Source organism: Lissotriton vulgaris, chromosome 3_1, assembly GCF_964263255.1.
Source record: "Lissotriton vulgaris chromosome 3_1, aLisVul1.2, whole genome shotgun sequence".
Lineage (NCBI taxonomy): Eukaryota > Metazoa > Chordata > Amphibia > Caudata > Salamandridae > Lissotriton > Lissotriton vulgaris.
Window position 1 is genome coordinate 1,251,446,533 of NC_141689.1, and position 72,089 is coordinate 1,251,518,621.

A 72,089-nucleotide genomic window follows, 5' to 3' on the forward strand; every position below is an offset into this window, starting at 1 on the left:
CCTGGTATTTTAGCTTAACAATTGCTAAAAAGGGTTTGAGTTGTCTTAAGTAAATTAAACAACCTCCTGTATTTTTGTTGTTAGATAATATAAAGGATACCAATGACACCAACCGCACATACTTAAAACAGGCAAAGTGTGTTATATAGTATACACCAGGGTCATGGTTTCAATGATGCAGCAGGTGCAGTGGCGCTGGGACTTATAAAAAATGCCTTGAAAAAATAGAGTATTTGTTACAACATCCAAACTTCAAAGTATATAGCACAATAATTGAAAATGTCACAGTGTACTATTTACATAAAGAAAAATTGTAAACCATAAGTAACACAATGCCACTGACAATGCAAGTGCAAATATTTACTAAATGCTCATTATTGTCTCAAAGTTTATGTTCATTCTTAAGTTTTTTTCGCTATTATGAAAAAATGCCCAGTGCAAAAGAAAAAAAAACTTTGTAAGAGAAATCTGTAATAAAAAAAACACTTGCCCATCTCAATAAAACAATAATCTCACTTTTAGTGGGTTTCTTTCACTTATATTGCACAACTGCTCAAATGCTCATTTGAAAAATGTAAAATAAATTTTCGTTTGTTTATCTTAACAATAGACAATAACCAAACAACACCTTCTCATCTAGTTTTCATAATCTTGTTTTTTAGATTTGCAAAACATTGCTCACAATATACTTGAATGGTTTTTCATCCATCGTTCATCTATTCTCTCCGTAGCTGCACCACTTTCAAGCCTGCTTATCAGGTACATGTTTTTTTATCTTGGTCCTCCACCATTTAACTAATCTTCACACTTTATAATACCACTAGTAACAGCACAATATATTGCCTTTTTGTACATAACCAAGTCATAACACTTTAACAAACTTTCTGTAATGTATATTGTACAACTACTCAGCAAGCTACAGCTTACAACAAAAAACAGTTGATTATTAATCACATAGGTGAAACCGAATGCATTTACTAATGCTTGTTTTAAGAATCCCCTTCTTCCCCTCTATACCCGCCCCTTCTTACCTACTTAGCACTCTGTCCCATCCTTTCTCTATATTTACCTTTGCCACAAAAACATATTATTTCCCTAAAAAGGTATTTTGTCGTTTTAACTACATGAATTTTTGTTAGCCTGGTTTCTTCTGACTGACATTTTTTATTTTAGCAATTTCTCAAAATGAAGGATTACCAATGACACAAATGTTTCCTTCTATAACTCCTTGACTGCTTGTCTTCAAGAAACCACAGAAGGTGTCTAGATGTAGGTTTAGCTTCGGGGTTCACTTTCTCAGTTTAGGAAGCTTTGCATTGTTTATAGTTATCTTCGGATGTGATTGTGGGGTTTGAAAAAGAGGCATTTTAGCGCAAGAACTCTTTTTCAATTGGCTAGTTTTCTTGTCCAATAGCAACCCATTTTTCCCCTTAAAATACCTACTACACTATTTGTACACTGCTCGGAATTTGACACAGAAAATGCACCAGAACACCTTTGCTCTTCTTCAGGAAATACTTGGAGGGTGATCAGACTCACAGTCAGACTGGCCTGTAGGGCAATAAGGCGGTGTCCGAACGGCTGGTCTGACAGGTCAGTGTGTGGGCCGTTTTTTATTTATGGTTGCTTGTAGGTCTGTTTTATGGTCTTCTGGGCCGGTGTTTACTGTTGTTTGCCCTGCTATTAAAACAAACAAGTTCTTAATTTGAGCTGGTAGGTAGTTGGGGGCACTAGCACTCATTTTTGGGATTAGTCACTTACTTTCCTGCATCAGATATTCCCTGAGATCAAAAGAGTGAATAACACATAAATAGTAAAGACAGAGTTAGAGAAAGACGGAGAAACCATCACAAAGGGAGAAAGCAGGAACTGCAAGACTCGGAAAAAGGCACATAGAGTGTCTGGTACTGAACAGGCCCATGTTTGATTATAGTGACCCCGACTTCTGAGGAGAAGCCTCGGGAACCAACACTCTTTCTTTTACAAATTGTGCACTGAAGCAAACATTGGCTGCTACAAGTTCAAATCCATGCAGTCTTCCATTCCTTGCAAAACACTTATACAACATGTCGTTTACAAGTTCAAAGCTGCCCCAATTTGCAACATGGGCCACTCGTTTAGCTTTCTAATTCGCTAATGGGGGGCACTTTTATGTTGGTGCTTAGGCCTTTTTTCTGTCCCACTCTGATCCTGCTCAGACCCTGCACTTTAGTATTTATTTAGAGACTCTTTGCTCACGGATTTTATTGTGTCTATCTACTGTACTGACCTGCAGGTACATGTGAACAAAGTCTGCTTGGAAAGTTTCATTGGCTGCAAGAGGACATTTGGCTCTTGATGCTACAGCTTGGAAACAATGTTGTAAGTTCAAAGGAAACAACTAACCTTTTCTGGGTGTCCAGCTAACTGGGAGCAGTGCTTAATTTGAGCAGGTAATTGCAGGAGGGACTCACTAGCACTCGTTTTTGTGGAGCAGTCCTTAATTTGTCTTTTGTTTTACTATAATTAGGGAGTTTGCTCTGGCTTGCAACTTGGCTCCCTTTAATTAGTATTGGTCCCAAATAAATCTGAAGGAACCATTTTCCCTTTGATAGCACCAATATTACCTGCGTTTCCTAGTTGTATGGGGATGCCATGGTATTTATAAACTTACTTTTTCCTCATCAGACTTTGACCCAGAGCAAGCAAAAGACAAACATAAAAGGAGGAACGAAAGTGGAAGAGAAAGACAGAAAAATAGCGACAAAGAAAGGAAACACAGATAAAAAAGAACCTGAAAGTTAGATAATGGACCAGGGAGTGTCTGGTGGTGGATGAAAGAGTAATGCAGTTAAATTAAGACTAAACATTTTCTGTATTTGGCATCCCACAACATTAGATGACATTTGCGGCATGCTTCTGGGCAAAACTTTGGGAGCAGGCAATGATTCTTTCACAAATTAATCACTGACTGGGAGTGTGAATGAGCTCACTAGAATTGAGTGGCTGACGGAAAAGGATAAACGTTAAATCAGTTAAGGACCCTACAACAATGCAATATGGCCGCTACTGTAATAAGCAACTCACGTGCAAGTCCTGTTGCATAACACAAAATGATGGTGGCCCCACAGAATATGATGAGAGGCCCCTGAGTCATGTATATCTCACAGATATTTATTGGCCTTGTGCTGAATGGGGACCACTTGAAGGGTTGGGGCCCCCCATGTGCAGCAGAGGCTACAGGGGCCTATGTTATGCCCCACGGCACAATGCTTACCACCTTCATTATTTCGCATTCAGATACACAGAGGGTGTAGAGGGTGAACTCTGTCTGTGCAACATCTAATGGAGTTTTTATGGTGCAGTGCACCTTACTGAACTATTTCCCCTAGTGGTGAACTTTTAAAATGGTGCTCGCTAACTGGTTGCTGTTTACTGATATTTACTGCTCTTTTGTCTAACTTACTTTGCACTGAGCACTTTGAGAATCGGGGCAGGTAGTACATGTGCAGGAAAAATATTAAAGCTGTTGATCAACCCTAAATGTCTGCCTAAGGAATTGGCCACATGGACATAGCTTCTATTGGTTCAGTAGGTGCAGTGGCACTGTTTTGCCATTGTGCAACATTCCGTCCATCATCTTGTGTGTTTTGCTGTTCACTCTATGTGGGAAGGGTATGCCCAGACGTGGGTCCCATGCTCACTACGCCACTGGAGTCAAGCTATCCTGGCTGATGAAGGCTGATAGCCAGAAACCGGTCCTAGGATTTTTGATTCCTGTCCAGGGAAGACATGGCTTGGCAGTTTGGTCTGGACTGTTTCCATGAGGCACAGGGTCAAGACTGATTTGCATATGGCCATGTCTGAACTGGGGTGGCTTGGTGAGCAAAATAACAATGGATTAAGCCCATATCTGTGACTGGGGGTGAATGTTTTGCGATTGTGCAACATTCCGTCCATCATCTTGTGAGTTTGCTGTTCACCCTATGTGGAAAGGGTATGCCCAGACGTGGGTCCCGTGCTCACTACGCCACTGGAGTCAAGCTATCCTGGCTGATGAAGGCTGGTAGCCAGAAACTGGTCCTAGGATGCTTGATTCCGGTCCAGGGAAGATATGGCTTGGCAGTTCAAGCTGGACGGTTCCCATGAGGCACAGGGTCAAGACTGATTTGCATATGGCCCTTTCTGAACTGGGGTGGCTTGGTGAGCAAAATAACAATGGATTAAACCCAGATCTGTGACTGGGGGTGAATGTTTTGCCATTGTGCAACATTCCTTCCATCAACTTGTGTGTTTTGCTGTTCAACCTCTGTGGGAAGGGTATGCCCAGACGTGGGTCCTGTGCTCACTACGCCACTGGAGTCAAGCTATCCTGGCTGATGAAGGCTGATAGCCAGAAACTGGTCCTAGGATGCTTGATTCCGGTCCAGGGAAGACATGGTTTGGCAGTTCGGTTTGGACTGTTCCCATGAGGCACAGGGTCAAGACTGATTTGTATATGGCTATGTCTGAACTGGGGTGGCTTGGTGAGTAAAATAACGATGGATTAAACCCAGATCTCTGACTGGGGGTGAATGTTTTGCCATTGTGCAACATTCCGTCTATCATCTTGTGTGTTTTGCAGTGGCACTGGGGCCTGGAAACCGGAGGCCTGTTTTTTATAATTCACACAGCAAGCAGGGAGCCCATTTACTTCCTTGCAGTTGTGACCATGACACATTGGCAGGCTACTGATTAGCCGCCCACCTGCAAGCCTCAGCCACATTTATGCCCATCTCCTTCATTACTTCAGTAACTGAGTTTTAATTGCTTATGTGCACTATATATAGTTGAGTCCTCGCAGGGTACACATTACAGACTAGATGCCTGTTTACTGCTTCCTGGTGTTGTTTGTCATCTTTTCTAATTTGCCTTGCACCATGTACTTAAAGTATGGGACCCTCTGTGGGCAAATTCTTGAAGCTTTTGACGAACCTAATGTGCCGACCGACAAGCCTGACTCATGCCCCAGCCATCTCTTTCAATTCGGTGGATTGTGATGTATAGCTTTAGTATGTGGAGTAGGCAAAGCATATCACCAATGGGCAGACAAGCAAAACGATGCAAGGCATGGACTAGAACCCTTGGTTGTATGAGGTCCTGCAGAAATAGTTTTTTTCCTTTCCGCGTATAAGTACTTCTTATTTGTTTCTACTGTTCCAGTTTATGGGTGGGTGGGGAGGAAAAATGGTTGGCCTTTGAGCAGGGGCGAAGTACCAGGGGGATGTTTGAGGTATGACACACCCCTAATAATTGGTTTCTGGTGTGTGTAGTTGGGTCCGACTGTCTCCAGTCGGCTAGCAGTGTCTGTGGTTGGGTTTCCGCCTGGATTAGCAGCCCTCATAGCATAGACATGCGTCTCTATAAAACTTTGCAGGGCTTGTATACACCCACAACTCTTTCCTCTCTCACAAAACAGGCCAAGAACAAAAAAATGAATGAATGGCTCTAATGTGGTGCAGGGAAGCCTTTTTATTATGATACACATTTTATTCATTTTGCCATTTCAATGGCTGTAATGGTTGGGAAATCTCTGTTCCACACCCCCTGAATCTAACTGACTAAGCTATGCCTTTGCCTTTGAGGTAGTGAACAAGGAGAGGTCAATCCCTTGCTAGCAGGCTCAGTGAGAAATGTTGTGAACGTTTAAAAATGAAATCTGATGCAAGGCACAGTGGTGGGTGGTACTGATGGTAGCGCCTTGTGGGATGCACAACCAGCAAGAGAGGACTCACCCACCCACAGCAATTCACAGACCTTCTGCCTAATCTCCAAGTTTGCCCGGGGAAACTTCAAATCATCTTGAGCCACAGATTAGTAGTATGCATTTTGATGAAAACTTACAAGCATTAGATGCTCTTTTGGTTTCACCCCCAATGTTTTCGTTAGTACTCTTATGGGATGTCTTTTCAATGTAGACTAAAGAACTGCTTTCATCTGTTTCCGCCATAAAAAATACTGGGACTACTAGTCCAGTCTCTCGTGAATTTGAGGTTGTTCATGCCGAATACAATTTCTACTCTGCATGAACAGCCTCATATCCACAAGGGATTGGATTAGCAAAGCAGGCTAGCTTGAAGGCTCTGATTGCAGTCAATAAGTGACAGGTTCTCCATGCAGTAACCTTTGTCGATATTCAGGGGAGTGTCCAAAGATATCTATTAGTTTCACCAATAATAGAGAGGTCAATAAGACAAGAGCAATATATTAGATTACTTGGATTTGTGAAAGATAAAAAAGGGATAGAAATGTCTTAATGGACGCTATGTACATCCTTAGTAGGAAATCGGATCCAAGATACTAAACATCAGCTGTGCAGCCTGGAGGTGAAGGGTAGGGGGGTCAATAGGCACCTTCCTAAGTTGAGTAAACCCAGTAGTTTTGCGGAGGAGGTCCGTGTAGCTATGGATGTGGCTTGTAACCCACTGGAGGACCTCCAGCACTCCCTTGGTCAGTTCAAGACTACGCCCACAAATGCACTCTTGCTTTCACTTTTGATATCAATGCATACCTACTTCACAAGTAGCTGTTCTCAATCCTTGGGGATAAATGAAGCAATTGTCAAGGGACATCATGATAAAGATACACCAGTTTGGCAAGATGGCATGAAATCTACAATCTCATAGCCATTTCCCGACAAGTCCATCATATCAGCGATTCAACAGGGGAAACAAATCAGCAAAAAATCCTGGAACAGCCTGAACCCCAAAATGACATTCATGGATCCATGTCTAGCAATAATGCAATATTGAAAAAATAGCCTACTTACCCTATGTTTTCCACGGTCGGTTCTAAGAAGACACTAAGAGAACGGTCAAACCTACTATTAGGGTATAATAATACAAGGATTTATAGCACCACTAGCAAAGATTCAGCTGAGACACTTCAAATTTCTACTGTATGCACCAATGTTACCATGTTTGAAGAGAAGCGCATTGCCTTTAGCACTGTTTAGCACTGGTAAAGTGTTCAGAGTTCTAAAGCCAACAAAAACAAGGTCAGAAAAGGAGGTGCAAGAAGGCAAAAACTTTGGTGTGACCCTTCAGAGAGGCTATTTTAAAAAAAGGGTGATTACAAGAAGGCTCTACACAAACACAAAGCAGGCATGCAAATGGAGGTCTGGAAGGATTTGGTGGCCTCATCTAAGCATAATATCATTATGCCGTTCAGCAAACAGTCAACTCCAATAAGCTAGTTATGGTGCCCGTTTAGGGTCTGGCACAGAACATTGGCCCAGAGAAGTGGGCTACCCATTTTGAGTCCCTAGATCTCCTTCCCCAAGGTAACAGTGACATGTCCATGGTGAGCTCCCACCTATATACGCCCTTAACATTGTTTGATATTTGATCTAGCAGAAGTAAGAGCTGCAATCATTAAGAGCCCTAGCAATAAGGCACCGGGCACTGATGGGGTCCCGTTAGACATCTATACAGTTAACAGAGTTTTGGGCACCTCTCTTGACCAATGTTATAAATGCAGCTTGTATTCTGGTATACCCTAGTTCTGGAGGTCTGCTATAAATATCTATTTTTTATATGGGTAACCGTAGGGACCCACGTTCCTATCGACCAATATCTCTCTTGGACTCAACTGTAAAAATAGTTGAAGGAATTGTACCCGAGAGGCTCCAGCGGTGAATGACTAAGCACACTATTATTTCAGTTGCTCAGTATGGCTCTCGAGAGGGGCTTGGGACAATTGAACTTTCAAACAGAATTTGGGTTATCCCTTTCCTATCAGTATTAGTATGACTAAAAAAGGGAGAGATTTTCTTTCTTGAAAAGTGTTGGCTATCCGTGTGGGATAGGAGTTACTCTTGATTGGCAAGAGGTACCCCAAGTTCTGTTTGTGTGTATCCCTTGGGCCAATTTACTCAAAGGTCTCCCGCTCCCTCCTAATAGGCGGGGCTCCAGTGCACCCATCACCTATTTTTGGTAGAAATAATTGAACAGTGCCTGTATCTTTATTTATGTATTTCCAAATACCAAGTGGTCTGGCATAATTCTCTCACGTGCATTTTATAGTGTTAATCAGCCCAAGTTGTGAGAGTTTCTGAGAAATCTGGGCATTGACTCAGTCCTGCTGGGTTTCTTGCCTGCCCTACATTATGATCTTTTGCATAGGTACACAAGCAAATGGGATGTAGCAGCTCCTTTGGGTTGACTCCAGGTATCTGGCAAGGGTGTGTCCTAGCTCCAGATCTTTTAGTTATACACTAATGGGCTGGAGGCCCCCTTGCTGGTAGATGAGCAGGATATGCCTTTGATTAATTCTAGGTCTGTACCCATCCTCTTGTATGCGGATGATGCAGTTATCATGGTTAGAACCTCTAATGGCTTAAAGAAACGTCTTGGATCATTTGTGCAGTTTATGGAAGATCTAAATTTGGAGCCAAAGTTCATGAAAACGTTCACTATGGTTTGTGGCTAAAACAATTTGAAATCTCGTTCTTCTACTATTAAGGGTAAAAGCAATGAGAAGATCCTTTAATTCCCTTACCTAGGGGTTACTTTCGATTTCAAATGTACCTGTGGCCATTGTTTGCTTGCCCGGAAACAACGGTTTATTGGTGGTCTGGGTTGCCTTTTTTCCCTGGCGACAAAGTTTGGTAAAAAACACAATTGTGCCCCTCTTGGAAATTTACAAACATTAAGTGCTTGTCAATATTAACATTTGGGGCTGGACTTTGGGGTTTTGGTGAGGATAGTTCCCAGCACCTTGAGACCCTCACAGGTGAGTAGCTTTGCTATACATCTAATTATGCTATCCAGGAAGAACTGGGCTTAAGGTTTGTAGAGGGCAGTTTTACATTTGTGCCACTACTGTTATGGCTATCTCTTTGGTGCAATAACTCTACACATTTGAATAAGGAGATTAAAAGGGACTGTCTTTCAGGTGATTTTGGGCATACTATTCTTTGGCTTCGTCATAAATCCCACGCGGTAAACCTTGATAGAACTGCTTTGTTTTCTGCCCCATGGAAGTTATCGGGCAGTGATAAGGCCTGGGTCACTACAAATGTTTTAAAGGTGAGACTCGCTGAACATTGAGTCAAAAATGACATATTGATGCGGATTACCTCAGAACCTTATCTGGAATATGTTACTCATGCGTGGGAGCGGACATTATTAACTACGTGCATACTGGGTGTCCTTAGGAGGCAGTTGTGTTTTCCGTTGGGTCAATTTAATTTGGGATCATTTTGCTTCTGCCCTTGTAATGAATACTTACCCCCAACTTCATTTTATGTTTTTGAAAATTGTACTTACATTTTCAAGGAGATACCTTTTCCTGATTTTAAAGAAGCAAGGGTTTGTCAAATGTAGGTCCGCACTGCTTTATTTACGTATGCTCCCTGCCGAAGATGTATGTGTGAATATTGATCTTTTCTTAAATCTGCTCTCTGCTTTCATAATAGTTTTCTGTATTGATTCCGCTCATTTGATTTGGGGTTGGGTTTTTCATTTTTGATTTCAATGTATTTATATCACTTCATGGTGTTTTTGTGTATTCATTCTGCGCTTTTAGGATTGTTTTTAATGATCGAATAAAGAATCTTGATGATGAGCAATACAACATAAACTCAAGATACAACCTAAAAAACAGTCCAAAGAGAATGAGAATACAACACAGCAACTACACAACTCAATGCAATAATGCCACACAAACATATAACACTACAAAAACAACAGAATACATCACTATCACAACAAAACGCAACACAACAAATATGTACAAATATTCTCATCACATATTACAACCTCCACACATCTGCTTTGGCGTTTGTACCAAGCAATACCATAGTTACTGGCAAGGATACCTAATAATGCCAGTCAAACTTATTTTTGATCCAGCCTATAGTATTCTTAGAGTGTTATGAGGAAATTGAGTGAGGTCCAAATGAGACCCAACTCAATACCTTAAGCCACTGGTTTTAGAGCCCTATTGAGATCACTTACTGCTGAATGAGATTGTGAACCAAGCTCCTAAACTCCAGGCACTATGGTATATGATAACAACTATTTTGATTTTACTAAAATGATGTGTATTACACAGCTACCTTTTTTTACACCCACTCCAGCTTGCACTAAGGGCAATGTGTGAGCATACTTCAGCCATTAGCTGGTTTCACTATGTACTACAGCATGCTGCCCTTTTTCAAGAAGCACATCAACACTCAAAGTTCTTCACTACAGTGTGAGGGAGTACTAAGTTATATGCTCTATTTGAGATCAAAACAACATTATTGCCTTAAGCCAATGTTTTTGTTTAGATTGATGCTGGTAGCTTCCTGATCAACGAAGTTTTAAAAGACCATGACAAAACATAAATTACCAAAGGGCTGTCAGCCAGCGCCACACCTATTGGCTTTTCCACTACTTGTTTTCTACTAGCAGCAACGCATTTTACGTAGAATCTAGTCTCTAACTAGCCTGTCCCCTTCCACTGTAGGAGTTACTTAGTGAGAGCTTAGTGAACTAGTGCCTCATAATAAAATAAGACGTATGGACCCAGTGCTTCAAATTGCAGCTTTATTCGCCAGATATTCACAGTGACAAATACAACTCCCTTCACTACTTCTGTTAATACTGCACCTGTGAAAATTAAAGTACTGCTCTGAGGATTTTCACCATCCCCTTGGGAGAAATCTGATATTTTTTCCCTATTTTTCCCCTCGCCTTGTCCCTTGTTTCTGCTTTCGAAGTGTACATTTCTCTGGCTAGACAGTTACCTCCTACTCTGCTAAGAGAAATGAGATGAGGCAGGAGACAGTAGCTATAGCAAGAGAGAAGGAGAAAGGAGTAGAGAATGAGATGATGAAGATAGCTAGGTGAGGTAGGGAGAGATGTAAGGCAAAGAGAGAAACACGAGCTAGCTCGATGAAAAGATACAGAGAGGTAGAAACAGGAAGGGGTGGATATAGAAGAGAGGTAGAGACTGGTTTTATAGAGAGGTAATGTGAGTTAGAGATACAGAGGATGTAATGCAGAGAAAGGGTGAGGTACACTGAATGGTGAGGTAAGTTAAAAAGAATAGATTTAGTGAGGGAAATATAGTGATGCAGAAAAATAGAGAGTTGAGAGGTGGCAAGAGAGGGAAATTAAAAAAATCTACAGAAGGAGAGGCACAGAGAGTAGTGAGGCAGACAACCTGATACAGCTGTAAAATATATAAAGAAGATAATGTGTTGAGTGGAAAGAGATTAAGTTGAGCTAGATAGGGGAAGTAGAAAAAGAGAGTTGAGGTTGATAGAGAACTAAAGGGAGGATTGTAAGGTTGAAAGGTAGAGGAAGAAAGGTGAGAGAGAGAGATGAATAAAGAGAGCGAGAGAGGTATAGAAAGAAAGGTGAGGCAGATGAGGTAAGAAAAATGGGGGAAGGTGCAGAGAGATTTTTTTAAATGAATCAGATGGAAAGAGAGACGAGGTAATGATAAAGAAAAAGAGATAGAGAAAACAGGTAGCAGGGCAAAAGTAAGATAGTGAAACAGATAAGGTAGAGAGGGTATACAGGAAGAGAAACAGGGAAAGTGGAGAGGTGATGTATCAAAGGAATGAGGTTAGCAGTAAGAGAAAGAACAATGGCATGATGAGATAAAGTAACGAGAGAGATGTGAGATAAGGAGAACAATGATATAGGTGAGGTGGAAAATATAAAAAAGAGGATTGAGAGAAAGGTAGAAAGGGGTCAAGTATAATGAGATGGAGAGAGTATAGGTAGATGAGAAACATGTATAAAAGATTGAAAGAGGGAATTAGATGGAGAAGAGATATAGAGTTGAGAAGGAATGAAACAATGAGTTCCGGAGAGTGGGATGGATTAGAGGGAAAGTTTAGGAAGAGACCAGAGCTCTCATCGGACAGAAGCGCGGCGCTTCCCTCCCCTGTCACAATCCGGAAGAAGCCTGATGAGGAACCTGACTGGCACTGCGCTGATACCTGGCCCTGAGATGGCCTCTGAAAGTCCCTCGCTGCAAATGGAAAGGGGCTTCTGATTGTCTAGAGGGATATCCACGCAATTTAGGACCGTGCCTAGTTCGATTTCTGGAGCGCTACCTGATCCAACACAGCACCTGACCCTCTTAAATCCCTGATGTGGATTTGGGACATCCTCCTGGAGCCCAGGACTACCTCTCGACTGCCCCAGAGATGCTGGTGACGCCTGGCCCACACAAAGGTACCTGCTTTGTCTGTGTCGTTTTCACCCCCTGGCGGCATTCACCTCAATCTCCCCACTGATTTCTGGATCAGTACTGGCTCTGGATCAGCACTTACAATGCTGTTCCATTACTCCGAGGCCCTCTCTACCTACCGAACCCCACGGTGACCATAGTAGCGATGGCCACCACGTACCTGCCAAGCACACGAAACCATAACAATGGCACCGGGCACCCCAATTTCCGTCAACTCACCTTTGATCCACATGAAATCGCCAGGCATGAACACCTTTGCAATTAGCTTCCCCCTCAATCTCTCCACAAAAGCGAGAAGATATCGCAAACACAATCTAATCAGACAACACTCTGAATCACTATTTGTGGATACCTACCACTGCACCTCAAAAGGACAGGTAAAGATGGATCTCATCTTCCACATGGACAGACCTGAGGGTTGGATCACTACACAAAGATCACAACTTCACATATATAAAACGACGACCACCACACATAGCTGTAAGTTGACGACCTCCCTCCTCAATCAGACTTCTGGAAACAGGAACACAACAATGACCATATACTCAAACGGTACAGTGTTGATACAGGCTAACAATGAGAACCTTGAGGCCTTCGACTCCCTCTTCCCTGCTCTCCGCTCTGCTCATCTACACTCCCTTCGATTTGCCCCCCCCTCAACCCCCTTCCCTGGTCACCCTTCCTCACCAGGAATTGCAAATACCCATTCCCTCCCCCCTGGTGAGACCATTCAACCCCCCCTGCTAGATGCTCCTCTCACTTCTTCGTTCATATTAACTACGACCATCAATCTTTCGAGGTGGATCGGTCCCCCTCACCTCCTCAGACTCACCCTCGTCTACACCCCATCACCATCCCACGAGTCAGGTCCACTGACCCCCTCTTCAATCCTGTTGAACCACAGAGGAAGAGCTCTGGACTCGACCCCTCACTGGGGGTCGCGGACAGTGGCAGTCTGGGAGACCCAATTAGCATTGGACCCCTCAATGCGACCCTGCCCCCCTCCTCAAGGGCGGCCCATACCCACAACTGCATGCCCCCTGCCCCCTAGCCCCTACCCTGGAAACCATAATGCACAGACTGACCCTATTAGAGAGTCATCTAGAAAAAATATTCAGAGGCCTTGACGAAATCTTATTCAACCTAGACAAGGCTCGAATGCCCCAGCAATCCCATACCAGGCCCTCCTCACCGACCAACTCCAACTTCCTAAATCCCCACTCCGAGCCCTCCTTCACCTTCAAAAACCGGCTCCAGAGGCCCACAAAAACCAAAGCTGAGATTCCTCCACAGACCCGCACTAGAATCAAATCCCCTGTGTCCAGGCTTCAGAGTCCCCCCAGTAAGGATGGGGTAACCCAAACTCAAAGATCGTCCAGGACCATAGCAGCAATGTCCGCGGAAGAAGCAGCAGACTTAGCCGCTACTTACGACTCACCCTCTACAGGCTCCCCTAAATCCAATATCCATGTGATCACAGGCTTCAGAAGATATTACCCCCCCCCCCCCTTAAAAGCCTCAAGACCCCCGCCCTCCGTCTCCTCGATACCCAGGGCCCCTTCTGGAAAATATCCCAGTAAAAAGAAACTATCCACTATCTGCTTGCTCATTAACTGTAGATCTGCTCCCAAACATGCAACGGAATAAGCTGAAGCAATCCTCTCGCATGATCTAGACATTGCTTTCATCACAGAGACATGGCTAAATTAGATTTCCCCTCCCTGTCTTGATATGCTTGTACCCCCAGGTTTCACCATCATCAACAAAGATAGAAAAGATTAATGAGGTGGAGGTGTAGCCATCTTCCACAAGGACGACATAGACCTCACTGTAACTGACTCCTGCCAGTACAGCTCCTTTGAATGTCTTTCTGTCACCTTTAAGACTAAGGACAACAGCCCTTTAGCCTGTCACCTTCTCTATCACCTTCCAGGCAACATCCCTACATTTGGTGAACACTTATCTGACCTGATTGCCCATTTCATACTAAATGACACGAACTCCCTAATCCTGGGCGATCTCAACCTGCGTTGGAATGAAACAAACAACTCTCTGATTCAATCTCTCAACAACCTTCTCTGTGACAATAACCTTTCCCAACACTGTTCAGAAGAAACTCACAACAAAGGAGCAACCTTAGACGCCATCATCGCCCACCGTGACGCAATCACGACCGACAACATTCTTCCAGTTGACTGGCCTGATCACCACATGATCTTATTCCACATCAACCAAAAAATCTCAACCCTTCCTCCTGTTCACGACCCCCCCAAATGGTCCAGAAATATCTCCCAGATTCCACTAGATGTCATGGAAGAGAGGCTAAATTTGCTCCTCCCTAGGGACAACGAGCTCTCCACAACTGATCTCACCTTGCTTTATAACTCGAATATGGTATCCTTGCTCGATCAACTTGCACCCCTGAAACAGAAAAACATTGTTCTATTCCGTCCAGATCTTGGTTCGACTAAGACATCAATGATGAGAGAAGGGGGAGGAGCTTCGCACACAACCAAGATGGCCGCGTGAGCACAGAGCTCCCGAGACCCTCGTAACCTCCCGAATATATCCTGTCATTTATCCTGTTTGCTGTCGACATCTTCGTGCAGATAAACCACGGGAGAAGCGAAAGCTGAAATTTGTATCCCGATCGGACCCCGGAGGCCGGAGTTGTGGTGCTGGAAAGTTTGCGGCTAAGTCACGTTGGTCGACTTCCCATCAGCTAGGTCTTGTCTACTGCTTGCTGGACTGGACACTTGTTTCCCCCAGCTCTTGATTTGGACAGCAACTGGGGATTTTCTTGAAATGGTGAGCAAGCCAGAGGGGGACAAGTAGAAGTCGGAAACCACCAGACGGGGTGGATATACTCAAACCAATGTCATGGATCGATATTCCCCGGTTAAGGGGTCGCCCAGTGGACCGGGTAAGTCACTGGAGGAGGCGAAAGACTCATCGGCTCCAGTAACTGAACCAACTTTACAAGACTTGATGGTCGCCATCGTTGGTATCAGGTCTTTCCTCGGGAAGCAAATGGAGACCCTTGCCCATAAATTAGATACAGTGGTGATCGATGTGAATTTGATTCGCACGGACCTTACAAAGACTAATGAAAAGGTCAAATCATTGGATATAAAGACATCGAGTTTAACGGATGACGTCGTCTACCTGCAGACCGTGGTCCGTAACCTGAAGGCCTCGAATGACATTGTTGTCCGTCGCCTGGAGGATTTTGAAGGGAGGACCCGGCGGAATAATGTCTGTATAATTGGAGTTCCGTAAAAGGCGGAAGATCAAGCGGCTGACCTCTCTGTTGAGGACCTTATCGTCAACACACTAGCGCCCAAGGGACTGAGCAAGTTACTGTGGAGCGAGCGCACAGGGTCCCAGGCGGCAGACCGAAAGTGGGTGCTCAGCCGAGGCCTATGATAGCGCTGATATTCAACTTTTGGGACAGGGCGCTATCCTCCAGGCCTCTCGAGCGGGTGGGCCCTTGAAGTTCGAGAACTCATCAATCAGTTCCTACCCGGATTTCACACAGACGATCCAAAAACAGAGGCTACGTTTTCTGGGGGTGAAGATGAGACTTCGTGATATGGGTCTCAAATATGCCATGCTTTACCCGGCCAAGTTGAGGATCGAGTATGACGAACGGGTCCACTTCTTTGATAAGCCTGCAGTGGTGGCCGACTGGTTGGACACTCTGCCGGCCCAACAAAAACCAGAGAGACAATCTGGCGGAGCGGAGGGAGGAACTATGGAGCATGAATGAGCACCGACTGTATGGTTTCTGGGGACACTAGGGGGTTTACTATTGTGGTGGTTCGAGTTTTGATGTACGGTTAATTGCAGATGGAATGGGGGGTTGCAATGTTATCGGAGGGTCTCTCTCCTCCTCAGCTTTACTTCTTGTAGCTTAGTTTAGATGTGGGGGCGACAGGCACACTGCGAGATGTGGGGGCGACAGGCACACTGCGAGTTGTGGTGGCTCTATAGTCGTAAGCAGGGGTGCAGGGTGGAGGTATTGCAACGGGTTGTTTGGGGGCATGGAGGGGTGTTGGTCTTCAGGTTACTGTTTTCGCAAGGTGTTATATTGCAAGACATTCTCTTTGACGTGCTGGACTCAGGTGGGGTTGGGTCTTCTTTCTCCTTTATGATGGGGGTAGGGGGTTGAGATTGATGAGCTGGAATGTTAACGGGTTGGGGGACAAGATTAAATGTGGGGTAGTATTGCAACTTTTAAAACGACATTCCAGTGATGTTGTTCTACTTCAGGAGACCCACTTGGTAGGAAATATATGTCATGCCATGAACAGGAAGGGATATCATCTTGTGGCACATGCTGGGTTCTCTTCCAGGTCCCGGGGGATTGGAATCCTTATTAAGAACTCTCTCCCGCTTGAGGTGGAGTCTACGGTCCTTGATGAAAGGGGGCGCTATGTGGCTGTGTCGGGACGGTGGGAGGGCCGCATGCTCTCCCTGGTGTCTATTTATGTTCCTCCTGGCCTGCAGTCTACAACCTTCGCTGACATGGGACGGGTTCTACTCGATCTCCCTGGGGGGTTTTTGATTCTGGGTGGTGATTTTAATGTGGTGGTTTATGGCACGCTGGATAGACATCCACTTAGGGATCTCAGGGGGGCTCATGGCTGGCTGCCTGACTTCATTGACACAATAGGCCTGGTGGACTGCTGGTGGCTGCTTCACTCTACTCAGCGCAGTATTCATTTCATTCGGGCGCCCATGGTAGTCTCTCCAGAATTGATTATGTTTTGGTGCCGGCTGCACAAGCGTCCTATGTTGCAGAGGTCAGGCATATGGCTTGGGGTATCTCTGATCACTCCCCGCTGTGGCTTCAGTTTGAATTGGCGCCGGGCTCCGGGGGAAGGATAGCCCCTATTAACCCTTGGTATCTTTGAAATCCTAAGACTCGCAGTGAGCTTGTAAGGCTTTTGATCATTATTTCCAGGAGAATGAGGGTTTGGCTTCTTCCTCAATATCGCTGTGGGAGGCTTTCAAGACTGTCCTTAGGGGCCGAGCTCTCTCGTTAATTACTGGAGTTAAGAAGCAGAAGGAGGAGGATGTGGTATGGGTAGAGACGGAGTTAGCTGATTTGGAACTGGAATTAGAACAAGAGGTAACCCGCACTAAACTGCATGTCCTGCAATTGAAGCAGCTGGAATATAGAACGTTGGTAACGGGTGAGGCGAAGTCCCTTAGTCGGGAACAGCAGGGGCGTCTCTATGATGTTAGGGACAAGGCGGTCAAATTAATTGCATGGTTGGATAGGAAAGATAGAGCTAGTCGTGTGGTGCCTGAAATCGAAATGGAGAGTGGGGTACTGATCACTGACCCGCAAGGGATAGTGACATGTTTCGCAGATCATTTCCACACTGTGCACTCTTCTGTGTCGGATAGGCCGGAGGAGGACTCTTGCTTGCTGTTGTGAGATATTGCAATCCCGAGCCTTTCTGAGGCGGACCGAGACCTCATGGACTGTAAAATCACTGCGGATGAGGTAGCGTTAGCTATGCGTTCCCTACACTCGGGTAAAGCGATGGGTCCTAACGGTCTCCCGATTGTGCTTTACAAGCTTCGTCCGGACAAGATTGCTCCGTATTTAAGAGACATGTTCCTGGAGTCCCGAGATCGTGGTCTCCTCCCCCGCGATCAGCGGTTGGCATCGATAGTGGTAATACATAAGGAAGGGAAACCGAGGAAAAAGTGTGCTTCGTATCGACCGATTTCACTGTTAAATGCCGAACCTAAATTTCTGGCCAAGCTGCTGGCTAATAGACTGATCAAGGTCATTAGTGAGCAGGTCCATCCGGATCAGTCTGGTTTCATCCCGCACAGGAATACGGCGTTGAACCGTAGGTGTCTAAACGGGGCTCTCACGAGGGCCGCGACACTGCATGAGCTGGCCATTTTGGGGTCGTTAGATGCCACTATGGCGTTCGATACGGTGGAATGGCCATATTTGTGGGCGGTGTTGGCTAAATTTGGCTTCGGGTCGGATTTCATTAGCTGGGTGCGGCTTCTTTATGCGGACCCTCTCGCCCAGATAGTGGTTAATGGACGTGTCTCGGCGCCATTTTGTCTAGGGCGGGGTGCTCCCCAGGGTTGTCCGCTGTCTCCTCTTTTGTTTGATTGGCCCTAGAGCCTCTCGCAGCTTGGATTTGTTGGGAGCCCTCAATGAGGGGTATTCATTGGTCTCCGCAGTTCGAAGATCGCATCTCATTATATGCGGATGACATCTTGTTTTACTTAACCTCGCTCAGGAAATCTTTGATAGTACTATGTGATGTTTTGGCTTCCTTCGGTAGAAACTCTGGCTTGGTTATCAACTGGGCGAAATCCTATCTTTATGTTCTTTGTGGTGATGCTCCGATCCTACAGCGTAACTGCCCCATCCAGATAGCGCAAGAGGAGTTCAAATATCTCGGGATCTATGTATCGATGGACCCCGTGGTTCTATATGAAAAGAACCTTCTCCCTCCTTTGAGTCGGTTGAAGCAAGATGTTGCGAGCTGGCGGAAGCTCCCGCTGTCACTGCTCGGGCAAGCGGCTCTTTTCAAGATGAAGTCTCTCCCTCGTTTTCTATATGCCCTTCAGAACACACTTGATATTGTTCCAGCTAGTTACTTTCGTGTAGTTGAGGGTCTGCAAAGGGAATTGTTGTGGGATGGCAGACCTCGCATTGCGCTTGCCAAGTTAACGCTCCCGTGGTATGACGGGGGCATCGCTCTCCCCGACATTAAAAATATTATTGGGCGTCGCAGTTAGGTGCCATCAACCACGGTATGTATGGCTCTGAGTTAAATCCTGGCTTCGCCATGGATAGGTGGCTACTTCCCGGCGGCAATTATTACAGAGCGTTATATTCTAAATCTGTGGTAAAGACTCTTACAGGGCCAACGAGAACAGCCGTACGGATCTAGCAAGATGCTACTAGTTCGTTAGGGTGGAAGGATCGTTTGACCTTGGCGACCCCTCTTTTCAGCTCTGATAGGTTTGGTAAATTGTGGAACACTAAGGGGATCTTGATTTTCCTTTCAGTTTTGCCTACAGACAACAAGCCATAGGGGCATACATCAACTTAATTTTTTCTCCTGTCATTTACACTTTGCCGCAAGATCATACGTCTAGGTCTGAACCTCCCGGGAGACCCATAGTTTCTAGTATTGGTAAGTGTAACTGAACATTTCTCAGAATTTGTCGATATATTTTTAAAACCTTTAGTGACTAATTTGTCATCCTACATAAGGGACAACATGGATGTTTTGAACAAATTGCAAGATGTTAAATGGGAGCATGGGATGAGTCTTGTCACACTAGATGTGGTTGGATGGTATACATGTATCAATAATGAGAAAAGAGAACAGGCTTTGAAGCATTTTTGGGGGGCTCGCAGTGCCAGCCTACAGGGCCATTAGAAAATGATTGTGGAAATGAGTGCACTGATTTTGAAAAATAATTTCTTCCTCTTTGAGGATGAATGGTTCCATCAAATTAGGGGGGAAAGCAATGGGCTCTAGGTTTGTTCCCTCTTACGCCAACTTCTTTATGGGGTTGTTTGAGAGGGAACATGCCTGGAGTGAGGGGCCTCGAGGTGGACGAACCTATTTTATTTTGGGGTCGTCTCATCGATGGCATTTTAATGATATGGAGAAGCTCTGAGACAGAATTGATTGAATAATTTAGTTACTTAAATCGGAATGATTTTAATGTGACTTACCAAGAATGATAACACTGAAAGGATTGATTTTCTAGATGTGGAATTGTTTATAGACGGTGATTCCATCAAGAGTAGGCTATTTAGAAAAAGCACTGCAACCAACTCCATATTAAGGGCTGACTGCGCTCACCCAGTGTCGGTGATTAGAGAAATCCCATTTGGGGAAATGATAAGAATTCGTAGGAACTGTGGCACAGAAAAGGACTTTAGAACGGAACTAGATAATCTTTAACACAGATTACAGTGTAGGGGATATAGGAAGCGAGATTTTGAAGAGGCTAGAGGTAGAGTGATGAAGGTAAAGAGAGAAACCATTTTAGTGCAGAAGGACAAAATTCATTCCAAAGAACGATTGGCATTTGTGACTACACTTTGTTTACAGAAGGACAACATTTTCAAAGCTTTAGGCAAAAATTGGAGCTTATTGAAGGGAGTAGCAGGTTTGGTGGACCTGATTGGTGACAAACCAGGGGTGATTTTTGGAAGAAGTCCCACAATAAGAGAGATGGTAACAAGGAATTACAAAGAACTCATGAGAACAGGGGATTCTAATTGGTTACCACAACAGCCAAAAGGATTTTATGTGTGTGGTTCATGCAATGTTTGTAATTTGGTATGAACAGAACAAAAGATTTCACATACAACACGAATAAGCGTTACTCCATTAATGAATTTATTAATTGTAACAGCATTGGAGTAATTTATGTTATTTTGTGTGCTTGTTAAAAATTCTATATTGGAAGCACAAAACAAAATCTAAAACTTAGAACTCAAGATCATAAAGGTTATTTCACGAATCAGGACATCGGATCACCTTTAGTTCAACATATCAAGGAAAAGCATATCAAGCAGAAAGATATCAGGCTCCATGGTATTCAAAGGATTATTCCCAGAACCAGAGGAGAGGATTGGGAACTGATGATCAGACAACAAGAAGCTAGATAGATATGTAGGTGTAGAGCGGTTGCTCTAGGGTTAAACAGTGGCATGGAACTCCATCACCTCTTATAACAATTTTGCTTTGAAGTTGAGTTATAGATGCACTTTCATTATTTCATTTGAGGAAACAGCATGTTTTCCGAAACTTTTAATATATTCTAGTTTGGGTCAATGTTGGATTAATGTCTGAAGAACTTAGCATCGTAAAACTATGGATATGGGTTCAACAGGGATAGTCACTCTGGAGCACTATATTGATTTTAGGCTAAAGTAGTAAGACGTTAATATTGGTAAATTTGGATGTAGGAAATAAAGACATCCGACTTGGGGCTACTTTATGCTGTTGTTCTTGGTACACCGATTAGTATGTGAGGGACCTGGTGGAACAAATATGCATAAAGGATAGACATAAGATGTTAGGTGTTTTGACAGGTAGCAAAATATTATCAAGCAATGGATAGTGGACAGTAATGTATCCAGTCATTTTCGTATGTTTGCACTAATAGCTTGAAAGGTTTAATTTGAGAGGTTGGCAACTACATCTAAGTATATTCGGTTCTCGCTAAGTATATTTGGTTCTCATAAACTAAGAACAGGAAAAAGGAAACTGTTATCTTTATATATACGTTTTTTCATTGGAAGAATTACAGACAGCGAGAAAACTCTCAGTCAGTCGGTCAGTCAAATTCGCTTTATTGGAGATAAAAACTCATAAAAGCTAGACAAGTACAATTTATCCATGATTCAGACAGGATTACATAATACTAAATTTAAAAACAAAATTATTTGGACACCAAATAGAAAAATAAATACATGGACTATTCACTAGAGGAGGAGATAAGCAACACATTTCATAGAGTAAAATAGATAAAACCATTTGATTTGAGCTTAAAAAAAAAGAATAATAAAATCGGCTAAGATAATCAATACATGGTCAAAGAAATTCAAACATTATTCCACAACAGTCAATTGACCTCGAATAAAATTCTGCCGTAAGACCCATGCCCATCCTAAGTATTTGGCTACAGCTATTGCAATAAATGGCGTGTTGCAAGTACTCTCAGAATAATTAGGTGGTATACCATCATAATATTTCCAGTTTTTGCAGGGCATGGACCAGGCAGCTAGGTGTTCTAATTAGACAAATAGACAGTGGACGGAAAAGGGAGAACGGGCATTCTTACATGCAGGTTCGGTGATTGTTCTCGATGGGAAGAGTCTAAGAAGGAATTAAATATGGTTAGAATACTACTGATACCGGCCAGCTATTGATACAATTATTTTTTGCGCTAGCGCTGTTAGTTGGATGGAATTGCATATGATGAGTTGACAATACTATTGTAAAACATCCGGTTTTCGAAAGGTAAAACCAGGATGTTAAGTTGTTTCAGATACGGAACCGGATAGCGGGCTGTAAAGTAAACTGTTATCCTAACACACGAGTTTGTTTATTGGAAGATACAGTAACCGCTGGAGCAATTTGAAATATGCTTGGATGGTATGCCATCATAGCATTTCCGGTTTGGCTGGGTACGAATGGGTCATTAGGTGCAGTAACAGGAATAAAGAGAGCGTACTGCAAAGGAAACCGGTATCCTTACTTGTCTGTCTTGTGATTGGATTTCTCACACATGACTTCCGGTTGTTCGCGATACGGTCATGTAGTCAGGTTGCTGACAGGAAAACAGATAGCGGACTGAATAGGTGGCAGGGAATTACATATGCAAATAGTGCGGTTTGAAATACACTGAATGGATTGGTGGGTGTGGGATTTAAAAGTGGCAGTGGCGGGAGTTTCGCCTCACAGTGGATTTTTGCAGATCGAAAAAAACTTTGGAGATTATGTAATATTGTCAGAGATAAGGGAAGTTAAGATGAAGAATGAACCACGGTTGATCGTTTGAGGTGAGAGGCTCAATTATTAGATAATTTGGGAAGTAAGACAGGCAGGATGGTTTGACATATAAATATATTTCTAACACAGGTCCCTGATGTAAATTTGTATTTTCTCGCAGATTTTACACAATAACCTTGGAAAGAAGGCAATTGCCCCACCTAGAAAGGATTGTTTTAAAAATTAGAGTACTCACTATAAATTTAGATTTCCACACTATAAGAGGTACGTTTAATAGTGCTTAAATTTATGTTGATGGGTGTTTCAAGGACAGGGCATTCACGTAGTTGTAGGACCTAGCAAAATGAATATTGTTTACTTTAGTATAAAGTACAAATGTTGTGAGAGTTGTTGCTCTCATATATGATTTATAATTGAGGGGGTTCCCTTTGTAATGTTTGGTGTATTATATATGCATTGTCTGCTAAAGATGTTATATAGGCATGTCTTTTCGAGATTGCAGACTGTTAAATAGGCATGTTTATACACATGATTGGTTTATCAGTCAAAATTGGCCTAATCATATTTCATGATGTATAATATTTTTTGTTCTATTTGAGAATGCTTTGGATTTTGATATTGTGTTTTTTTTACTTTTACAGCCCTGATGATGTCCAAAGTCGAACAAAACGCATAGGCTGTACAATTTATTGACTGTCTTGTTTAATTTTGGACTAAGAAACATTTGAGCATTTTTGAAAAAGGAAACATTGGAACAATTCGGAGAAAAAAATGTTGTTGCCAATAAAGAACTGAAACAGCATGCTTATGTTTCAGAATGTTCTTAAAAATGGAGAATAATGGAGCAAAGGGTACACAAATAAAAGATTGTTTTACTGGAGAACCATCTACTGAGCTCGGAAGTGTGGGATAGTTAAAGATAGTTAAAAGGTAATGAAAAAGGAAGTAAGACAGCCTTTTTCATATCGGATAATGTGCTTCTGCACACTCAGAAACCACTATATAGTATTTGCATACCCAGAATCCTTTGCACAACCCCAAGCAGTTCTTTTTCACTTTCATGGGAAAATACCATTTCCTAATAATATTAAATATTAGGAAAGTTTTTTAGCTTTTGATGCCTAAATTAAATGGTGGGAAGACGGAGGTTTTGGTCTTGGGCAATAAACCTGATCTTTGGAGTCCGAGTCACTGGCCTTCAGCTATGGGTGCACTGCCAGTTCGGTCTGCGTATGTACGTAATCTTGGAGTGATTATTGATAGGGGGCTATCTATGAGGGACCAAGCCAACAGAGTGTCTGCCACCTGCTTTACCCTCTTACGGTGGCTTGGAAAAAAATTTTGGGTGCTCCCCTCGGACACTCAGAGATCCGTGGTTAACGCCTTGGTGACCTCCAGATTGGACTATGGCAACGTACTCTATCTGGGGTCCACCAAGGCGGTCACCCGCCGACTCCAATTGGTTCAAAATGCGGCCGCGGGACTCCTTTGTGGATGTCGTAAATCAGACCACATTACAGAACGCCTGAGGGAACTTCACTGGCTCCGTTTGTTACAGAACGCCTGAGGGAACTTCATTGGCTCCGTGTGGAAAGCCGTATAAAGTTCAAGGCGCTATGCTACATGCACAGATTAAGATGGGTGTGGCTCCCCTCTATCTTCAGTCACTTGTTAAGCCCTATTCTCCTTCCCGCTTGCTCCGTTCTTCCTCTCAACACTTATTCCGTGCTCCTAAGTATAGGTTGTCCAGAATGGGGGGCGGTGCATTTGCCAACTTGGGACCCAGACTGTGGAATTCTCTCCCGCTGGCTGTCCGTGCGGAGGTCAACTATGTTTGCTTTCGAAGAGCTGTTAAGACCTGGCTCTTCAAACAGTAGATTCTTTCTTTTCATGGGTGTCAGGTGACTTGTGACAATTAGCGCCGGGAAACCCGTTTGGGTAGCTGTAGCGCTTTACAAATGTAATAAATAAATAAATAAATAAATAAATAATACTTTTTTTTAAGAGCGAGGTGTACGGAGACTCCCCGAATACTGGAGCAGTCTTACTTGTTTTATTAGTAGCTATTTAATGTAATGTATTAAAAGAAAGGCTGAAGATGGTTAATAGCTTGAGTTATGTGGAAAATGGCAGCCTTCTTTGAATGGATTTTTAATTACAACTAGAGGGAATATCGATGGTAATCCACATTCTACTAGAGCAACCTTTTACTCTTTTAACCAATAATTTGTATTGCAGGCATCCAGCAACATAGGGAATGCACTGTAGTGATACATACTGCCAGTGGCATTGAAGAAGGACACAAAAACAGTTACTACCTGTAACATAAAAGAATGACTCTGCAACACATACAAATTCAAAATAAACTATCACATTTACCTTTCAGTGTGCCTAACTAAAATAGTGACACAGCTACTCAAGAAAGGTATGTCAATGCTGCATAATATTTGTCAAATTATATATTTTAAAGAAAATGTTTTTTTCTGTTTTTTATGTAGCATTGTTTTTTTCCATACCAAGGCCATACACCAACGCACAGCAGCACCTAGTAAAAGATATCTCTTCCACTTGGCTGAACCACAAAGTTCTTGAAAAGATCTAAAGGCAATGGCTGAAGGAGCCTAACCAAAGAAAAGAAATGCCTAACGGGGCCTGCCATAGGCCACACTCTGTATAATGGGAGCAATAGGTTGTGCAGATCGCTGTCCTGCCTTCCAGACCAAAATATAGAAGCAAATTCAGCAACCTTTTGCAGCATTGGTCTGGTAACCAGGTCTCTTTAGCTGACCTAGAAAACCGTTCACGGTTGGCTAAAAAAATCTACTGACGTATGTCTTCCTCTCTCTACGAAGAAACTGAATAATCACCCTCCTGCCCCTTGGTATTCAGAGAAACTAAAGCAGGAAAAAAGTAAATGTAAAGCGCTCGAAAGACGCTGGAGGAAGGATTATTCAATCAAATCTAAACTTGCTTATAAAATGGCAATAAGAGCCTATCACTCCTCTTGTAATACTGCAAAAACTGAATACGTGAATACTACCATACATAATGCACAGAATAGTCCGAAGACCTTGTTCAAAGTAGTTAAAAATGTGTCTGGTGCAGACAACCTGCCCAGCCCCCCCTACATTTACCGAAATAGAATGTGAGGATTTGGCAGAATTCTTCCTTGGAAAAGTGGAAAAAATTTACTCTGCTCTGAATTTTAAAGAGGCCAATACTCCACAGTCAACAATCCAAACGTCCCCCGCATCCGAAGAGCCACCACAGGGGGACGGTCCTTCTCCTACCTTGCCGCCAAGACATGGAACTCCCTCCCGACCCACCTCCGCCTGACCAAGGACCACCTCGCCTTCAGGAAGCAACTCAAGACCTGGCTGTTCGAGCAGTAGCGGACCCCCCTCCGCTAGCGCCTTGAGACCCTCTGGGTGAGTAGTGCGCTATATAAATGCTTTGATTGATTGATTGATTATAACATCTAACACAGCTGAACAGCTTGATGGTAAGCCTGTGGAATCTGGTTCCTTACTTGAAAATTGGGCACTTTTAGATGCTACCTCTTTTAAGAAAATTTTAGGCAGCCTTAATTCGGGTTTGCCAGGAGATCAACTTCCTGTTACGGTAATGCAGATACTGGATTTAATCTGTCTTGAAAGTTATTATGGAGCTACGTAATGCTTCCATTCGAGAATCCACTATTACTGCGGAGTGGAAGCACGCATGGTTCCCCCACTCTTAAAAAAAGCAAATGCTGATCCGGCGCAATTGTCCAACTTCCGTCCAATTTCTTTGCTTTCAGTATATTCTAAAATCCTGGAAAAATACATTAATATTCAATGAGCTAAATTTGTTGCTGCTCAAAAGTTTCTGCATTCATCGCAGCCAGGCTTCCGGGAAGGCTTTTCGACTGAAACTGTGCTCCTAGGGGTCACCGAGAAGTTACGCGGCCATCTGGATGCTGGGGCTACAGCAGCGCTTATATTGCTTGATTTAAGCGCCGCCTTTGACACTATGTCTCATTTAGTGTTACTGAAAGCCCTGCTTTCGCTGGGTGTTGTTGGCCCAGCCCATAATTGGCTTGCCGACTTTTTGACTAACTGCACATTCCAGGTGTTTTCTTTTGAGGCAGCATCTAAAACTCATTTGTCACCTTATGGAGTTCCTCAAGGCTTCATTTTGAGGCCTCTATTGTTTAATATTTATGTTAAGCCTTTGGCAACTATAGCTGAAGAAGCAGGGTTGTCTATTTTTTCCTATGCAGACTATACACAAATAATTTTTTCTCTATCGGCAGATAGGACTTCTAAGACATCTTCTCTTCAGACAGGGCTAAGGAAAATTGCTGGATGGATGGAAGCCAATTCACTAAAACTTAATGGTGACAAAACTGAGGTACTAATTTTGGGAAAGAATAAGGACCTCTGGGACCCTCAGCACTGGCCGCCTACAATGGGAATTCTCCCTCAACCCACTGCTCAAGTTCGCAATCTGGGGATTATCATTGACGACCAACTGTCAGTGAAGAAGCAAGCAGAAAAGGTGGCATCTACCTGCTTCACTATCCTGAAGTGGCTTAGAAAGATCCTCTGGATGTTGCCTGGTTCCACTCAAAAAAAGGTAGTCCAAGCTCCTATTACATCTAGGCAGCACTACGGCAACATCCTGTACTTAGGAGCCAATAAGGATGTGATACGCAGATTGCAAGTGGTGCAGAATGAGGCAGCCAGGTTGCTCTGCCAGATCCAGAGAATGGCCTCTGTTTTAAGCTCTCTTCATGAGCTTCATTGGCTCAGGGTTGAGAATCGTGTGAAGTTCAAAACCCTGAGCTATATGTTTAAAGTGAAGTCTGGTAGTGCCCCTCAATATCTAAGGACCATTATCCATCCTTATACACCTGCACTCTCTCTCCGCTCCTTTACCCAGGCTAAGTTTTCAGTTCCTAAGATTAGACTGTCTCGAATGGGAGGTCGGTCTAATGTTTACCTGGGTCCTCATTTGTGGGACTCCCTTCCCCCATTTCTCAGGAAGGAAATGATTTTCAGCAGTTTTCGCAAACATTTAAAAATCTGGTTGTTTAACCAATAAATTGCAGATAATCTAGGTTGTTTTCTTTTTTTTCCTGTCTAGTGGTGCCGGAAAACCTTTTTGGTAGCTCCGCGCCTTATAAAAAAAAAAATGAATAATAAAAAAAAAATGACTGCCTTTCTTTATCTGTGTTTCTTTAGCATGAACCTAAGTGCAGCCGCGGCCGGTAGTGGGAGTACCTGGCGGGCGGTGACGTGGGGAGGGGGAGGGGCAGGGTGGGGGGTAGTAATGTATGGATTACGGAGTTCAACAGGTAAGTAAACATATCAATAAATAAAACAAATTTTGTTGCGTGCACTGCATCACCAAATGCGATGCAGTGCGCGTAACGAAATTCGTTTTATTTATTTATATGTTTACTTACCTGTTAAACTCCGTTATCCATACATTACTACCCTTACCCCAGCCCCTCCCACTCCCCACGTCACCGCCCGCCAGGTATTCCCACTACCGGCCGCGGCTGCCTAAGTGCAGAGCTAAAAAGCAATGGACATACCAATTTGAGGACATAAGAGAGGAGAGAAAGAATGTGGGACCACGTAGAATACTGAGGAATGGTCTGGAGATTCCTGCTGTCGTCCAATGGCGAGAGGAGCAAGAATGGGGTGATCCTTAAAGAGAAAACAAAACGTGGCTTCTATCTTTCTCTTTTACTTCTTCATTGCTAAAAGTTTGCAGCAACAAATGTGTCGTATTTTTGTTTTTATAAAAACATTTTTGGCAAGAGTAGCATGTTTTCCTCTTACCTTTACAGTTTATCGATATTGATACCCAGCACATGGAAGGCCAGCCTCAATCATTCTGAAAACAAGAAAACTACTCTGACTAGATGAAAGAAATAAGGAGGATTTTCCGGTAATCAGGGCGTGTCCGTTCTTTTGTAACAAATAAATTAGATACCCCAGTGAAGAGAAATTCTTTTTGTAAAATAAACCTTGATTGATTGATTGATTTTATTGTTTAGTTAGTTAAAACCATAACAAATAGCTTCACAAGCCATGCTAAAACAAAGATTTCAAAAACAGAATACCTCCAGTTCTATTTTTTTCGTAATGTCAAAGAAATTCATATAGTTAACGGAGGTAACACTACAAACATTTATTTTATGCAATATCTAAAATTATCTTATGTATAAATATCAAAGTACAGTTCTTTAAATAACCTAAAACGAATCCAGCTGCAAAATTACATTGTGATGTACAATTATGCGAGAGCAGATTAATTACTGGCGTCGAGGGCTTTAAACTGCAGGATCCTGGTTTTTATTTTAAACTTAGCAGATGTACCCAATGCACTTACCTTCTAACTTAAATCCCCCTGGAGCATACAAACTGGCTTAGCATTGGGTGCAGCCTTACAGAATATCCCATCCCATTGGGGTACAAGACAAACTCTGACATGCAAGGAATGGTTACACCGATTGTGGTATACTCTTGGGCTGGAACCTCATTCCCTGACTTATGCTGTCCTTTTCTGCAGCCGCGGCCCATGCCATGCCGGTAAGAGTGGTGAGCTGTTGGGGCCGGGTGCAGGGTGATTTCGACAGACGACAACGAGGGAAAATTACATAAAAATGTATTTTCCCTCGTCGTCGTCTGTCGGAATTAACCCTCCCCCCCACCCCCTCCCTCCCCAGCCCCACCGCTCTTACCTGCTCAGACCCCGGCTGCGGAGTTTAGGGAACTCACCTGCCCCAAACATCTCCAACTTCTTCAATTATCTGAAATTCTTTGCAGAGCTCCATGAGGGAGCCCTGGTCGCTTTTCTACATTAATCTATGAGATCACACTTTCATTCAATTCAGATCCACTTTGGTCCCTGGGGGCAAGGGGGAGTTTTAGGAGTTGTTATGGAATTCATAAAGATACTATTGATGATGGGCATATGGTCTTGCATTGACTTTCCTTTCGGTTTTTGAAACTAATAGATTTGAATCATAAACGTTGCAGATGTTAAAAACAGAAGAAGTCTGCTGCTGACCACGGTATCCTCTGGCTTAAAGCAAGCAAACACGGTTTGCCTGCAGACAGGGCCGGACTGGCCGTAACAGGCACCGGGCATTTCCCGGGGGCCGGTTATGTGCGTAGACCCCGTTCCAAGCAGGGAATTCTCAAGATCTTTCTTCTTGATCTTTCTTCCCTCCTCCACTAGTGCAGGGCAGAAACAAATAACGTGCATATGTCTTCTTTAGCCGCCCCACATAATCAACATTCGGCTGGAACCTTTGACCTCTCCCACGTGGTAGTGACGTTAATAATGAGGCAGGGACTCTATCTCACGTATGGTCATTTTACATAGAGCACAAGTTTCACCAAAATAATTTTGCGGTTTCAGGTTGTAAAATAAAGCATCATTTTTTTGTTTGATTAATAACTTCTTGTGGAATTTGAGATGAATATCCAAGGAAGTTACCTTCACAACCTGACAAGCCAGAAACAATGTGAAGAAAAAACGGATTTTAAAGACAAAAATAGCACTTTTGTTATGCTTTAGCTAGATTTACAGAATGTATTGCCTCACCTGTCTTAGTTGCGACTTCTGTAATGTGTTTGTCATTCTCAATGCCTGGTAATCCGTGAAGCCGTTTTACCTGAGAGGCAACGTTTGTTTTCAAGATTTGTTTCCAAGCAATGAGTTTTAGTAAAGGTTATGAATCATTGGGTAATGAGTAAAAATGATCAGGTAAATCGGGTAAAACGTAAAACGCACTCCAGTCTTTCCACCAGCTAAAACAAGTTAACTTGCCCCAGCCAACCCACACAGATCTGATTCAAAAACCGCACTGGAGGCAATCCAGCTATTCCTAGAAATGTAGGTAAAAAAACGTTCAAATATTCTCAAATTTCTGAAAGAAAATCAAACAAAATTGGTAAAGGTAAGCCAATAAATCTGTGGAAATGATGGTGCAAATAAATGTAAATCAGTGCGATGCCACAAATAGTGGCACAAAGAACACCAAATGTTATTCACTGTTCTAATGTTCAGCATTTTCATATGGTTTGACAAAATCTATTTAAGACAAATATGACCTCTCCCCCCACAAACATTACTCTTAAGCCTATTTGTGTGCACTTTGATATCAACATCCCTGGTCTCCACACACAGAGCCAGTGTAGGCAGCTTCCTTGCGGCCCCACAACAGCAGGTCCCAAGAGGGCTTAGGATGGTGATAAATAACCACTAATAGGGCTTTGCTGTTATGACAGAGTAGCACCAAAATGACAAACTGTCAGATTTCCTGGGGCTTCAAAATCCCTTGCATCAAACTGCTCACAGAGAACTCCTGTCAGTCTCCCTGTGCCAGTATGGCAGGATCTCTGCTCTCTCATTTTCTTGCAATTCAACAAGGACATACCCTATGAAGTTACAATTTCACGATCAACCTAGAATACATTGTTGCTTTAATAGTACTACAGACAATGATTACTGTGTATCTGTAGTTGTGACGTGCCCCAGGCTGGTGAGGTGGTATCCGTACGGCCATCACGTACTGCTGTGCGCATAATGTCTGAGTATGATTGCTTGTAGTAGTGGTGTTAATAGTCGTGTACTGCCCATGTGGGGTGGGTGGGACTGTGTTGGGGGGGAGAAAGGGAAAATGGAGGGGTCAGGGAGAACAATGGAAGGTTAATGAGGTTCTAACTGTGTGAACGTGCCCAACGAAAGACCCTGCTTATTCGATCTCTGTCATCTGCCCATTGCCTCGACTGACTCAGTTGGTGTCCCACCCATGTGGAAAGTACACTTGGTTTCATGTTGGGGGGAGCCGGGATTTGAGGGCACAAGTTTGCGCATTGGTCACTGTCCCTGACAAGAACGTTTATTATGCATCGTCTCCACTCACATCTAGCACCCAACCGCGAGGACTGGGGCCCTCGCCAAGCTTTACTGAAGGTCCAAAATTATAGCATCCCATGCGCCCGCCAGCGGGGTTTTGCTGAGCCCGAGGGCATCCTCTCAACCTCAGCACCACACTCAACTTTTGCGACCAGTTTGTGAGTGAGTGATACCACGCTTCCCATGGTGGGAGTTCAAGACATTTCCACCGCATGGTGATCAGGCGCTTAGCAGTTATTAAGCCATGGTCTATGAACCGAGACGTCACCTTAAATTTTTAAGAACTGCATAATAGGCCCAGGATGCATACCTCCTATGTGTTTTCCACTGGGCGTTCAGTGCAGTCCGACAGGTTGGTGATGACCGCTAGCTAGTAAGAGGTTAGGGCGGCACAGCCATCTAAACGTGGATTAGGTCTACATTTCTAGATTTGCGGCAGGGGCAGTGTGTGTCGGTGCGCTGAACCTATCTATTTTTTCTTCTGGCTTGAAGTACACCCTATGGACTATGTAGAGTTGTATGAGGTGGAACCAGGCGTTCTTGGGTATGAATACAGGTCCTACCAGGATGCCCTCCCATTCTATATCAGTGCTAGGGCGATGGAGGTTAGCGTCTCAGTGGTGCCTGAGTAGGGTCAGTGGATGTGCTGCATGCGTTCGCAGTGATTCAGCGAACCATTTGACAAGATGTCTCCCAGTGGCCATGGCATGGATGTACTGGATAGTGTAGTATGTTGCAGGTTCCTGCAACAGGTCTCCCCACAGTGACCTCAGTGCTACGAACAAGGAGGCATGCAGCAGGAACCGTCCCCACGGCATTTGGTCCTCTGTCATTAGTGTGTTAAAGGGTGCAAGCTGGCTGTCGTGGTAAAAGTCTCCCAGTGTCTGCAGTCTTGCTGCTTCCCATGTTGGAAGGTCAGTCTTGGTGATGCTACTGCGGCCTCGCGGCATGGCTAGTATGGGTAAAGCAGGTGTGTGATAAGGTATGGCTCTTGGTAAGGGAAAGGGCCTGTTTGAAACAGTTATAGGCCACCGCCAACATCAGTTGTTCTGGTGCCTTGCCCTATCTGCCAAGGTGAACGAACCGCAGGGTGGATGGGTGCGTCCATGCCTGCTGGTATGTGACTGTGTCTCCCAGGTGTTGCCCGCTGACCCAAATGGCCACCCATTGCAGTCATGCTGCCAAGTAGTAGTGCTCCATGTGGGGCACCGCAAGTATTCCTTGGTCATCCGGCAGGTATAGTTTAGATAGTGCGCCCCGGGAACGTGTTCCGTTCAAGATAAAGTGCTGCATTGTTTGCTCAAAGGAGCAGAATACTGGGGGCGGATTTAAAGCGGTAGGTTTGGGAAGGAGTGTAAGAGTCAAGGCAGCATCGCCATCTTTAGCAAAGGTATGTGGCCCATACCTGTTAATGGTAGGCTGCGCCCGAGGGGAACATCCTTTTCGACGCGGATGTTACCTACAGTACTTTTACAACGTGTCCGTTACAACGCAAGTCGTAACCACGACTTGCGCTGGAGGGCGCTAGAGGATAAAGAATAGTATATTTACTATTACAACACCTTCCCTAGTATCCACGGGGACTGGTGTTAGAATAGTAAATTATACTATTCACTATCAGCGCCCCCCAACGCAAGTCGTTGTAACGACTTGCATTGTTAAAGACGCGTTGTAAAAGCACGCGTTGTGACGGTACGCGTCGTACCGTCATACATCCTCCGCCAGAAGGTAATTTTGTGATCGTATGGTGGTCATCGCTCTAATAACATTTCCTTCCACTAGGTCGTCGGTTTGATGGTAGATCCTGACTCATAAGTAGCGGGAAAACGCTGGTTACCATTGTATGCTTTCACCATTGATGGTCAGTTCTGGACCTGAGGCGGATTTATTGAATGGGTACAGGCACAATTTTGCCCAATTAATCTGCAGGCCAGAAAGGGATGCAAAATCAGTGAGTATTTTTGCAACATCATCGTGGGGTGCCCTAATGTCCCTGACATAGAGAAGGAGGTCATCTGCACAAAGCAAGACAGAGTGTGTTCCATCTCCTAGTGGTATCCCCCAGGTTGCTCCTCCCCGTCGGAGGGTCTCTGCCAGCGACTCCATGGCTAGAGAGAACAGAAGCAGGGACAGGGGGCATCCCTGTCTGGTACCGCAGTCAATGGCTACCGTCCTCAGCAAATATGGGCCTGTTTTCAGTCTTGCCTGGGGGAAGGCGTATAAAAGTTTAATCAGGTGTAGGAAGTGATTGCGTAGGTCGCATCTAGGCAGGATGGCAAATAGGTAATCTCATTCCAGTGTATCAAACACATTTTCTAGATTGAGAAGCATGCATCCTGACTGTGGCCATTGGCTTGGTGAGTATCTGGCTACACGAAAGAAGCGTTGTAGGTTTAGGGACGTGCTACAAGATGGTACAAAGCCATTTTGGGCAGTGTGTACCAATGTCTGGACTGGCGGGCCAGGCATTCCGCCAGTACTTTTCATTAAATGTCATAGTCAGTGTTGAAAAGTGCCAGTGGGCGGTACGAGCCTAGTAGCTCAGGATCTATATCTGGCTTGGGTAAGGGGACTAGCAGGGATGCCCTCAGTTTTTGCGGGGGCAATGACGCCTCATGTCACGCTTCATAGAGGGCCAACAGATGGGGAGGCAACTCTGAGACATATGCCTTGTAGTCCTCTGCCACAAGTCCATCTGGACCGGGGGCTTTCACGGAGGCCAGCGCTGTAATGGCATCTTGGATTTCAAAGAGTGTGATTGGTTCATCCATTTCAGCCTGTTGTTGTGGACTGCTCATGGGTAGGGGGGAGAGGGGATAGGAACCCTTACAGCCTGGCTGGAAGCCGGAGACAAGCAAGCTGTATAATGTGGTGTAGTGTTTGATGAATTTGCCATGGATCTCTTTTTGAGTGTGCAGCAGGTAGCCACGCTGCGAGCTCAATGAATGAATGAGGGGAGACTTATACCGCACAACTTAGCCCAAGGGCATCAAGGCGCCAATAAGGTCAAACAATCTAAAATTCTCCTAGTGCGCGATTACAGGTAAGCCTCTACAAAAAAACATGTTTTTAAAGCTTTACGGAAAAGCGCAAGGGAGGGTTGTCCTGCCAATTCAGGAGGAAGAGAATTCCAGATCAGTGGTAAAACTGGTTGTTGTAGCTGTTCTTGTCCAATCAGCCATGCCAGCAAGCGACCTGCACAATCCGCAGTGGCGTGAATGCAAGCAAAATTGGCGGTGTAGTTGAGGCTGTGTAATCGTTCCAGTAAGTCCATGTGTTGCCGCTTTGCCTCGGCCAGGCTTTCTGCATTAATGGGGTCTACTAACGTTGCCGATTTTAGACGGAAGAGTGCATGCTAAGGCATGCCGCTTCCCCTACTGTTTGTTTACGGATGCCACAGCTGAGGCCCAAGCATTGGCCACGGATCACTGCTTTGTGTGCCTCCCATTCCGCCCCAGCGTCTGTACCCGAACCTGTGTTGGTGTCAAAGTAAGTGTGGATAGCACTGGTAGGGATGCGCGGAAGGGCAGATCATCCAGTGCTGCCGTTTGAAGATGCCATGCTCGCGTAACCTGACCAGCACCTGGCCACTGGATCTGGAGGAGTTGAGGATTATGGTCCGAGTGAGTCTGCCCCAGGAATTTTGTGTGACAGCACCCAGAGAGCAAATCTGGAAAATCCATAAACTTGTCAATGTGAACATGGAGACCATATGGTGGGGAGTAGAAGGGGTATATTCTAATTGCGGGTGTTGCACTCGCTAGATGTCTATTAAGTGCCACTGGTGTAGGCAGTCGCCCAGTGTCTTAGCATTAGGTGATGCTGCGGTGCGTGAGAGAGGGGGAAGGACCTGCCCAGTGTATTGTCTAGTACCACGTTGAAATTCCCCCCTAAAGCCAGGGAAGGGTGCTCCAGTGCGACAGCACTCCGGACTGGGAGTGCCAGAAGGATCCCTGATCAGTGTTAGGGGCATACACTGTCCCTAGTAGTACGCGGCTCCCATCTGGACGGTCACTCACAAAGACATAACGCCCATGTGTGCCTGCTATTGACACTTCGATAGTGAACAGGGTTCCTGGTCTCACCCATATTGGCGTGTGCAGAGTAGCCTGTGGCATGGACCTGACCGGGCCACTTATGGGGGAGACGATCAATCTCTGGTAGAGTGAGGTGTATTCCGGCAGTAGCTCTATGTGTGCTGTCATGTGTTTAAGGTAGGCATAGGTATCGTAGCGTTGTGCTGGTGTATGCATTTCCCTCACATTCCAAGTGATTATGTTAATGGTCGACATGATTCATGAGGGTGCGTATGTGCATGTGCACAGCGTGTGTCAGCGAGGGGCAGAGATGCTGTCCAAGGGTTGCAGGTTGGTGCTACACATGCTTGTGCTTACATTTCTTAAACAACAACATTGTCATTCCATAGTTCTTTCAGCGGAAGTTATAGAAGAAAGAAGGAACCAAAGAATGCTGAAAGAATTATGAACTATGGTAGGTGTCCGCCAAAACTGTGGGAAGAATGTCCCACAACAACAGCCACAGTACGAGGCGATGTGGTCCTTTCAGAGTTCCGGGGAGGGCTTTTGGGCGTTGCTTGTGATGTGGGTCTCAGTGAAGCCTCATAATGAGCTCACAGTGCTTTATATCCGGTATGTGGGTGGAGCAGAGAAGGAGCATCCAAATACGCGAATTTCACTGCAACAGGCATTTGATTAGTCTAGCTGCTTCAAGCTTTGTCCTTTCTCAAGGTGTGCATGAGTGTGCTAAGTAGAGCATTGTGATGTGTTTTTTGCAGCAGAGTCATTGACTTAGAATAGTTCGTCCACCATTCAAGGCATTATCTTCACTAGGGGAGCGCTCAGGTGAGGTGTCTATCTCTCTCTTAGTGTTGTGGGTGCACAGCATTGCCACGGCCTGTAGAGCCTCTTTGCGCTCTTGTATCATTTGTTCCAGATTCGGGGGCGGGGTGGAGGGGGTTGTAAGTGCTTGTCATGTTGGCATTTCCTTTAGCGGTTATTCTTGCGGTTAGCGTGGCTTGTGTGCTCCCCTCTAACCTGGCAGGCACCACCTGGTTGCCTGCGGACTCCAACCATGCCCAGGCTTCCTCTGCATAGTCAAAGAAGTGAGTAGTGCAATCAGCCATGATGCATAGGTGGACTTGGAGGAGGAGGGAGTAAGGGATGTTCAGTTCACGCAGCCGTTTCTTTACTTCAAGGAATGAAGAACCCCTCTTTCACTGCACTCCAATGGTGTAGTAGAGGAAGAAGAGTACTGAGGCATTGTCAACCCATACTCCTTTTAGCTTGTGGATCTCGCAAGTGCCAATTCGCGGTCCTTGAATTTCAGGAGGGAGAAAAGGAAGGGTCTAAGCCTCGTACCAGGTGGTGTTTACAACACTGGCATGTGATACACCCTCTCAACTGTAAAGAAGGAGGAGAGGGATCCAGGCGGAAATAGGCTCTGTAACTAATGTTCAGTGCACCCTACTGCATCAGTACCTTCTGCCGCTTCAGGTAGTCCTACGACACTAATGTTATTCCTACGGGAGCACCCCTTTGAGTCTTCAGCCCGGCACTCCAGCAGCTAGACTCACTTTGACAGGTCTTGTATCATAGCGGCTGTGTTTTTGGTAGCGGGACGGACCTCCGCAAGTGCGAGTTTCATGTCACATACTCTGTCTGTAAGTTTGCGGTGATCATCATGTAACTGAGTGAAGTCCAAGGTTCCCAATCTTTCCACTGCCATAAGCACTGAGTCCTGTTATGTATCCAATACTCGGGATGATACGGCGTCAGGCGGTCTCCCTTCATGGTCTGGGTTGGAGGCAATAGTGTCTGGCTGTGAGAAAGCTGACGTTGCCCTCCCCCATGTTGTATGCCCATTACAAGGTGATGCACCCAGGTGTGCGCAAAGGAAGGCATCAGACTTTGTTAGTGCTTGATCAGATTCAATCTCGGCGCTCCCCGAAACACTGATTTGTTTGATTGCGAGGGCGCCCGCTGAATTTGAGGGTGTCCTTTAGCAGGGTGGGCCTTTACAGCTGTGCCCTCTCCCGCGGCGCCCCGTGACCTCACCCCCCCTGTGTTCCAGACTTATAGACTGTGCTTGGTGACTTGATAAGGGTGCTTATCTATGTGACTCACCTAATCTCCTTTGTTTATGCAGGAGTTTAAGTGGGCGTGATACTCTCTGACTGGGCCTCCGGGTGCTGCAGCCCTAGGCCCGAAACGGCAGTTACCCACCTCCTGCTCTCCTCACTTCTGCTTCGGATGCAAAAGTCGACTTGTTGCTTTGGATGTTTTGGTGCGTGTTCATGGGTTGAGGCGCAGTCCCTACAGCATCCGCCCGGTGTCCAGCAGTTTTCCCCACTCGCTGTGTCACTGACGGTGGGGTGGGACAGCCCTGCAGCCGCTCAGTGCCTCCGGGGCCAGGTGCCTCTTTTGTCCGCATCCGTCAGTACTGCAGTGCAGTGGGCCATTCACGTTCTGTACGCACCGGGTGCCTCCGCCCTCAGGAATGGTGGTCTGCAGCGGATCAGCCAGGCTATTAAGGTGGCATGTCTGCTCCCCTCATTGTAGGTGATGTGTCAGAGGGCCAACAAGCTCAGGATTAGCGCCCCAGTGGGAGCAGCAAAGTAGCGGCCTTGCGTCTCGTGTTGTTGAGACCACTGACTCTACTTCACCTCCCGATGGGGCCCAGCCCAGAGCACCCACAGTCCTGGACACTCTACACCGGCATACACGTTTTGAGCCTAGTTTAAAGGGTTGAGTAGCTACATGAGCATTTCGATGTCGTCGGGTTAAGGAGCCAAGACATGGAGCTTGCTCAGAACCCGTCTGCCATTTTATCCGGCTGGCCACGCCCCCTGGGCTCTCTGCTCTCTTATACACCTCATCTGTGCCCCCTTTTAATGATAAAGACCCTGAGAAAACAAATGTGATTGCCACATTTCAGCTGGACATTTTCAACAAGAAGGTTCGCTGTGCAGGTGTTCAGTACTCAACCAAGCTTGAAACTTGTCTTCATAATAAATTATTTTTTGTCAGTGGTAGCCATGTCATTTGCATAAGTTTGTAGAGGTTACTGTACCTCTTCCTGGTCCCAGTCATTTCCTATTCCATCCTGATGCTTCTGCACCCTTTCTCACTGCCTGAAAACTCAGAAATAGAGAAAAAAGCCAGTAAATGTTTTTTAAAAAACACATTCTGCAAATAAGATCCAAAATATAAAATATATATTGGAAATTTCCAAAATGTCAAAAATCTTCAATGAAGCTAATAAATCTGTACTTTCTGCAGAAACATGTGGACTGCAGATGCAGACTGCCCTAGATAATAGATAGTTGTGCTTTGTTCCATATCATTGCAAACACAACAAGATGATGAACGGAGTCCAGAACCTTTTCAACCACTAACCCCCAGTCACAGGTCTGGGTTTAATCCACCATTCTTATAGTCACTATGCCACCCCAGTTAGGACCCAGCCATATTCAAATCATTCTTGACCCTGTTCCTCATGGGAACAGTCCAGCCCGCACTTCTAAGCCAGGTCTTCCCTGAACCGGATACAAGCATCCTGGGACTGGTTTCGCAGTAACACCCCTCTTCAGCCAGGCTAGCTTGAAACTAGATGCACAGCGAGCAAGGGACACATGTATGGGCATACCCTTGGCCACTTAGGGCGAACACAGCAAACACAACAAGATGAACGGAGTGCTGAAACTTTTCAACCACTCACCCCTAGTCAAGAGATCTAAGCCTAATCCTTCATTCTTTTGCTCACTATGCCACCCCGGTTTGGACCCAGACATATGCAAATCAGTCTTGACCCTGCTCTTCATGGGAACAGTCCAGACCGAAATACCAAGCCAGGTCGTACCCGCATCGGAAACAAGCATCCTGGGACCTGTTTCGGGGTATCACCAAGCTAGTGGCACAGCAAGCCAGGGACAGCGGCGGTGCGTCCATTGGGGCGTTCGGGCGTTGCCTCACCAACCAATGCGCACCGCCATCTGAAACTTCACCGGCCGCACCAGATTTAGCTTATAGGGGAGAAAGGGGGTGGGGCTGTATCTGATCGGGTTGTTGTGAGCGTGCGTGCTCACGCTGCTCAGCAGTGCTGCTGGCGCGCATGTTTGCTTTGGGCTGGTCATTTTTCTGACCAGCCCGAACATGCGCAGTAGCCTCCCCCTTGGGAGACCGAGGGTTGCTTCATGCCGCAGCCTCTGGTCTCCGAATGGGGCAGGGAGTTACGCTGCTCGACAGCCAATCCTGGCGCTGATAAGTAACGGAGACCACTTAATCGTTAGGCACTCTGAGCCTTGTCTTGCTGTTTTTTTTTAGTATTAGTTGGCTGCTCATGCTATGTTGAGTTTCCAGTCAAGTAAATCATCCCAAGAGCCCGCCTAATTATTCTTCAAATGGCACAGAGTTTAGGGACATCAGAAGCAATGATGCTGAAGGGTAAGTGTCTTACGGAGGTCACCGGAGACATCTTTATGACGAAATATGTACAATTTGAATATCGTTTACAAGCATGCCTACCATGGGCCATATGTAGGTGGCCGAATACCGGTCGGTAATAGCCGATTTCGGCCGTTACCGACCGGTATTTGTAGTTTCAGATGTAGGGGGCCAGAAAATTACCGATTCTGTATATTTACCGAATCGCTAAATTTACCGAATCTGTACATTACCGAATCGGTAAATATACAGAATCGGTAATATGGGATGTAGGTGGCACTGGAAACAGTGCCACAGGCCCTTAGGAATTCGTTATTTACCATGAAATACAATTGCATGGTAAATAACGAATTTCTGTGTACATGCACATCTGTGCATGCACATCTGTGCCATGTGGCACACATACATGCCCTAAGGGCATGTATGTGTGTCACATGGCACACAAGCCAGAATCAGGGGTGCAACAAGGTGTCAAAGTGACACCCTGTCCCCCTTGACAATTCGGTAAATTTACCGAATCGGTATTTACCGATTCGGTAATTGCCATTGATTCCTATGGGCCTCAAGGCCCATGGGAATCAATGGCAATTACCGATTCTGTAAGTACCGTTTTGGTAATTACCAATTCATAACAATTCAGTAATTGATACCGAATAATTACCTACATGGCATTTACCGATTTGTAAATACCGAATCGGTAAAATTCGGTATTTACGATTCAGTAAATGCCATTTACCTACATATGGCCCCATATGCTTTATTTCACACTTTAACCTTTTCTTTGTGGCTAAGTAAAACCATCTAATGTGTGACACCTTCACGTTGGTTCGGCTGTTTAGATAACAGGATGTTGCATTCTGGGATTAGTAGTTTTGCTTTAAGAATCGTGCAGTTTTTTTTTTTTATTTTATTTATTTCATGCGATTTTCTATTACGAGTAACTAGGAGATTCAAGTAAGCTGACCACAATAAACATCCTAAAGAATACAAAAAAAGTGCTGGATGGAATTCTTGAATTCATCAGGTGATTTACACAGGCTGCATTCCAATTCGTTGTTTTTGTGCACACCATGTCACCTTCATTTGGACCCAGCTATACGCAAAGCAGTCTTCACCTGCTCCAAACGGAACAGTCCAGCATGGACGGCCAAGCCAGTTCATACATAAAGACAATTTTTTCGGGGGTGGGGGGTTTGTTCGGGTACGCGCGCTACGCTTCACCACTTTCAAATGTCACCAGCCGCCACTGGCAAGGGACCTATGTCTGGCCATACCTTTGGCCACTTAGAGCGCACAAAGCAAGCATAACAAGATGAGGACGGAGCTCTGAAACTTTTCAAACACTCACCCCCAGTCACAGGGTTGTTCCATGTCATTGCCACCTTCTTCTGTGCTGCTGACCTGGATAACCTTTACAGCATAATACACAATTCTTATACTCAACAGAACTGACCCTGTCGCCTCTTGTTTCTTGTAAATGAATATACAACCTTCTAACTGGCTAAAAGACTAAATACAGTTGAGCAGTGCGTGCACACTTAGGCTGCACCGCTGGTGACAGGTTTCCAAGGCCATGGGTGTGTGTGTAGTAGCTGAGTCCCGCAGGGTGCGGTGTAATCCAGAGTTAAATCTCTGTTTAAGGACACTGGTGAGTTCACGCCCCACCCAGGTCACTTTGGGTGTGACCACCATTCTCTGCGTGCGGCAGTTTCGCTTGGACACTGGGTGCGCTCCCAAGCGGCAGGTCAGTACATGCATGGGTTCACTCATGCAGAGAATAACTACCGCCGTTGCCACATTACTCGCCCATTCTTCTAATACACGGTGTGACGCAGCACCAACAAGCCAATAAATAAACGAATTCATTTCCCAATCCGGCGGCATAGCTTTCTAATTATCTAATAATCGAAGCTAGCTCGATGAAATATGGATGCGACGGGTGTAAAGTTCAGCGGCACGTCGTAAAGTGACACATAAACATACACGGGCGTCCTCCCTAGACCTGTTTACCCGGTAGAAGTAAGCGGGTGGTGATACTTAGGCCAGAATTTAGAGGCAAAACTACATCTTCTTGATTTTTGTAAAAAAAGAAAAAAAAGAAAAGAAATCCAATTTGTTAATTTATTTTGAATGCACAGCGTGTTCTACTTTTTAGCCTACGGTCATTTAGAGATTCAATCTAGTAGCGTCTCCACTTCTCTAAAGGGTTTCAGATTCGAGCAGAACAGTATAGCTGTGCCGAGAGATGGCAATATTAGCAGGCCAGCAAATGACCCACTGTCATTCCCTGCATAAACTCTCTCCAATTACTTCATGTACACAACGATGGGCCAAACCTGACGTCTGCATGCTAAAAAACAAGATGGAGGCACTCCTACGCAAGTGAGGAAAACACCAGAGCCCATAAAAACTTGCATCTACAGACAGTCTTGCCATAAACACACTCTCTCTAACTCTCAAAAGGGCCAACACTGCACACTTTCAAAACATAATGTTATCATTATGCACAAATCCCAAGTGCCTCTCGTGCACGAACAGCAAATGCATTTCCCCACCTCCTCCTCCCACCGCACACCTGACACTGCCAGCCACAGATTGTGTGCCATTCTTCGGCTCAAATATCCCGACAATCACAGACACCCTTGCTGCTCCTCCACCTCCATGCTTCAACCCCACAACTCCCCACCGTCCTCTCATATGTTCCTCCCAATTCACCTATGGAACTCATCTCTGTTTTGAAATCTGCTAACCCATCTTTTTTTAATCTTTGTTTTATTTTATTCATACAGCATTTGGGTTCTAGTTGCACCCCATGCAGGCAGTGCCATTATGCATTCAAATATTATACAGTTTTATGGCTCAGTAAGGTAACGCCAATTACAATGACGAAAGCAAATGAGTCAAGTGAAAGAAAAAAAGGGTATAGAGAACATACAACAAAACCTAGTTCGAACAAGGCATGGTCTGAATCAAATAAAAAACTCATAAAATCTGCAAGGTGTAGGTCAGCAAGAAAAATCAATTTTACATAACGTTGTACACTGGACTGACATATTTCAGTGGTACATATTGATAATAGCTGTGACCGAGAGTAGCTAGTATCGCACATCAGGGTCTAATAAATGAGCAAGGCCAAGGGTATCCTACTTTCTACTGATATACATGTGAAGGCAGAAGACAATATCTACAATATCTCATGGCATGCGATAACTTCTCAAAAGATTGTTCCCGAAAAACCTATGGGGGTCTCTCGTCTGTTCGGTCTTCAGAGTAGCAGTCATTGCATCCCATATTGTAACTACATCTCTTCCCTACAATTTTCATTGTAAGAGATCAAGGGCATCCCCTTTTACCACCACCCATTTAAATACTTTGCGGCTTTAAGCTTCAGAAGACAGGGCCAGCGTCGATGTGCAAGGCATGGCAATGTCATCTGGCAACCAGTCATGCCAAATTTGTAATTGTAATTAAGTCACAAAATGTATGTACAGGGTTAAAGGTAGGAGAATAACTTCGTATGTATGTTTGTGTTTGTTCTTTTAGATATGAGACACACCACTTGAGATGGAGGAACAGTAACACTAATACGTGTGTTTGTATCCTTTTTTTGTAGTTAATATTAACACTTTGCAGTAGTAATACATATAGAGCAGAGGCTCTGAAGAAAGCCGAGGGAAGGTTTCCCATTTGGCTGTAACATGTTGGCCCATTAACAGTTATTTGGTCAAAACTGTTCGTTTGCACTGTTCTTGGTTTTTAATTAGGGGCTGAGCCAGTACTTAATAAAATACTGTTGTTCCTGGACTCTTCACCCTATTTTATCTCACCACTTTTTTGTATATATTTTCTGCACTGCACTATTCCCACTGACTATTTTCTCTCACGGTCGGAATATGATTGTGGGCTTGACCCAGTTTTGAGTCTGATACAGCGGGTATGGATAACAGTCTCAATGATCAAGAGACATACCATCCCAATGTTTGGAGGACCAGATGAGAAGATTGATCATCATGACAGATTGATGAGTATCCACAGACTTTTTTGAGTCTCACCAACAATCACTTGCGTCCTTGTTGTTCTTTTGCTTTTGTTCCCTACATACTTTAAGGTTTTAAAGGATCTGGTCCCTGGGACTCGTTTAACTAAAGAGTTGTGCCTTGGGAAGCTGACCATACAGTTTCTTGTGAGACCCCCTGGTTTTTTGTGTTTTACATTTTAGCTTTGTCACCAGGCCCTGATCAATGTTTTACCTACGTGCATTTAGAGGATTGGAACGCCATTTAACTTACGTCTAGATGCTTAGATGGACAATAGCCACACAAAAATCAGCACTGAGTCTTTGGTCACAGTATCAAGAAATTGTATTGTGCATAACATGTACAACCCAGTCTGTCTGCTTTTAGCATTCCTTCGTATTTTCACCCCTAAATGCCTAGATATCTCATCAGCTACCCATTCACAACACCATGATACACACCACAGATGTCTCAGCAACTTATGAATTGATTGTGTCACTGTTAGAAATAGGGTTTCTGGTTGTGGAGTGGTGTGGCTCACTGGTTAGAGGTGGCAGACCCGGAAGCAGAGAACGGCCTGGGACCAGGGTTCAATTCCGGACGCGGCAGGGTCGTGGACCAGGGTCAGCGGACTCGATAATTCTCGCCTCGGTGCCTACTCTAACCAGGGATCACACTCAGCAACTCGGGGCATTAGCTTGCCTCATCTCTACAACAGCCCCCCACATTCGCCGGGGATGCCTGGTTTCACCTTGGAGATACCCAGTAGGGACCATCTCACAGGGATAGCCAGGACAGGTTCCCCAGCGGTCTACCGCGCCACGACGCCTCAGGGCAGCAGTGCACTTTACAAGACACATACATTTACATTTACATTTACATTACCCGTTAGTCCACCATGGCAAACAAAGAAATGTAGGAGTCACTGTGCCCCTAGGCACGTATTGCAGAGCCTGTAGCGGCTGGTTACAAGTCCCACGCAGTCTTTTTTTCTCACATGGGCTCACAGCCCCTTTACTTATAGTGTCCATGTGTTTGTTCTGGAGGCAAGTACACAATCACCCCCCATTCTCAGAGTAAGCCCGGTCCCAGACACACCACAGGGGGGCGGAGCCAGCATTGTGGAAGGCAGGAACAACACTCCAAATGCAGACCAGGCCTATTCAGGTGCAAGATAGATTTCCTCCTGCTACTCTAAATCCAGCCAAGGTCTAGTCATCCTAGTGCTGAGTCAGCCAGGCAGGGCAGGACACAACTCAACCCCCCCAGGGACTGGCTGGAGTGAATGCACATCTCCTCTCCCCTGTCAGTCACAACCAGATGGTCAATACACCTCAAGGCAGGCACAAAGACACATAGCACACAGAAATGCCCACTTCTAAAAGTGGCATTCCTAAAATAGTAATAATAAATCTGCTTTCACGAATAAGCAGCATTTATCACTACTATTCCAAACATGGTCGCGCTACCCCTCTCATGTCAGGAGTTACCACTGAAGTACATATCAGGGAATCCCCAATGCAAACCTATGAGAGAGCAGCCTCACAGCAGTGACACATCATATAGGCTGTTTGTCACTACCAGGACAAGCCACACAGTTAAAGCACATGTCCTACCTTCTACCTACACCATACTCTGCTCATAGGGTTAGCTAAAGCCTATTTTAGGGGTTACTGATATGAAGTAAAAGGGGAGTGGCAGACTTATCAACCACTTTATATGCCACGGCGGCAGTAAACTGCCCGCGCAGGCTCTGTAGTGGTAGAAGCCTGAGACAGGTTTGAAAGGCTACTTCCGTGGATGGTGCAACCAGTGCTGCAAGCCCAACAGTAGTATTTAATTTACTGGTCCTGGGTATCTGGAATACCATTGTACAAGGGACTTTCATGTAAATTAAATATGCCAAACAGGTGTACACCAATCTTACCAAGTTGACAAGAGAGAGCACATGCACTTTAGCACTGATCAGCAGGGGGAAAGTGACCAGAGTCATAAAGCCACCAACAAAATGTCAGAAAAAAATACAGGAGGAAGGCGAAAAGGTCTAGGATGACCCTGCAAAAAGGGCCAAATCCAACAGTCACTTATGACATCTTCTGTCTTTTAGTATTGCTCTTACTTTCACACAATTTTTTATGTTGTTCTAACTTTGATGGACTTAATTGTCTAAATAAAGTATTTAAAAACTCAAAAAAGTCGGCCTTCACCTCCTCGACTGTTAGGGGTGAGTCCAACTATAAAGCCTGCTCCGGCATTAATCTCTGCAGCTTGGCATTACAAACATATTTCCTCTGATCGTCAACCCTCTGAGACTGGAGATTCTTGTAGAGATAAGAATAAAATGTGTGGAGCATATCGTTCACTTCAACTTGGAGGTTGACATTAAGATTGGTTGGTGTATGTAAGGCAGTTGTTGGCTGTTGTAATCTGTCTAATCTAGTTGATCTGGCTAACGGTCAACCTGCTTTGTAACCTTTACTGTGCCCCTTGGTGACGTACACCCTGTAGTGGTGAAAACCAAATCTGTGTAGGACCATCTACCATTTCATCTGTGCCAAACTTGGACGTAGCGATGCATCAGCAATCACTTCGATTTCCAAAGCTTTTAAAGCATTTTTTAACGTGGATATGCACTTCTCAATGTTTCTATGCATGCTGTGAGTTATGCCTAAGCATGTGCCTCTTACTGTCACTTTAAATGTCTACCATTCTACAGTTGTATCCCTAACAGTGTCCTAGTTTTCATTGAAAAACTCAGTAATGGCACTCCAGAGCGCTTCTATATATGGTGCATCTAGTAGTGAGTTTGGTTGTAGCTGCCAAGAGATTCTACTAATGTGCAACCCCTATGCACATACCAATTTTAACAGGCTATAATCTGACAATGTTTTGCACAGATATTCAGAACGAAGAATGGCCCCTTGAAATTGTGGGCTGCAAAATAAATCAATACTTGTTTGAAGGGTAGGTACTGGTGAATACTATGAGTTTTCCCGCTCCTCGGGGTGAATTGCACATTATATGTCAGACAGACCCCAATTGCCCAGCCACGTGAAGTAGCGCTTTTACCTCAGTCTTCAAACTTAAACTCTACTGATGAACCGGAAGTGGTTGTAATCCCCTAAGTATTTTGTTGATCTGCAACTGGACTTGATCAACATGTAAATTCCATATCAATTAATGTTTCAGAATGAAATTTAAAGCACATTAGGCTTCCCAATAAAGAAGGACAAGTATTACAATGAAAACCATGAAGGTTTATTAAGTTTAACGGCATTCCAGTCAGTCAGTTAATCATTTGTCATATAAAAGCATGAAGCTCAGAATAAAATGAAAATCATGCAATAGTAGATTTTAATGATGCACAGTAAGTATGTCATAAATCAGACGGATAGAGTGTCACCTCTAAAGAGGGAAAGTGACCCCAACACCCTCTAGGATGTTGTATGTAAATAATTTATACCTATGGAGCTATACTTACCAATAGCCCCTATACCAATTACCAATAATCAGTCAGTTGGCAGTGAGGAAAGTTCAATCGTTTATTGACAAAATACTCCACGCAGAGGAGCCTCCCCATGGCCTCTACCCTCGAGGTCCACAGAGAAGACTGACGTCTTAAATTCAAACAGGGCATATATACCTTTTCGTTACACACATGAAATACTATAATAGGAAAAGTACCAGCCAGCCCTCGAGATCCCACGAATGACCTTATATGGCACACATAATTGGTTTCATTATTAGACACAGCTATTGTGGGTGTAGGTCAGTAGGGGTGACTCCCTTTCGTCTTGGTGCTAGGGAGGGCAAGAACGGCGCCTTCAGGAATGCGCTTATCGCACTAGCAGCCAATTACGACCTTGGTTCCAGAACGGAGAGGAAGAACTCCCCACATTCAGCTGTCCACTATAACTCATTATATTCGTGCAAGGAATAACACATGATCTCCACTGAGGCCTAAGCAACACATATCAACATGGCGCTGGTCTTGCGAGGGCCTAGCCTATTTACAAGAACAATCGATATACTTCTGTAAGAACGAATACATGCAAAATACATTCTACTAAGTGCAAATACATGCTTCTAATTCAAAGGTGAATACTTATTGATACATCATGCTAATACAATATATTTATATATCGACAATACAAGCTTATTATATTTTATACAGTAGCACAGGGAAATCAGATTTTTATCCTTCAGATCCACCCTTTTTAGCCTGATGTATCTAATAAGTACAGACTTCTCAATCTTCAAAAATTCCTTCATCAATCTTCATTAGGTCATTTATCTCCTGTTGAACTAGTTGGGCCTTAGCTTTTGCGGGTGAAGGCGTTTTTATGGTGGAAGCAAGTTTAGAAGCAAGGCATGAACAATAGGCTGGTCCACATTGTATGCAAAGACAACAGGTAAACAAAACTGCAGCTATCCCTGCTAGAATCATCAGTATTTTCCATCCCCAAGTGGAAAGGAGGTCCCAGAACCAGCCAGACAGTGACCAAGTCCCCGTATCTGCATATATTTCCGAGGCCAAACGGTGCAGTTTCTGAATTCCTAAATGAACAGAAGTGGCGTAGTCAGGGATATATACACAACAGGAGCTGCCGATCACGCGGCATGCCCCCTTCGATTGGCTAAAATAACGTCCAAAACCATCCGATTTTGAAGCGAAACAAGCCTCGTAGCTTGAAGCTCTGCAATTATATTGGTCAATATACCTGCTGTAATATTAATCACCGTCTCCACTACTCTTGATAACCGTCGCACTACCTTGCTAGTTATAATGGGCCCCCAAATGGGAAACACTCCTTCCACAATATCCACAAAATGTTGTTCAGGGGTATCGGTTTGATCAGTATCGGTAGTGTCTATCATTCTAGGTACCCTATGCAAAGACAAACTTTGTTTTTCCAATCGATGAGGTTTATGATAATCGGAGGGGGCTATATACACTGGAGGGTAAAAGAAAGATAAGTAACAACACCCAAACCATCCTCTGGGGAGCCAAGTATATGCAGGGTCTCCACACACAAAATATACATTTGGAGGAGTGAGCAACGGTGGGCTACTATAAGTTACCATCCGATAAGTGTAATTGCATATGCTCCTCCCTACCGGGATATGACCAGTTCCTTGAATACAAAAGGGTGAAGTATGATTCAAAATAGGTATGGGGAGTGCTTCATCATTAGTGACGTTCCGTTCCCTAAACTGCCTGAAATACTGGGTATGATTGAACCCCTCGAAATCCTTTAATTCGTTTTTTAGCCATGTTGAATTTGCCTTCTCTGTATACACGTTCATGCAGGCTTCTGGATCCAAGGACCCCTGACCTCCATTTCCCTTCCGGTCAAAACCCTGATGCACTTCTATATATACTAGGATCATGTAGTAGTCTTTTTCAGAATATGGTTGTGGATCTATTACATAGTGCATGTACATTACAGAAAACAATTTAAACCAAGATTTGCAACTTCCCAAATATGATAAAGGTAGAGAAATAAACTGATCCTGTCTATGCATGACCGAGGGTAAGAGACCACAGACCCAACAACTTGCAGTGTTGGTAGCATTATGAGTTTGCTGTAACTTCTCAATGAAAACATTTTTACTATAAGTCTGGTGATGTCTCTCCTTATGCGGGGCCATAGTATAAAACACGTGCTCAGGTGGAGGAGTGGTGGTCCCTATAAGTTTATGCGCTGGATATTGACATTCTAAATATACAAACACACTCATTAAATTAATCAATAAAACAGTAATGCTGACTACAAAGCATATTTTTACACGTGACGTCCAACTGGAGAAGACAGGTATATAACCAGGTTGACGACGAGGTACAAAAGGGCGTTCCTCCTCAGGAACGAAACGAGCAAAGGGATACATGCTAGCTAAAAGTCATATACTAATCTCGGGCTGCGCAGTCCGGCCTGCCAGAGGGTTTTTCTTCCCTGTGTCCATCTACAGCCTCACAGGCAGGCTCCTATTGTTCATCAAAAAGAATTTTAAAGCAATCCGGGCGTTGGAGTTATCGTAGCAATATAACCCTTGAAGAAGTTGCAACCTGGGCCTTACTGATGCAATATTGTCTTTCTTTCTGAACAGAGCAAAATAAAATGTTCCAAGCTTTCATCGAGTTCAGTCCAGTGTCTCGTTCAATACCTCAGATAGCTTATAGCAAACCCAACGACTCAAATTATTTCTTATCTCCTAACACCTTTGTCTGAGATACCGCGTTATTTTCTGGGCCGCAGGTTGTACCGCAAACGACCAGGTTCTTCCTGATCAGAGAACAAAACAGGCAACGGAGCATTCCCTACAACAGGAATAGGATGGGCTTCTGGTTCAGCACTCAACTCTGCTGGCGCTGTTATCGGAGCTTCTGAAGGTTCCACAACTTCCTCCTCTTGCCCCTCACCAACTTGAAGGGCGTCAGAAAAAGGAACAAAGCGTACCGCCCGCTCTCCTTCCTGGGTCAGGATATCTCTACTTTTCTGCTGATCGTACGGAAGCGGGAGAGGCAATCTTTTAGAATGCGATACATGCGTCCAATGTCACTTTCCGTCTACTTTTACTGCGGTTCGAGTCGATAGGAGGACTTGATAGGGTTTGGTCCATCGAGGCTCCAGACTAGACTTCCGCTGATAGTTCCGTCCAGGTTCCAAGTGATGTCCGGGACCCTCTGAAGGCGGCTGCAGTACTGCTGACATCTGTTGATGAATGGAACGCAAATCTTTAGTCAAAGTATACAAATAATCTGTCATCCTAGGGTACTCAATGTCACAGAAAGATTTTGGTCTAGGGACACTCCATACATTAGCTGGTCGTCCAAAAATGACCATAGAGGGGGACAGTCCAGCTTGAGAGTGTGGGGTAACTCGTATAGACATTAATGTTAAAGGAAGAGCATCAGGCCATTTTAACTGAGTTTCCTCTTGTATTTTGGCCATTTTCATTTTCAAAATTCCATTATATTTCTCAACTAATCCTGCAGACTGGGGGTGTCAGGCTGCATGAAATATCTGAGTGATATGTAATCCATTACAAACATGTTTCCCTAATTCTGCATTAAAATGTTTTCCGTTATCTGACCAAATCACTTGAGGAATCCCATATCTTGGGAAATACTCTTTAATCAAGGCTTTCGCTGTTGCCAGGGCAGTATTTTCCTTGGTGGGGTAAGCCTCCACCCACTTGCTAAAGGCACACACCACCACTAAGACATATTTTAGATTGTTAACTCGCTCCAACTGAATATAATCCATTTGGAGCACCTCGAAGGGCAAAGAGGGTGGGTCAAAGCTTCCAGTAAGCACAGATTCCCTCCCTCCTGTATTATGTTGTAAACAAACCATACAATATTTAACCAAATGGGCCACTGTTTTTGTAATATAGGGATTATTCCATACAGGATCCAGCAGAGCACAAATTCCTTTCACCCCAATGTGAGCCGACCCATGGGCCATGGTGACTACAGCATAGACTAATGCATTGGGTAATAACCATCTCTGTTGTCTGTCAAATCAACCCAGCAATTATTCTCATCCAATTTCCCCATTTCTTTCTCCCAATGGTCTAATTCTGCGGGAGTTGCTTCCTTCTGTATGACCCGGGCACTCTCCATTGTATTATCAAACATTTCTGTTTCTGCTACCCATCTAGCTGATGTTGTCACGAACATGGAGGACATTTTGGATTTCGCAGTTTCCTTTGCAACCTGATCTGCAAACGCATTCCCTTCACCTACTTCATCCACTATTGCTTTGTGCGCACTACATTTAATCACTGCAACCTTTTTGGGCAAGGTTAAGGCTGTCAGCAATCGTAAAATTAAAGCACCATGCTGTATTCTCTGACCATGGGATGTGAGGAACCCTCTCTCCGCCCAGAGACGGCCAAAACTATGTACAACGCCAAAGGCGTATTGACTATTTGTAAAAATATTTACTTCCAGTCCTACACTCAGTTCACAAGCTCGAAGCAACGCTATTAACCCAGCTGCTTGCGGTGATAAATAGGGCACTCGTGCAGTTTCAACTATACTACAAAGGGTAGTGATGGCATATGCAGCTGTTGTGGTGTCATCTGGTAACTTGAAACACGAGCCATCCACATACAATTCTCCTTCAGGGTCAGATAGAGGAGAATCTGTGAGGTCTATACATCCCTTTGTTTCCTCTTCGGTCCAAAATATACAATCATGTACATCATTGCTTGGTGCTTTCGAAGGGAGAGGTAGTAATGTGGCTGGGTTCAAGGTGGTACATCGTTTAATAGTTATATGTGGCGCAAACAGGGTTAATTTGTATCCAGTTAATCGTCAGGTGCTGTGTTTTGGTTTTGTATAACAATGTTTCCACAGCATGCGGTACCATGACTGTGAGATCAGTATTCAAAATGAGCCCCTCCGACTGTCGGATGGCGACCGCTACATCAGCCGTTGCTCGCAGACAGCTAGGGAGGGCTCTGGCGACATTATCCAATACCGCCGGAAAATACGCACAAGGCCTTTGCTTACCACCAAATCCTTGTGTTAACACAGAAAGAGAACAACCGTCCACCTCATGCACATAGAGTACAAAAGGTTTTCGGTCGTCAGGAGTACCCAAGACGGGTACAGAACAAAGTGCAGATTTTAAAGCGTCAAAAGAAGTCTGACATTCATCGGTCCAGGGTAAAGGTTCATGCACCTCCTTAGTACTTAGGCACAGGAGAGGTTTAGTAAGCAAAGAAAAATTAGGGATCCATTGGCGACAGTAAGAGGTTATGCCAAGAAATGCACAAACATCACGTTGAGTACAAGGTACAGACATATTAGCAATAGTAGCCACTCGTTCAGGGGTTAGTCTCCTCCCCTCTTTCGACAGTAGATGACCAAGGTAGGTCACCTCATGTCGATAATATTGAAATTTAGAAAGTGACACCTTATTACCATTAGCAGCCAAATGAGATAGTAATTTAACAGTAGCCTCCTTGCAACCTTCTTCCATGTCTGAGGCCACCAGCAAATCATCTACGTATTGGAGAAGTAAGTTACCAGCAGTAAGAGTCAATTCATCCAGAATAGCTTTAAGAGCTTGACTATAAATACTTGGGCTTTCAGTATAGCCTTAGGGAGCCAACAAAATCTAAAGCTGCGTCCAGATAACGAGAAGCAGAAAATATGTCTGCTCTCGGGGTATATTGGAATGCTAAAGAAAACATTCTTTAAATCAATAACCGAGAAATATTTCGCGGTGGGAGGAATCATTGTCAAAATGGTGGTAATGTCTGAAACCACCGGGTACTGAGGGACCACAATTTTATTAATCTCCCGTGGATTAATTACAAATCGATAGGCATTGCTGTGATCAGTGTCACTATCAGGTGGGGCCTTCTTCAAAATCGACAATATGGGGCTGTTACAAACGTTCGCTGCTGTTTCTTCGACCACTCCTTTATCTATCAAATCCTGTATAATGCCCAATAAAGGCCGCTCGCCAGTGGGTGAAATCTTATACTGTGGAATACGGGGTAAACTAACATTGTTTTTCAATGTAATGGATACTGGTGGTATTTTTAACAGTCCTACATCAGTGTCCCCAATAGCCCACGAAGTGGGAGGGATACTTGCCAATTCAGGAGGAAGGGGGTCATTTTTAGTAAAACATTGTTTAGTACAATTTTCAGGATCATCTGGGGAACAATTAATTTTAGCATTTAACTTTTTTAACAAGTCCAAGCCCAACAAATTTGCCCCGCAATTTGATGTCAATAAAAACAGAGAATCTACAGTCACAGGGCCTATGGTTATTGGGATAGGAGCAGAGATGTGGCTTACCACAGGGATCCCAGAGAATCCTACTGAAACGTTATTATGGCCAGACAGAGTAGCCCCCAGGACCAGTGAATGAGCAATGGAACTATTCATCGCACCCGTATCCACTAGAAAATTCTCAGAAGTTCCCATCATTTGCCCTTTCACATAAGGTCCTTGTTGATCGACGGGTACGGTCACCTGGCCCCTTCTCTGTCTTTGGCTGTCCTATGCATATCCATACCCACCAGTGAGTATAAGACAACTGTGGTCCCAGACATATCATCAAAAATCAATGTATGTATTATTCTTAATTCATGTTTTGGGAAAATTAATCCATAACAACAAACATGGAGATTAAGGCCCAGATGTAGGTAATAGCAAATTACCGAATGGTAAATACCGAATTTTACCGATTCGGTATTCACTATTCGGTAATTGCTATGTAGGTAAAATATTGGGTAAAAATACTGAATCGGTAAGATTCGGTAATTACCGATTCGGTAATTACCGAATCTGTATTTGCCATTGATTCCTATGGGCCTTGAAGCCCATAGGATTCCATAGCAAATACTGATTCGGTAATTACCAAATCTGTAATTTTACCGATTTTACAAGTGGGACAGGGTGTCACTTTGACACCCTGTTTCACCCCTGTTTCTGGCTTGTGTGCCATGTGACACACATACATGCCCTTAGGGCATGTCTGTGTGCCACATGGCACAGGTGTACATGCACAGATGTGCATGTACACTGGAATTCGTTTTTTACCATGGAATAGTATTCCATGGTAAATAACGATTCGGTAAGGGCCACCTACATATGGATTTACAGAATCGGTAAATTTACCGATTCGGTATTTTATCGATTCTGTAAATTTACCAAATCAGTAAATATACCGATTCTGTAAATATGAGGCCCCCAACATGTCAAATCCCAAATACCGGTCGTTAATGGCCGAAATCGGCCGTTACCGACCGGTATTTGGCGACCTACATCTGGCCCTTAATTCTTTTCAAAGCCAGAATTCCATAAAATTGTGTTGTACCCAACATCTATTAGTCAAAAAGACAAACAATTTTCTTAATCAATCAGTATATTCCAAATTTATTTTCAACATTTTTATAAAAACAATTCAATAACGAAAAAGAAAGACTGCAGGTTGCAGTGAAGAAAAAAGGGGGTGCTCAAGTGAATTGAAAAGGGAAAGGTAAATTCAAAGAACAAGATTCAAATTCTATGTACAACTAAAATGACAATTATTCTAGTTGAACAAAACACAGAAGCCTATCCACACAGTTTTTCATTACTGGGTTGTACAAGGGAAAGGGGAGGGAGCAAAATTGTAAAGGTCTAGGCCTCAAAACATGGGGGTATGATTGTCGACGTTTCGACCCTGGCGCAAAAAGGAGAAGTTTGACACCTCTGCTGCGGGTCTTCTTCAGGACTGGACGGGGGGGGAAGGGAGAGAAGGGACCAAGGATGAAAGAAGGAGGTCGCGTTCCGACAGTAAATGAGTAAAAGCAACCCGTTAATAGTTTGTTCAGTGTTTGTCCAATAATTTGCTCATGGTGAATATTCCATTTTAAAAGAGGAAAAAAAATCCAATGTTACTCCACGCTATTAGCCCAAACAGGAGCAGGAGTCACAAGGAGGCGGTACTGCAATATGAGCCCCAACGTCTTCCAGGAAGTATCGGACGCGCCCGATACTTCCTGGAAGACGCTGCTTTTCCCCCGGGCCGGTCAATTCAATTGCGGCTCCGCTATTTTGACTTGGGAATCATTAACCCCTCAACAGGACGTTGGGGCTCATATTACAGTACCGCCAGGTACTCTTGGCTGCCTGTAAGAGAGCCGAGATCTCCGGGAGCAGATTCGTTACAAAACAATTCACAAATAATCTTACCCCTCCTTCCACTGACAAATCCTGTCTGCTGAAGTCAATAAATACACCTTCGAATCTGGTGAAAAAGTCTGAAACACTTTCGTCTTTCTTCTTTTTGCATGCTGTTAATTTATCCCAGTCCACCTTCCGGGGTGGGATTAAAGAGTGCATATAGGTAATTATCCGTCCTGGTAGAGCCAATATTTCTGCCCTAGGCTTGTCTCCAGGTTTCCGTTCCTTGTCCCAATCTTTGAATTGGTCCCAATTTCCCCCTAATTCGGCAACATGGTCAATGTCGTGCACTAGACGCTATATATCAACTGGGACTAATAATCCAAAGAATCAACTCGATGTCTGCTAAAGTCATTACGGCTGATCCTGCAGCTATGCAGTTGGATTCTTCCGGGGGTCGGGAAGATGTGTTTTGCTGGAGAGAACCTGACTTCTTTTCCATGGGGTGTAAACCCATTACTCCTGGAACCGGGATATCCACCGAGCCCTGGTCACCTGATTATTATCGTCCCTCACCTCTGGGACCTCAGGGTGATAAATAGGGTGCACTTCTCTCATAGGATGTTGGGAGTCAAACAACGGGGATTTTAAGTGTAGCCGATCCCGATATTTCATCAAAGTAGTCACCCTTTTATATACATCCTCGAATCCCATTTCATACCTATGCGCACTATCTAGGATGTCAAATAGTACCTGGGGCACTTGCCCGTCAGGGAAACTAGATTCCCATCGAGAAATTAGGCAAGTCACCATGTGCTCTAATGCTAATTGTTGCATAATAGGTTCATAATCCCTAAGAGTGCTCCACTCATCAGGAATGGTATAGATAGGATTCAGCATCCATTTGGATTCTTGGTCCATAATTCTCACCTGTTCCTCCCGACCTGCAGACGATCCAGTAAACAATCTCCGGGGCTCTACGTTTCCGGTTTCCAGAATAGAAGTGGCTCCTTGCAGTGTGGGGGTCGCTGTTAAAGACCATGGAGTCAACATACTAGCTTGTGGAGGCATTATTGTCGGGGACAATCCTGGCACCGTAGTAGTTGGGGGTAACAAAGTGTGTAATTCCATTACTGGAGGAGGTAATCTAAAAGTAGCCACCGCCTGAGCAGGGGCAGCTGTAGCAGCAGGGACGACAGGGGCTGCGGGGCAGCCGCAGGCGCCACAGGAACAGCCGGAAATACGGGTTGCGGTGCATAAGGTGGTGGTGGGCGTATATCCAAAAGCTCCTCTAGTTCATCCTCAGGCTCTGTACGTGTGGCATAACTCTTATCTACCTGTAACCTAAACTGTCTATTCGAAGCCTCAATGCCTTTTTCTACCTGCTCTCTGTCATGTGCGAGAGCCTTTTGTGTAACCGTTTGCCCTTGCTTAATTTTGTACAGCTTTTCCTCGCGCATGCGTCTTCGGTTTGCTTTCTTTTGCCACATTCATAAAGAATCAAACATGGCTTGCCTACTTCTTTTCACAAACAAACGATCTTGCAAGAATTGAATTTTTTTTTCATCAAAAGACCTACTTAAGGGCCACTGTTAATTCCACATTTTCTTTGGTATATCGGTGCCATAAAGTATTAAATAAAATAGGGGAAATACCATGCTTTACGTACATATCATGACTCGGCTGCCCTTCGGTGGGGCTGGTTGACTTTCACTCAACCATTCTTCTTTTCGTCGACAACCACATCCAAAACATAACTTACTAAAACACGGCATCTTTCCTATATCGGAACTCTATTTCGATCACAAAACAATCAGACGGACATGGCCATGTCTCACGCATTCATACTTACACCACTAAATTCCTCAATTGTAACAACATATATTCATTCATCAAGTCAAATCGACATGTCTTTCCAAATAAACGGAGCCAGTCGACTCTCGTTATGGAGAACTGACCAAAGCAATTTCCAAGCCAAAAATATACTCACAACAGGCAGTTCAGAAACTACCCAGAAACCGTCGGACAGGTTTTCAGCCACAGACCGGCCTACGGACCATTCTCCGACCTTCCTGTTACACCCTCAGAGCTATTCCGACTAAGCCCACTGCCTTAGCGTCGCTTCGGATATGCTAGGAAGGCTACCCAGGTTCAGTCACAGGCTTTTCCGAGAACAGTCCGGCCGGGTGTACAACACCAGTGCTACACCTAGGCGTCCGAGCAAGTTTCTACAATTCACCAAATAGCTTGTGGAGCATCCACCCGTGCAACCAATCTGCCGCCCCGTTGGATCTCCAAGTTCTCCGTGGTCCTCCTGACCACTAATTCCTAATACAGTTAACTGTTTCCGAAAGGTTTTCAAAAGGTACTATCCAGAATCAAAAAACAAATCCACTCACCTGGTGCACGCAGGTCTGATTGCAGATTTCCGCATTACCAACTCCTGTGACCCATACACGGTCACTCTTCCCGGGTTACACCCGTAGTACTCCGGTGAGGGGCCAATAGCAGCTGGGGGGGTCCTCTGGTCACGGGAGCAGAGCAACCCAAAAAGTCTCCGGTCGATCCACCCCCGCGAACAAGACCACACTCCTTCAATGTCCTCTTCAAATCTGATCACGGGAGGACGACCCCTGCACCGAGTCCCGGCGGAGTCGCCAACTGTTGTATGTAAACACTTTATACCTATGGAGCTATACTTACCAATAGCCCCTATACCAAATACCAATAATCAGTCAGTTGGCAGTGGGGAAAGTTCAATTGTTTATTGACAAAATACTCTACACAGAGGAGCCTCCCCACGGCCTCTACCCTCGAGGTGCGCAGAGAAGACTGACGTCTTACATTCAAACAGGTCATATATATCTTTTAGTTACACACATGAAATACTATAATAGGAAAAGTACCAGCCGGCCCTCGAGATCCCAGGAATGACCTTATATGGCACACATAATTGGTTTTATTATTAGACACAGCTATTGTGGGTGTAGGTCAGTAGGGGTGACTCCCTTTCGTCTTGGTGCTAGGGAGGGCAAGAACGGCGCCTTCAGGAATGCGCTTATCGCACTAGCAGCCAAATGCGACCTTGGTTCGCAGAACAGAGCGGAGAACTCCCCACATTCAGCTGTCCACTATAACTCATTATATTCGTGCAAGGAATAACACGTGATCTCCACTGAGGCCTAAGCAACACATATCAAGATGGCGCTGGTTTTGCGATGGCCTAGCCTATTTACAAGAACAATCGATATACTTATGTAAGAACGAATAAATGCAAAATACATTCTACTAAGTGCAAATACATGCTTCTAATTCAAAGGTGAATACTTATTGATACATCATGCTAATACAATATATATATCGACAATACGAGCTTATTATATTTTATACAGGAGCACGGGGAAATCCAATTTTTATCCTTCAGGGACCTAGGTGAAGCCCATTTTATAGGATAAAATGCAATAAATTCAATATGTTTTGGTGTGACAGTGTAAAGGCCCAAAGATTCGACCAAATCATATTAAGGAAAGAAGGATACAGTTTGAAATCACATTTGTCAGCCCTGCCACACAGAATTTGGCAATGCAATTCCCATTCCGGATGCTTCTGTGACATCTTTTAGTTAGTAAAATTCTGTCACAAGTAAAGGTTAAATTGTCATGAGAATCACAATGTGATCCCAACAGCTGAGGCTTTGAGAAATCATCGACTTTGCTAACACAGCATGAGAATAAAGCTTGAGAATGAGGCATCATGTTGTGCATGAGAGAATGGCATCTTCAAAACACAGTTTTTATTGCGTGCTGAGTGCATGGTGTGGAAGGACAGACAGATGACAGTGCAGGAATAAGATGTCAACAGGCAGCAGCAGCCATTTTGAAATTGAGGCCTAAAATAAACACAGCTTCACAGCAGAACATCTCAGAATCAATATGTGTTAATAACATTGTGTTAATCCAATTATGCGTTTTTATTAAAAGTGCTCCACCACACTCATTACATTTAGTTGCCAGCTGAGCAGCCTGCGGTGCCAGGGAGAGCTGGCAGTAATCTATCTATGTCAGTATTCACAATACAAATAAAACCACCTCCCCAGAGTGTGAAGCAGTCGAAATCATCACAGCTGAGTCGTGTGACAATGTCGAGGAAGTCGGGTTGTGTGTCATTCAAGGCATATACATTCACAAATCTGATCTGACGACCATCCAACTTACCCTCCAGTATAGTGTACCTACCGTCTTGTTCAGTAGTATGTTTGAGCAACTCAAAGGGGACCTGGGAGTCAGCCATATAAGTGTGCCTCTTACATAGGATGAGTGCATAGTGCCATTGTAGTAGAGAATATCGAATACCAAGTATCGATGGGACAGAATAAGACTACCACAATATTGTGGTACAAAATAGAAAAAGGTAATTGCACAGACAGAGGTAAGGATTTTCTTTTCTTCTTAACTCCCCATCTAGGCATCTTCAAAAAAATAATAATTCATATATATATGAGCAAGGCGGCTGTGACCGTCGAAACGCGTCAATCCTTTGTGCACTGAGTAAATAAACTCTTGTTCCTGATTTTGACCCCACGGAGTCAGCGCCTGATAATTATTGTTTGAAAGTCGGGATTGGATACAATATATATATATATATATATATATATATATATATATATATATATATATATATATATATATATATATATATATATATATATATATATATATATATATATAGTTAGGTTTAAAAACTTACTCTTCGACATTTTATCCTTCGATGTTGGTGTCACCATATTCTGTCCTGTTGATATTTGGCATTCAATATTCACAGCCTGCACTGCACATACCAAACAGTTGTGTCTCCTTCTACGAAGTCATTTCTCAAATTCATTCCTTGTTAAGGGAGTGTCCCGTAGGAATCTTATGTTAATATCCCCATTCTTAAGTAAACATGTTTCTTATATCTTTTAGACGGACTGCTCAGCCAGCATACATTCCAAGTAAAAAAACGATACCTGCGAACCGCAGACATCTGAATTCACAAGAGTCAATCTGGCCGACATCCACCCCCAGCATCTCATGCAGTTGCTCTTTCAGTCATTGCATTCCCATGACCAAACATGTTCCAACTCTTGCATGTATGTGATCATAATAACAAACTGCAACACCCGCAACAGTTACCTTCAAAAGCCAAGGAAGAATACACTGAGCACACTTCAACCCAAGTCATTTTAGAAAACCTCACAAGTCAAAACAGAGGTAGGGTACAGAAGGTGGCCTTTGGGTTAAAGTATTATGCCATCCCCTTTGCTGTGATTGGTCATAGCCACCTGCATAAGGCAATCACTCGCCATTCCCCATGCTTTACCAGAGTCTGAAGTTTAGTGATGCTGCTCTACCACCACGATTCACAGCTAGACAAACCCACACTGATGGTGGGCTATAGATATCAAATTCCATCAACGGTGTTACCTTCAGCATTGCTCAGTGCCAAGGGGGCATCCAGTCATGGTTAAGATAATCTGCTGACTCAACGTGTACACCATTTTACCCTTTCTGCCCTCAACCATCGGCATCACTTTGTAATCACCCCCTAGTAAATGGAATCTACCCTCAGTGTTTGAAATCAGATCTGGTTTTACCACTGCTGACTCTTCCTCCCAATCTGTCACCCAGTATCTCTCCTTGCTTTCTTCTCCATCTCAGTGGAAGGCCAAGTCTTCAGCCGACTCGCTACAAATCTCTCGTCCGACAAGCTTTTCGACCCCTTCCAATCAGGCTTCGGTACCCTTCACTCAACAGAAACAGTACTCTCTTACATCACCAACTGTATCTTCTCTGCTCACCATTACCACTTATCTTCCATCCAGAGGGGTTACTTCGATAAAAGGATGTTGTGATGGGCGCTGTAATCGATATGGTGTCACCACCAGAATAAAGACCAAACTCCCAAAAAGATGGCTTGAGGGATTTGTTTCTGTAGCAGCCACTTGTGTATAACGTGTGACAGGTTGCAATACCAGAAAGAGGTAGTTACATCACCGGCACAATTTCCACCTGATGAGCTTGAAGCAGGTAGTTTAAAGTGACTGGTCAAGAGACACAGCTTTATGCCACCCTTTCTTTTGAAGGCAGACACACATCAAACCAAGAGACATTAGGTGGCAGTGTTATAGAATCCATAGTAACATCCTGGAATCGAATTAGCATGCTGGGCAGTTGCCAGAGGGTCCCACGAGCATAGGGGCCCCATGCATATCAGAATTTAACACTAATTCTCTGTTAAACATTTTTTATTCCTGTGAGCGTTTGCGTAGGCAGAGCCCAGTGCACAGCTTTGCCCAGGAGTCTAGAATGCTGTTAAGATGGCCCTTCTTGCTAGGCTTGTCTCTCAACCCACATAGGCTGCTGTATTGTGTCAATCAAAAAAACCAAAGATGGGGGTTATAGAGGTTTGATAGATAGATTCTACCTCCAGTAAGACTTTATATAAACAAAGATTCTATCCTATTTTATTTATTTATGTTATTGTGATATGTGAAAAAAGCTACTCATTTGGAATGTAAGGGAGAAGCACTCTGTGTTTTTAAAATACGCCTCACACGCTACGAATCCCATAGTGTCATGCTTCATCATAGGGGTCTTCCCGTCCCTCTAGGGGGCAGGGCGTGCTTCGACCTACGACTACGCGAGAGCACTTGATTTTATGTGAATAGGCTACATGTGGTGTGGGTTGTGAGAGTGGTAGGGAGTGTAAAGTGCATATTAACTGTTTGGTCGGCCTAATAGGGCCGGCCAAACAGTTCAAGAGGTTTTGGGGAGTGGAAACCACTCCTTCTCTGCTCTGGCCAGCCCCGTCCCACCCCACACTGCACACAGGCCACTGACTGCAAGCAATAGGAAAAATAAAATGATAATAACGAAACGTTTTTGTAATTTTATTTTTCCTTTTTGTGCAGTGGGGCAACACGCCTCCACCTTAGCGGACGAGCGACCACTGCTTGCACCCAGTTCATGGCAAGCCAACAGGGCGCTAATTCTAAACAATGTGATGAACAATGTGAGAGCTCATGGGGGTGCACCTCCATTTTGAGAGGAGTGCCTTTTGAGCCAACACTTAGGTGCACAGGGAGGATTGCATTTATTGCACATAATTTTGTTTTCTTAATTGACAAATGATGTGCAGTGGCCTGCAATAAGAAGACACACGTTTGAATGATGCACAAGAGACGCAGGATAAGGGTGATACACCTAGAAACCTAGGCAGAAACACATTCGTGGGTGCTTTTCTTCTGAGGATCCCCATAATGGCTAGCTGACTCAAGCATTTAGCGTTCAAAATACCATTGACTCAATTAAGTAGTGGGGGAGCCACTGCTCAGGTTCAGTGTGTGGGAACTTAATGTGGAAGAAAGTGCTGCATGAAATGGTGAGGGACAGATTTACAATCCCTCAGAGCCCATATTGTGAGAAATAGAGTGTGCATAGATGATGAGAGAGTTTGGAGCCACTATTTCATTGTCAAGTTCACCATTTGGGAAATTATTTGTAGCAAAGTACTGGGTTCTGTCAAAGACGACTGTAGGAAATTGAGTTACTGGTTGGAGGGTGGGGGGAGGGGGGGGGGGGTTGAAACCCTACTCAGGCAGCAACCCCAATTCTTGTCAGGGTGAAACACAAGCAAACTACGAATTAATCTGTGCGCAACCCTCTGGTAGCTTGTTCCAAAGCAGTCAGGCTAAACTTATATGCAATGTGTAAAGTATTTATGAAGACCTTCAAGAAGTAATACAAAGAAAACACAACTGAAGAAAGCCAATCTGGAAAAATAAAGTATATTTTTATAAACTATTGGCCACTAAAACGACAAATGTCCAACCAGTAGAGCAATAGATATGACAGTCAGTCAGTAATAACTTTATTTCGATCAGTTTGACCTTAAAAGTACAACTAAAATGACATACAATTAATTTACTTCAAAATCTAAATGGATAAAAAGAGATAGAGCAGGATTGGATACATACAGTAAAAACAATTGGATAAAACATACACAGGTATGGCCTGGAGTAAATATGAAATGTGGTGCAATCTATGCAAGCGGTTCAACAAGTGGGAAAATCAGTTCATATGAGTCAGTAAATTAATCAAAGATGGAGACAGTATTGGCAATTCAAAATGTGTGTGCGAGCTATATAAGCAGGTGACCGGTCCAAATATGAGAGGTTAGAGCTTAATCTTAGCCACTAGAAGCGGATTCTCGGGGGCAACAAACCAGTAGAACAGTAAATTTAAAATGTAAATGAACGGCATCAATACAAGTGATCTCAATTGAACAGTAAAGATGGTAAACCCTTTAAAATTCCTCATTTCCTTTGTGCGGGTCTGTAGACCTTATTTATTGAGTTGATTTTAAAAATGCTCTATGGTGTGCACCACATAGAGAATAAGAAACCTACTACCGAGTATCCTATCGGGAGGCTAGAATCGTGTTTCAATATTCTAAAAGCCTTGCAACAGCGCCTGGTGCCTAGGTTCCTACAGATCTGAGCCAGCCACTGTTTACTCGCTTTGTGATAGCCGGGACAGCAAAAGAGCACATGAAAGTCAGATTCTGTGGAGCAGTCACATGCTGGGCACCCCAGAGTTAGCGAACCCGCCCACTTATTTGTAAAAGCGCGAAGTGGCAAGGCCCCATGTCTGAACTGCAAATAAAGCTGTCTTGTGGTTGCCGGCTTGATGTCGTTCAGTGCAGGCTCTAGGCTATACCAGGCCTTGGTGTCTAGGAAAACTGCAGTCAGCTTACCTACTAAAGGACTGCTCTGGAGTTTGGCCAGTTTAAACTCCCAGTAGTAGTCCCTTAGCATTTTCCTAGACACCGAGGCACAAGCAACCTTTGGGTCTCCCCAAAGGGGGTCCCAGACTCTCTAATGTGTGTCGAATATAGGAGAGCCAGGGTAATTTTCCCACCCCTGGTAGACTCATCACCTCTCTTAATTCATCCCTGTATACTGTAAGTTCTGGGGTAACCCACAGATGCCGCCAGAATAAAAGGGGTCTGAGATTAGATTCTTCGGCAATGGCCCTTACCCCCAGGTTCAGTCGGAGCGGCGTGAGTGTGTACTCCGTGGGAGGCCAAACAGTTGCCTGAGAAAGGTGTTTTCTGTCTATGTGAGACTCTCAGAACTACAGTGACCCCATATGCTCCATACAGCGCCTTCCCCTGGCTTGAACCTTGTATATTTCTATGGCTGGACTCACAGGTTTCTGGCTAGATTTTTGAAAAACCTTCATTAAGCCCCCTGAAGATTACACCAGTTTCAGGGTTGATTTTTTAATTTGGGCCCTCAGTCGCTAGATTCTGTGATGGTTACGCCGAGGTAATCAAAATCGGATACTCTTTCTAAGGGTTTACCATTTAAGCTTGGATTTGGTCGGGTGCTTTTGGCAGAGTTAAACGCCATGAATTTTGTTTGTTTTTTAAGGTTTATTTCAAGCCCTCTTTCCCTGCAAAATGCATCGATTCTATTGAGTACCCTCTGTATCCCCATGGGCGATTTAGATAATAGTAGAATGTCGTCAGCAAACATCATGGCTGGGATTTTGCGTAATGCCAACTTAGGGACATCCAAGTCTTTCTCGCCGAGTAAAAAAATCAACGCGCACATTTATTTAAAGGCTGAAAAGGATTGGGCAAGGACGCATCCCTGGGGAACACCTCTTTTTACGGAAATGGAGGCCGTGAGTTTTCCTTCCTTGTCATATCTAATTTGGGCATAGTTTCCCCTGTGCAACCGCTTCATTATTTGGCACAGGTATGGTGGAACCCTCATCTCATGGAGAACTGCCCACAACTTCTCTCTTGGGACCAGATCGAATGCGGACCTCATGTCTACCAATATTAGGTAGAGGCTGCCACCCTCCAAACACACGATCTTCCAGTGTAAAATGTGTAGCCTGAGGATTTCATCCAGTGGGGACATTTCTTCTCTGAACCGTGCCTGGGGAGGAGTAAGTATCTGATGCTCCTCCATCCAACTCTGCAGCCGGAGCAGCAACACACTTGCAAAGATTTTTTTGGGTAATATCTATAAGGCTTATAGGCCTATAGTTTATTGGTAACAAAGGCGAGCCCTTTTTGTATATGGGGATTATTTTGGCTCCGGCCCAGCTAACAGGGATCTTCATGCCTTGGAGTATGGCATTGAATGGAACCCAGAGATATGGTGCCCAGAGGATGGGTTCGCTGCGAAATAAGTCACCTGGGATCTTTGCATTGGCCGTCGGTGCAGGTGGCAAGATCTTAGCACAATTAAACCTGCTTCCAGGAGTGAAGCGGTAAGGGGTTGACCCTGTAGGGAAATAATGTTGGCCACTGGGAGTTAGAGACCTGTAAGGAGGGAAAAGCGCTTACCCAGAGGTTGATGCTTGGAGGTTGTCATACTCACAGCTTTTCTGGTCAGAGCCTGCCTTGTACCTGTTGCACCGTCCTCGTACTCCGGGCATACAGCTAGGAACACGCCCGGGGTAGTCTTTCTACTCTTACTCCCAGCTACAGGTGCCGATAGTTAATCCAATTAGCAAGCATATAAAAACGAACAAGAAACTCCAGCTCTTTCTACCGGAGTACGAGTGTACGAGTTTTGTCGACTGTAGTCTACCCACTGAGAACTGTAGATTCGGCATTCTATGTATATGACTATGTGGCGAAGACGCCTATTTGACTCTCCTCTTCTTACATGTTTTGTCTAGGTCTTCAATGTTGTCGGTACAGGCATATATGAGAAGGGAATCCCCTCTCACACTTAGAGAAACACCTTAGTGAGTGTAACACATAGCCTGGATTACACTCCTTTTTAACCTGCACTACACTCTATTTTAAAAAGGTCCTGAGGAAAGCCAGATTTAGTTTAAGGCACTGGCTGAAACATGTCCACCAACTGATGGATGTAGGAGGTAGTAACTCGCCTCCCTTAAACATCCATCCCCAAGCCTTATTTTAACCGCTGAATGGGGGCCCAGTTATTAAAATTTAATTTACCCTCGGGTACTAGGACCCTCGCCAAGCCGTTTTAACTCACACTTCACTTAACACCTCACACTGCACTCTCAGTAAAATACCAGCTCCGCTGTAATCAGGCGTCGCAGCACACCCGGGACACATTAGGTGTCACTGGGTGGGCACGATGATGAAGCATGCCACCAACCAGGTTGGTGGGTGAGGTCTTCATGAACTCACCAACGAGGAGCTCATGACAAATCTAATCAGAGTCCTAAAAATATTGGACATATTTAAGCTAGTCTCTTTTGATAACACATATAAACTACGGGGACTCGGACTAGCTTTCTAGTCCTCTCTCTCTCTCTTGATACACGCAGTTACAAAACAGACCCACAGCAATGGAAATAGACCATTTTCTAAAATGTATGAGGTCACAAAAGTGCTTGTTTTTCCTTATGACAAAAGTTCGTACCGTTTGCACCAAAAATTATGTATGACAGATTCGGTATTTCAGACTTTATGAACTGAAAATATGAGCTTTGCCACATTTTGTCCAACAGGGAAAAAAAATATGAAGTGAGAAAAAATACGACAACTTACATTTACAGGAGAACAGTGACAAAAATAATGATTATACTGGATTCAGATTGGAGGGTTAATATGCAGATGTTTAGCCACTATACTGCGATCAACTGAGATGTGTCGCAAGAAAATCCGCTGCAGGCTCAAACAAAACACGCACTTTACAATAAAGCATAGGCAGCTTCCTCTGGTTGTAGCGGGGGTCTCCATTCAGGTCATAATGTGCCTGCGTGGCAGTGGTTTATGAAAACCAGCAGCGCGGTGCCTAAGAGATTAGGAACGCTGACGTCCGATCATTGCAAAGAGCAGAGACTGGTGTGACGTGAGGCAACCGGGAGGGGAAGAAAGGGGGACCCGATAAACGAGAGGCGTATGGCGAGTAGCAGAGATGGTAAGGAGGGTCACTTCACTTGTGTGATAAACACAGGGCAACAGCGCTAGGAAAGGGGCGGAGTGACGTGATGCTGAGGCGGCCAGGGAGCAGGTATGGAGGTACAAAGACCGAGCGCACGGGAAGGGGAAGGGGTGCTGTGACAAGGTGTAGATGCCGCGTGGGAAGGGAACAGGTATGATGTATACAGCCAGCTGGAGCGCAAGGAATGTGGTAGAAGGCTTGAGAGGGCTGGTATGAGTAGAGAGAACCAAATCATGGATTTTGCAGTACGATCATCCTTCTGCACAGTCAGAAAGTCAGTGAGCAAACGAACAAGAGTGGATATGATGCAGATTTATGCAGATGTGTCTACAGAAGACGAAAGAATGCTGCCCTAGCATCTAAAACTTTGCCGGCGATCAGCTTGCTAAAGCGCGCATGCAAGCGCGCTCTTGTATGCGTTCTAGCAAGCTGCTGATTGCCGGCAAAGTAGCATTTCTCAGAGCTACTAAATGTCTCGGCTGAGTCCAACGCATGCGCTGGATTAGGCCGAGACCTAAAAAAACACAAATGGGAAAGAAGGAGGCAGAGAAAGATAGAGAAAGTAACATAAATGGAGGAAGGAGGAATCTGTGAGGGTGAGATATGGGGGAAGGGAGCGTCTGGCAATGGATTTAAAAATGTCTGAGGCGGCTTGAAGATTACGCAGCCTTGGTATTTGGTGTGCTAATATTTAATAGTGTCAGCGCAGCTTTGGGTACAAGCACTCATTCTTTTACAAATCAAGCACTGGTCCGTACTAGCATTAGTTTTTAATTTGAAAAAAAAAGTACGTGCCAGGGCACTCGTCAGGCAGCCACTGCAGCTTGCACCACCCACTGCTCGTCCCAGCGCTGCCAATGACAGTACCTGTGTGCAAGTGTAACAATTCAGACTGTTTGTGACCCCCAAAACCTTAATGACTTGGGCGGTAGCTATTAGTTATTTTTATTGTATATTGAATGAATAAATAACAGTTGTTCTGCTCATCTCTAAATAACACAAACAGCACCACCATGTGGCAGCTGTCGTAAGTGCTGGTGTTGACAATTAAGTGCCGGTGCCGAGCATCGGAACCTAGCGGCTCAAATTAAGCACTGATCAGCATACATGCCTGGTGGCTGCTGCTGAATCGCAGGATAGACAGATGACACAAAGGAGGCTACGGGGTTTATTACGAGTCTTCCGATTGCCCTATCAGGACCAGGACGTTCAGGATGCCCAGGGACCAACGCAACCTTTGGATATCCCTGGCAGTGGTCCACCAGTCTTGAGGCCTTAGTATAATTGGCAAGCTTGCTCACTGCCATACGTTTAATGGCAGTGTAACCAGCATCAAACACCGCCACACTTTTCATGGCGGTGCAACTGCCATGAAAAGTGTGGCAATGAGGAAACAATGGGTGCCTCATGCCATTTGGATGTACACAGAGGGGGCACAGCATGTGCCACCCGTGTGCATGCACACCAGTACCTGCACGGCATGGACTACAGCAGTCTATGCTATGCAGGTACTGCCTTTGATGATCCCATTGCAGTGCCTATGTCATAGGCATCGCCTATGGAATGCCAAAGAACCGCCCGCCGGACCAGGAGAAAACTTCTGATCCGGCAAGCAGTTCCTACACGGGTTTGGTGGTGCGAGGCGGACCAGCTCCTGCACCGACAAACTCATAATAAGGCCCTAAGGCCTGGGTGCCTGCAGGCTGTCAGGAACTCAGGCTTGCAGTGATGCCAATGTTAGTCCAGAGCTAGCGGCCACTAGCCAGTGCACAGGGAAAGGAAAATGCAGCTGCAGCTTGCGGTGAACTAAGGACACCCTTCGACCTATGGAGACACAACCTCTAGTGTGTGCGCCACACCCGTATGTAGCACAAAGGATAACATTGCTTCTTCTGAGGTGAGGCCCCCATACATGCCAATTTTGGGAAAGCAGAAAGAGGAAGATTTTACAAAAAATCGTGGAATTCATTTTCCATTTTGACCTGCATTGCAGTATTGGCAATTTCATGTGGGAGAAAGCTAAATTAAAGCAACTTTTGCCATTTAAATCTGGCATGTATATGCATTGCACGTTGGGTCTGCTTTGTGCACACACTGTGGAGATTCCTGGTGGGCTCTAGCCAGACGCTCCAGCTATTGGTGTTTGTTAAAATTAAGGAGAAATTAAGATGTGAAGCCAGATCCCCGCGATTTTCAAAACACAGGTCGCAATGAAGCAAACAAACTTTGCCACCTGTTTACTCAGTGGAAAACATCAAAGAAGTGTGCTGTAATTCTGTCAGCGCATTTGTTTGTTGCAAAAACACAAAGCATTGGCAAATTCAATAGGTCTTGCTTATGCAACGTATTGGTTTTATCAATTTTATTTTAGCAATGTTGTGCATGTGCAGCATGGCTGAAGGTTTTTTTAAAAAGCACTAAGACGCAGCCAGCTCTGACTGTGTCATAACGCTTTTTTTTATTGCTGGCGGAAAGGAGGGCAGGGTCAGGGGCATAACTTGGTTAGTAAGGTTGGGGCGGTGTGAGCTTCAGATTTTCCAACAATCATGCAGGCACATAATGTTAAAATACATTATACTAGGGCAAGGCACATGAGAGGGGCTTAAAGGGCAGTGGAAAGGGATAGGAATGCAGATTTGTAGGGGGTATTAAGTGAGAGAAAACTCAGTATTTGTAAACTTACCAACATTTTTGAAGCCCTTCAAAACAGAGAAAGGGAGAATGTGTGTGAGTTTTTGTCTTTTGTCTGTGTGTATGTGAAAGTCCTGGTGAAATCGGACAGGGTGTCCCAGGCGGGTGTGCTGAGCAGAGTGTCTAGTCGTAGTATATGCAGCAGGGTGTGAGGAGAAAGGGGGTCACTTCTTGATGTGTGCAGCAGAAAGTGCATGTATGACGTGTGCAAATCAATAGTGGTCTCCGTGTTGTACAGCGGAGAGGTCTGAATGTGGCATCAGTAAACGAAGGATGGGGCTGGGTGACATGAGCAGCAGGTTTCACTAGTGTGTAACGTTAGCAGTATGGCTGTGTGGTGTACAGTTAGGGGTCACTAGCTGATGTGTGCAGCACCGGATCTCTGCGGGACTTGTGCTGCAGCAAGCTCCTGCATGAAGCGGGGATAGGGGGGTGCATAAGGGGTTCTCTGGGTGGTAAGGGCAAAGCAGCGGGTCCTTGTCAGGGTCGGATTGGGATCACAATTTGGCCCGGGTACTGACGAAAAAAGTGGCCCACATTCAAGGGGCGGGGCCCACAATTAAGGGGCGTGGCCCACATTCAAGGGGCGTGCCCTTTCATGAAACACCATTTGGTTACACACCTCAATGTCCTTGAATATTAGATGTAAATACATTAGGAATTTGGACAAGTATGGTAGTGCACTGTCCAGTGACCAGCTGAAAGAGGGCATCAAAGATCAGAAATTGGTTTATAAATTCAAATCTGTTCCGAACGGGGGCCCAAAAATATGTTTGGCCCAGGGCCCCCAAAATCCTTAAGATGTTTGGCACAGAAATGAATTAAAGTGAGAGGATACTGTTCTTGCACAGGAGACACGGGGGAAAGGTGACAATGGTGCCATGCTGAGCAACTAAAAAAACAGAAAGGCCTTCAGGGAAGGAGCACCTAATAAGCAGCGCAGCTCTGCTATTACTAACCTACTCAGCCCTCCCTAGACCTTCAGCTCAGGAGCACATGAACAGCAGTGAGGCCCCTGCAATCAGTAAATTAATCAGCCCTCCCCAGCCCTCCAGGCCTCAGGGCAATGTCCTGGCAGGGGAGCACAAAACACAGCTGCTGGGTCATCCATGGTAGCCAGGGGGAGGCTAAGGTGAAGATGGTGCAAGTTGCAAAGATCACCTGGCCCCCACAGCGAGACCCATTCTTTCTCGCCCACTATTCCCTCGGCCGTTTTTCTCTGGACCCCGACTCGCCATCTTGTCCATTCCCTCGTCTTGTACCCTTCTCCCTTGTTTCCCCCTTGGTGATCCTCAAATGTTTCTTCCCTTTTCTGTTTTGCCTTTTCTCCATACCCTTGTATCCCTCCCACCCCCCCTTGGTGCTGTGACTGCATCCCCCCTCCAACCCCACTTAATGGAACTCTGCCCGGGAAAATCTATGTGTGTATATATATATGTATATAGAGAACTCTAATCACTAGTATATGAAGTAGACCTTTGTACTATCTACCATTCCTATGTGACTCTTAGAGTACATACATTTGTATCCCTTCCTTAGGTATTTAGAGATAACTCTAATCACTAATATATGCAGTAGACCTTTGTACCCTCTACCATTCCTATGTGACTCTTAGAGTATATCCATTTGTTTCTC